General features: G+C 35.8%; 2 protein-coding genes across 2 annotated transcripts; one reads left to right on the top strand and one right to left on the bottom strand.

The window, feature by feature from the left end:
- Positions 1 to 54,408: 54,408 nt before the first annotated feature.
- Positions 54,409 to 59,946, top strand: LOC147483901 (caffeic acid 3-O-methyltransferase-like). The gene is made up of 4 exons (XM_086578005.1): positions 54,409 to 54,863; positions 55,618 to 55,928; positions 56,650 to 56,714; positions 59,384 to 59,946. Exons 1-4 carry the CDS (start codon positions 54,448 to 54,450, stop codon positions 59,687 to 59,689), a joined length of 1,098 nt encoding a protein of 365 aa, XP_086434131.1. The 5' UTR covers positions 54,409 to 54,447; the 3' UTR covers positions 59,690 to 59,946.
- A 111-nt stretch (positions 59,947 to 60,057) lies between these two features.
- LOC147483900 (ras-related protein RABE1a-like) lies at positions 60,058 to 68,657 on the bottom strand. Its single transcript, XM_086579672.1, has 5 exons — positions 68,567 to 68,657; positions 60,723 to 60,820; positions 60,583 to 60,645; positions 60,410 to 60,502; positions 60,058 to 60,322 (listed from the first exon to the last, which is right to left on the bottom strand). The coding sequence occupies exons 1-5, from the start codon at positions 68,655 to 68,657 to the stop codon at positions 60,239 to 60,241; spliced, it is 429 nt and encodes a 142-aa protein (XP_086435798.1). The 3' UTR covers positions 60,058 to 60,238.
- Between the last annotated feature and the right edge of the window lie 3,432 nt (positions 68,658 to 72,089).

The raw sequence follows: 72,089 nt of genomic DNA, 5'->3' as shown, positions 1-72,089 counted from the left end.
TATGGTATGCGGTAGTAGCTCAACTACCGAGAAAAGCTAGGCAAAAATATTGTGAAACCGTCTCAGTATGGTAGTGAATCTTGTGATCCTATAAACTAAATAATGTTTGTCCAATCTTCACATTATTTTGGTTGTCTTTCTTTTGATCGATCTTCTTTGGATTTTGTCATTCAGCAAAATATTTGTATATGTAAAAGGTAACACAGACTTTATGCAGAGAGTCAACAATTGTAGCTTACTTAATTTGGGAGAATGATATGATAAACTATTTAGATACACCGTGTATAATGACAACTCGGATTGAGCAATGGAAGGTTGCTCACAAGGTAACATCAGGAACTTTCCGACTCTCTGCATGAACTGAGAGTCGGAAAGTTCAGGATCTTTTAGTCAGGAAAATATGTGAGCAACCTGACCTGAAAGCATCCTAAATTATTATTAACTCCTGAACGTATGTTTACAATCAGTTCTCTTCTTTGCTCATTGTTCGGGATCTTTTAGGAAATCAAATCGACCCATTGTACCCCTCGGGTGGCGTTTTCAACCCTCTAGGATTGGTGATGATCCCGGGCTTTTACTTGAATTGAAGGTAAAGGAGCTTAAGAATGGGAGATTAGCTATGTTCTCGTGTGTTTGAATTTTTGTTCAAGCAATTGTAACTGGGAAGGGTTGAGAAGATAACTAATACTATATAATTGATTCTTGGGCCTCATGGTCATAGGGTGTGTTGTCGGGCTCTTGCTTCCGAATCTTAAGGTAACCATTATTTCTCCGCCATATTTTTTTATGTTAACTTTGATGTGAGAGTTGAGATTTTTTGCGTGATTGTTATGTGGGATACTCCATTTTTTGTCGTTCTATATGTCAGTTGGGTGTTTTAGGGATTAATTAGATTATGTGTTTGAAGTATATTTGTTAATTTGAGTGGTTTGATTTTTACAAATTTTGGATTCAATATACACGCAAAGTAATTGTTACATGATTCACAATTACACACTACATTATATTTTTATTATTTACTGCTTTTATGAATTTATGGCTGCCATTCATAAAGTCCGAGCCATCCATATCTTCACAAAAAATATGGAGCAGTACTTCCATTAACTTTACAAGTTACAGACTATAAAATTCAGCATAGTATTAGCTGATGAGACTTGGTGGGTTCACATATTCAAAGATGAAATCAAGCATTATGATAACGGGTGTGTGGGAATTCGAATAGCCATTTACCCTGTATTTGAGCCCCAATGCGGCCAAGTGTTAGACAATGACTCTTAACACTTAGTCTTCATTGCATTGAGAATGTACCTAGACTCCTAGAGAGTAGATACGATCGTCCATCTTAGGCCCAAATTATTATTTTCTTTTCTTCCCATTGAATGCCGTGGTCTCCCTTGCTATAATAAGAACTTACCATGGGACAAGGAAACTCCATTGATTTATAGATAAATAACCAAGTTCTGATTGCAGTTGTGATAGCCTTTCCATCTTATGGTCTTAAACATATCAATTTAATTTGCATTTAATAAGTTCCACTTGCCATTACTCACCGCTCTATGTTACTACTCTTCCGCACAAATCTATTTTTTGTTTCTACTTTAGTTTTCTAGTCATCTCAACCTCGAGTAAAACCATGCTCGCTTAGTCCTCTAAACCGACATTTCAGATTCTACTCGGCTTTCAAATTTCCCGGTGATTTTTTTTTTTTTTTTTTTTTTTTTTTTTTTTTGGCTTTTTGATGCTACCTTTTTTTGTATGAGGCCGAGCTAATCTTAGAATTGTAAGTTCTACATACCGCTTTGGGGAATTAGCTCCTACAGTTTTCAAGCTCCCATCCGAACACGATCCATCTTGCTTGGGAGGTCTTCATTACGGCCATTGTCTTTGTCTTCTAAATTTATTTTTATTCAAGAAATGCAGGAAGCTTCGATTGAAGAAGCCAAGCCAAATCTTTAAACGTTAAATTCTGCGCCATTGACGCAAAGACCTTATTAATTGTCTCAAATCATTCCACCAGGGAAAACAGAGTTAGGATGCTTAGCTACTTAAAATTGTTACGCTCTTCATGTATTCATATTGGTTTTCTGAATTATAATTTTGTTACTTTGCAATCTATCTTTGCTTTCAAAGAAATAAATAACCTTTGATTTCCTATACTTTTACGTTTTTGGTAGTCGGAGCTGGTGTATACAAATATAGAAATGATGCAATAGACACATTTATGAGTATGTTCTTCATAATAAGATAACCAGTGGAGTGTGTATTAAATTCATTTGAATGTGTTCTTACGGCAATATCATGCTTCTTCTTGCCTCTCATAAGTTTTACCATCTGTAGGTGCATCCAAGAAAATGTGGCCCTATGAAGATGGGTTTTTTTTTTATCCAATGAGAAATTTGTTTCTTGATCTATGAGGCTTTGCAAAATTTTGAAATTGAAGATGATAATACAAGATTACTCATTTTTGTTTGATATCTTTTTGACAATTTACGTTATCCCGCCTTCATTTTCGTGGATGCCTACAAAGTTTTTCCATCGATGTGGCAGGGTAATGTTCAATGAGTGCATGCTCCTTCCGACAAGATATTGTTAGTAACTGGGACATGAATTTTCCCTTTTCCAAGTATACCCGTAAACCATGACGTTGAATTCGAGGTTGCCACTCTAATTTATCAATGCAAATGCTTGCTCCACTCTTTGATTCTCCAAGCATTCATTTAGAGGAGTTCTTTTCGTGTTAAAAAGATATTGCAAAAGTCATTATATAAAATGTTGTCATAGCACTTTTAGATCTTCGTTTGGTTCGCATGAATCAAGAAAGTGTACCTACAAGCGTTGCAATTATGTGTTCTAGAGATATGAATATTCAAGTTGCTCAATTTCGGGTCGGCTTAGTTTTGCACTTTGCGGTCATTATTGTGGTCGCAGTGCTGAATTATGCTAACCTTTTGGCACACGAGCCAAAACAAAGGAGTGCTAAATAGCAGGCCTTTAAACCAAATATTAGATGGCAGCTAATCGGGGATTCCCTTTGGATTAGTTTGGGTCAAGCTGCGCACCGCACCACTCTAAAATCGTTAAACAATTTTTCCGCCCTGTCGATAAAAGTAAAGAGATGGATATGCTCAAGAAAACGGAGTTAAGAAGCAAGAAAGATAGTTTGCTCATTGTCTTTCTATGGGTATCCACTTTCCCGTGCTTAGTAACCTGTTCCAAATGCACAAAATTCAACTTTATTAAGGCAATCTAATCTGCTTGTGAGCTAATAGACGTGGCAAGTAATTTAATTTTGGCTTTTATAAAATAATAAAACATGGGTTTATACTTTATATAGCCTTTTATATGGTGCTCCTAATTTGTAATGGAAGTGGATGGACTCGGTGTTCGGTTGGGAAACCGCCTCTATAAATACAGCTTAATACACTAGCTTCTACACCTTCGGACTTTCATCACGCATGCATATATAGTTCCATATACTACACTTTTCATTTTAATGATTAGGAAAGCTCTAATTAAAACTACTTCCTATTAAGGAAAATAACTTGCTTTGTTGCCCGACCACCGCATACAACATTATTCTTTATCTTCAAAGGGCCTTCATACATGGGTCATGGGGACCTTATACATTTGATAACAATACCATAAGTTATTGCAAGACACTTTCTTTGGTGTGTCAATGTTAGACGGTAATGACATCAAGGAAATGCACAGAGTAGAAATGTCATTTCCAAAATTTTCTCCATGCTCCCTTGCTAAGTGAATTTTTTGTAAGAAACACTCACAAGCATGGATAATAAATTGGAGAAAATGCTTTCTGATTACACAATAAAATGACTGTAACCATGAATATACACTACATAGTCTTAGGAGCCAAATGAAACAAAAATGTAAGTTTAACTTTTGCAAATAAAATAAATAAGGTTAATCTACACTGTTGCAGATTTACATGGGAAAACCTAATGAAAAGTTTAATATTTGGAAGCCTAAAGCAGTACATAAACAAAACCTTAGAAAAAATATTTGAAGTTGTAGATACTACAGAGTCAATAAAGCTACCAAATATCCTACGCTGGTTGTGGAATTAGTCTGATCTAAAGAAATGGGTAGGAATATTGCGACACTGCAAGAGCCATAGCATCTTTTTCCTATAAACAACTCAAATGCTTTGGTCAAGCGTGTAGGAATCGAGTAATTATGAAATGCTTTCGAATAAATAAGAGAATATCAAGTTGCGCTTCACTTAATAGAAAATAAATTTTATGAAAGATAACTGTGTTGAAATTTCTTCATGCCCCTTCGCGCTATGAACTCTTTGGCGGATGAAACTTACAAGCATGGAGTATAAACGATTTCAATTGCAAGAAGAATATAACTGGCAAGTAAGGATAGTGGCAATAAATTAAACGTCATTTTTTCTCATTTTGAACTCCATCTAGGAGTCTATCTGATCTGCCGTAGGAGAATTCAATTGGTTTTTAGATTGTTCAAGAAGTAGATTCCTAGACTATTGTTCAAGTTGAGTCCCCGCATGGATTGGCTAGCTGCATATTTGGCTCGACATGGTCAAACACAATTCGGGTCTTAGTTCCACAACCATTCAATTCGTGCTCTCCCGTTACTACATACTATGCTTCTCACCATTGATAAAGGGAAAATGATAGAGTCCTACAACTTATTTTTGTTAGTAACAAGCTCAACATATTATGTGGCGTCGAGGTTGCAACTTCATTAATATAGCTGTCAGATTACCTCCGATTCTCTAAATGTCAGAACTAAATGATGCAAAAGAACAGTAAAAGAAGAGTATTAGCGATTGTAGATGCACCTTACATAACTTGAGCAACAGATTCAGCAACCCCTGTAGCATCACCAAACCAATTTCTTTTTTCCTGATTTGTTTTAGCGCTTTTGATTTTAATTTTTTCCCTGTGCTGTTTAATCAAATTATTCATAGGGTCATTGATTCGTTGTTTGGCCTGTTTTTTCCCTTGATAGTTTGGAGGCTATGAATGACGCTCATCTACTTATTTTCGGTTAGGTGATGGATTCGCGGTCGATTTTTCATGGGTTTCTAGGACCAGGTGACATTGATGCCGAAAGCAATGTCGTAAGTTACATTTCTTTTTGATTTAGTTTGTTTCATCCCTGTTGTATCTAACTTTAACTTTTTATGCATTAATTTAAATGAACAACAATAAGAACCAATAAGAACATCCGCTATGGAACAAATGCATCTACCGCCCGAACTTTCAAACATACACATTTCTCGAACGGATATGGTCGCTTCTACCAATTTAATAGCATTACAATTTGGATAACATAAACAAAGCAATTGACTTTACGTTAGAAATATAACCTCAAGGCAGCCAAGAATTCTTAAAGGGATTCAAAAGTAGCTGTGGCCCCTCTTAATTTCATAGGACATTATGTTTCTAAAACCTCGTAAAAAGAATATCTTGCAATAACTGAAAAAGTAGCTTAGAGCCAACATTGTTAGCCTCCAACGCACCTTTTAAACATACTATATCATGAAAACACATGGAAGCATACCGTAATATAGATTCAATTATTTGTTGATTAATGAATTTCTACTGTTGTTTTTTGGGGGGTGATTTTGCGACTTTGCTTGACTTTTGTTCCAAACTATTCGTGATGTGGTCAAGAAGTGGGATTCCGTAAGTGAGCCTTCAATCTTGGCTACTCATGGCTACTAAATGGAATTAATGCTCCTGGTAGACGTTCACCACCAAACGTCAACTGTACATCAAAGTAACCAAATAGTGGTTCATGTATGGAAGCCACCTTGAATTGATGCTACTGCAGCATGTTTTAAGAAGGACCGATGGTGCCCAAACATTTTGATATACAAAAACACCAGTTCTTCTTATATTTAATAACAATCAACGGACCTATACCTCATGTGAGATCTTATATTTCTATTCTTGGCTACCGTGGATCGTGTCATTACATCTCTTCACTTTTCTTGCTGTTTTTTCCAAGATATTATTATTGCTTATTTTGTTTTATTTTTAAACGTCATATTGATTCAGTTGACAATACGTGAGCAAGTTATCATTTCTTGCCAATATCTATATACGTATTTTCAGTTCAATTAGTATATTCGTCCAATTGTTAGATTCACATTGTAGTATACCAACTACGCCTAATGTGTACATTTGAACCACAATAGAAGAAAAGTTACTAATCTGCACCTCAAAACACAATTGCAGACATAGTAAATAATTGCACGCCAATTTCTTTTTAACATCGCGTGCATTGCACGTGCATCTTGCTAGTGAAATTAAGTACTGCATATATTTAATTTGTTATTCAAATGGTGGTTATGTATTTAGATCTCATAACCATTTTATTCTTTCACGTGCCAAATAAAATTATTGCACTAAACCACGATCTCTTTGGGAATATCCACAAATACTATAATGCTTCATAGTAGCATCTCACAGATATAATAATAAAGTGTTTATATTTATTTCTAAAAAATATTGCATTTAATATATATCCTAACCTATCATATCAGTTAACAGAACAACAATTTCAACATACCACATAATGTCATAATTGCTCCAAAATCACATAATATTTTTATAGCGTTTTAAGAATATCATGTCTCTTAAAATCTCAATCTCGTCACGTGTCAATAATTGCATAATATCAACGTCAAATCTTTCTTCGATAATAACTAACCAGCTTATACAGGCTTCCACAATATTCTACCATTTGATTAGTCCATAAAATTTAATATCTATTATAATAAAACACAATGGCAAGACAAATAGTGGTCGGGATTGTTTGGGGATCTGAGTTAGATTGGGACAGATGTACGATCCAGAGCATTTTGAAACTCCTTTTCAATGCCATTTAAAAGTATTATCTAATTAACTAAAATTTTTGTAAATGAATTAATTTAGTTAATTTCTATTCTAAAAGTAGCGTACACAATGAAAACAGTGAAATAACCCAGAGAAAGAAACAGTTGCCGCTACCAATTGAACGCAAACTCCTCACTCCCCATTTCGCCATTAAAGTCTAACCTTCCTCTATCTTCTTGATTAATTTTGTAACTCCTAAAACTCCTCCTCACCATTATTTATTTCACACAGGAACACATGATACTGAGCATGGCCGGCTAAGCACACAGAACACAAGATCATTGAAGCAATTGTAAAAGCAAGGTAGATTTTCGGTCCGTCTTGGTTATTATTATTATTATTATTTTTTTTTGCTTAACTCACATCCTTGATGCTTCTTTTTGCAGTTAATACCCATTGTCGATTATTTTAGTGGGAGTTGGGGATGGACCTTGGGATATGATGAAGGAATTTGATGACAATATTCCTGCTCGAGCTTTTGATAATTTCCAGGTAAACGCTAGCGGGTGACAATCACACCCTTTACTCTGTTTGATTGTAATGCACGTCACATATTTTATTATCACAGCCTTATATATCTCTCTTTCTTTCAGTTTGTGAGTTTTACCGAAATTATGTCAAAGAATATGCCTATATCCAGAAAAGAGACAGAGTTTGCTCTTGCAGCTTTGATGGAAATTCCTGCCCAGTATAAAGCGATAGTGGACTTTAATATATTGGGGTAACAAGAGATGTCTTTCCTTTAAAGGTTTTGCTTTTAACAGTCTGACTTTTTAAAGCATATTCCACATAAACATAACAAAAATGCACTTACTCTAGAGGCATTTTTTAAAGCAGTTCTAGGAATGGGAAATTTGTAGAAAGGGTGCCTCTTCCACCACCGCTTTTCTGATCTTCGCTTCATTTAGCACAAATAAACCCTCCTGGTTCAGCAGTTTCCAGACAGTGTGCCACCATATAATCCCCAAGCAACCTCTAGCGGCACAGCTCCACCTGAAAGTTCAACATTCGATAACAAGGTCTGACTTTCATGTTGCCATCTTATCTCTTATAACTTCTAGAGTGATTTAAGGGCCTGTCATTGTAGGTTGACTTATTAATTACGTTTGATACATTTTAGATGCAACATATTTTCCCAAACTTCATGCACCAAACTATTGTCTATATATATAAGGGCCTACATCTTACTGCTTAGCTATAATTTACGGAGTTTTAAATGATTAAGTCTTAAGAAAAAGCAATGTAGGTCTTCTATTTAGCCTTTTGTTATTTTTGTGTAGGTTTTAATTATAAACATCAATGCATTTAGTACGGTAAGCTAGGAAGCACTAATAGGCTATTTTGCCCCATTGAGAAATCAATTAGGGGGAAGCAGGAGCAATAAAATCTTGGATGAAGTAATTAAGGTCTCCTGAATCTTTCTCATGGATGTCCACAGGTATGCCCCATTTGCCATACCAGCTCAAAGGATATGGCTTTTGGCTGTGGCCATCAGGTAAAATCTCGAAGCCCTTGGTGCTGTTTTTGTCCTTTTTTCATTATATTGGTTCCTATGCAGTTATGCTCCTTGCTTTTTATGGTAAATTGAGCACATGGAAGGTTTATATTGACATATAATCAGCCTCTTTCTTATTTGTTGCAGACGTGTTGTGAATGTGGAGAAGACCTTCAGTTATGCCCCATCTGTAGGACCCCAATGGAGACTAGAATAAAGCTTTATTAAAATATTAGCACCATCTGTATATCTGGCAATTGGTGAGTTTCAGCCTTGATTATCTCAATGCTCTCAACAATTCTTTGAGACTCAGTCCACTCCTTCGATGTTCATTTTAAGCCAACTTATGCATTGTCGGCTTCATTCTGGAGCATCGAAAGGTTTATTATTGCATGCGAGTGTTCCTCTTGTAAATTCATCTCTTCTTGATATAGTTGCTTTTATTCAGTCTTTGAGGTTTTGCGTATATAAATATGTCTCTTCTAGAAGCTTGATCAAGGTGCAATCACATTCTCAAAGAATGAGACAAAGTATAGCAGTACAGATAAGTATATCTTTTGTTTAGGCATGAATACAATTACTGGTAGTGTTTCTTGGCTCCTGAACGTTCCCAAGACAGTTGTTCATTCGTCAGTCATGCTCAGACGAAGAATTCCTGTAGGAGCACTCCATCTTCTCCCAGGTATGTATTCTTCATCGACTGATTTTGGATTTCATTTAGGGTTCTAAGAATATACCATAAGTTGCTAATCCCTCAAATATACTCATATTACTTTCTCCAACAGGTTGCTTCATTGCCGGATTTGCCTATGATAGATTGGTTAGAACGACTCAAGCTACTTATATTGCTACAAGCTTACTTAATAATTCGTCCCTCAAACTGACTCTTATGATTTAAATACGAAACGGTCCCCTTGCAATCTCGAATCGACTCCTCATCTCTTTCTCTTTCTCACAATGGAGGATATACAAGATTGTAAGTTGGGACACACTTTCACAGTTGTCATTTTTTGTTCAATTCTCTGCAAATTTATTTATTTATTTTTTCTTAATAAGCTATGTTTAGTTTTGTTCCTTTGACTGTTAAATTCAACGTGTTTGTAATTTTTTCCCCATTTTTAAAGTCTCCGTGCTTTTTCAGTTACTTTGTTATTTGATTTTGTTTTAGTGGTCATTTTATATGGCAATTTAGTCAAATTGTTTCTACAAATCCATTGCAGAAATGAGTATTATAATGAATGATATGATTACAACTGAGTATAGATACAATTACTTCTCATTGGATTTTGTGGACAATAATATAGATGCATATATACAGACCAACTATCAATGGATTTGTTCGACAATTTATATTTTCTAAATTTTATGTTTGATACAAAATGCTTTTATATTTAACTTTATTCCTAAGCGTTAATACATATTGTTCTTAAACAGGTCATTGGCGCACTTTGTGTTGTTCAGTAGATGTTTTAATTTGAGCAACTCTGCCCTATACCGAGGTTATACCCCTTGACCTGCATTTTATAACACCTTTCTTATTTAGCACTCCATGACATATCATATTTCTTTTGTCTATGTTAGTTTTTAAATTGGTAAGTTCCTGAATAGATTTCTTAGTGTGAAGTAGTACACTAACAACACTTTCAGTAAATTTTGAATCTTTGATTTCTGCAATTGATTTAGTAACTTTAGAATAGGGTGTTCGACAAATATTGCATTTAGAAAAACTTTGGGGTAGGGCCATAAATGAATACATTTAATTTTGAAACCTTATGACCTCCCTAATAGCCCACATTTAATCAAACATTAAATCACTTTAGCTTCAGTCACCATTTAGGCATCCACCAAATTTACAATATTGAAATTTGAAATGGTAGAGTAACTGAAAATTTATGTAATAAATCCTCCATATAAATGTTTCCAATTACTAACTAAAGAAATAACTCAAATGGCAAATTAAAAAGTGATTTGAAGAGTCTTTTGCCATTGAAAATGTGCTCACTCCCAACATATGGATAGTCGAGATTGGTTTATACACATTTTAAGGGCAACCATTTAATTTTGAAAACTCGTGAACTTCCAAATAGGCAAATAGCCCACATTTTACATTTAATCCATTAAATGATGGTTGAAGGCTTATTTTCTATAACCGAAGGCCAAAGGTCTTAATAACCTAACCATCAAAAACTTGCTTGGGATTGGGATTCTAACACTGAAGACTCTCAAGTCTGAATCGCACAAAACCGCAACTCAACTCCACAAAAGAGAACCGACCTATGGTTTTAGTTTGCTTCTATTTATTCATCAAATGCAGTGGAATAAACCCATTCATTTCTTTTGTCAATAATGGTTATTCTCACTTAAAGTCGCCTTCACTGGGTTGATCTCGCATACGATTTAGACTTTTGGGTGCTAAGATCCAAAGTCGAGTTCCCAATTTCTCATATCTTTTACTATTTTATTAGATAGCTCAAAATGTTGAATGTCTGTATGATTTGGATGCAAACATCAGGTTACGACGCCCAAGCTTCTTTTACTGGGAACATTGTTTTTTTTTTGGAAACCCTATACTTGAAAAACCGAATCGGATAGGGTTGGTGGATTTTTGGTAATGACTCCCCTCTTCATCATTTATGAATGTATAGTTATCTTCTGGATGAGAACTTAAGTTTATGATTTGAATGTGCTTTTGTTCCTTTATGGATATTCTAATAGGGATTGTAATATTTTTATTTCATCGTTTTAGGTTGTACTTTTTAAATCGCATATCATGGCTAGCTGCAAATTTGATAAGAGTTGGGCATGTATTTATACTTTGTAGTTATTCATGATTATTTTGAGTTTAGAATGCCATCTGAGGCCTTGGTTCGACAATGCCATAAGTTAGGTGTTTCCTTATGAATGCCATATGAGGGTGTACCTGATGTTGCATCTTTCTTATATCTCTTTCTTATATCTAAAAGATTTTGGATTATAATATGCAGACACAATTACGTAGTTTGTGTAAACAACCTTCCAAATATTAACTACCAAATTGACGACATCAACTGAGCAATGAAAGCGTTGCTAGACTATGGTATATCTCTCTCACTCCTCATGTTTTGTTATTTATTCAGTGGAGAGTTTGCAAAGGACATTTGTTATGTGGTGGTTGTCTAATGTTGAATTTGTTATTGATGTAAAAACTATGTCTGATGGTCATATATTTTTATGTTACTATTAGACACTAATTTAGATGAAATACAACATGAAGATATCTTTCTAGGAAATAGTCTATGATCATATAGGATTTTAGGCTTTCAACCTCACAGAGCATGTCTAAAGGATGTCGTAACCTTTAATTTGTACCAGTGATAGATATGGAAACTCTGTAAGAACCTTTAACCTTTATTTTCCATTTGCAGTTTCATGTTTTCAATTGATGCCTACTTTTTTTTTAAAGTAGTCTTACCTATCAAGTTATTTCTTTTTTAATCTCTTCAGATTGAGACGTGAAAGAGTATATACTGGGGTACTGGCATTCAACCGATTCAAAGCTGATATTAAATTACATTCAAACACGTGAAAGGCATTGGATCTTTGCATGAAAAAGTGGTTGTAGTGGATAATTCACCAAATTGAAGTCTCTGGTTAGGAAGTTGTGCGAACAGTGTGCAACAACTGATCTTGGCATGGAAAGGAGAGATTCAGAATAGTGTGCAGATGCTACTAACACAATGTGAGGGGCGTAGCCTAAACATTAAAAATCTTTGGGTAGCTGCAACAATTTCTGGATGGTATCACTTTCAAAATGCAGAAATGGGACAATGTTAGTTGGCATGGATCTAGAGGCAAATTTTTGCATAAAGGAAATTGGAAGGCAAGTGCATAATTTTTTCTGGCTCTCGGGCTGTATGTTCAACAACACAGCCAACCCTATGATATTAAGAAGTGGCGATTGCAAGACAAACATGGTGCTGCAATCAGAGTCAGAGATTAAACGGGAATCATCGGACCATGAGATAATCAAATAAATCAGTGTAGATAGGTCATCAAATGCCAATGTAGGCTTAGTAGGTTTTGGAGTGATATATAGAGATCATATCCGTGCAAGAAATGTGAATCAGATTGTTGCAAGTTTTTCTGCCATTGTTTAAAGGCTTTCTATAGCGGGTGGTCGTAATGAAATGTTATACAAAAAGGGTGTCTACGAATGATGATCAACTTTGTTTCATTTCATCGCTATTAATCTGTCTAATGGTGAATGCACGTGTTTCTGTACATATTCTAGAATGTGCATATGGTTTTATGTTTGGGAGTTTCTTTATTTTTAAGTTTGACAAGTTTTATGTTTTGGAGTTTCTTTATTTTTAAGTTTGACAGGTTTTATGTTTGGGAGTTTCTTTATTTTTAAGTTTGACAGATCCTCATCATTCACCTGTTTCAAAGGTATGAAAATACTATGGTGTACCAAGATTAATGCCACAAACAACGTAATAAGTAACTCATAACCAATTGTGCTTTAGGCACGGGTAATACCTAGTCTATAATACAAAATAGCTCAGTTTTTAAGCAAAATTATAAGGGCTTAAGTGGTGGTCCCAATTTTCTCGGGATCTGTGCTAATACTTGAAGAGTCTTATTTACATAATACTCTAATGCTTGAAGAATAAATAATAGTGTATAGCGCGCTCCTCCTTCGACCACGTTAGTTACTCCATCTTAGGAGTAGGGATTACAAGACAGACTAAAGAGTAGCACCTCTAGACAGAGCTAGACTTAAGCAAGAGCTAACAACCTCTAGACAGATCGAGCTAGACTTAAGCAGGCTGAGAGCTAACAAAGCCAAGAAGAGAACCTAATGCCACATAGAGCAGGTTTTCTAGGTGGAGTCCAAAATAGTTATAAGCTAATGTTAAAAAAAATGGAAAAAAATAGTTTCAAAATTTTGAAAATGAGATATCTGACATGGTATAAATATAATGGACATGGTTAAATAATAGTGTATAGCTGATCCTCCTTCGACCACATTAGTTACTCCATCTTAAGAGTAGGGATCACAAGACAGACTAAAGAGTAGCACCTCTATTCAAGCAGGTTGGATTAAATTATGGATTATCTCATATCAATATATAGCTACAGTGGAAGCACTTTGCTCAATCAGTGCATTAGAACTTCTAGCTCTTTATCACATTAACTTGGACACGAAGTCAACTTTGGCATTGAAAAATAATGTGCAACAGCAGGAGCAACACTTACCTCATGGCACTGGGAAGTGGTGGGATAGCATACCAGACTTCTTAACTTCAGTGGAACAACCATAATTGATTCTCCTCTTAATGTATTGTAATTGGTATGCTATTAAATAATCAACTATTATACTCATTTCTCAATTCTTTGTAATGTAACTCTTCTCCTTTTGTTAATTCAATACAGTTATTACATTCTAGCAATTTTAAATGTGCATCATCATTGTAGAGGCAAGAATCATTAGCTCATGAATAGTCACTCACCTTATTTGCTAAGGTCTGCAATTATTTCCAAAAAGAGAGCATTATGTATTTGTATAAAGTTTTCATTGTAACCAAGGATCTTTTGCTAGGTTAATTTGGGCCATGATTATGATTCATAGAATGGTTTAGTATCAAAAACTTTGAATGCTGCTCACCATTTGAGAAACGTGTATAAATTGAATGTGGATTACACAAGGAATGAACAGTGAAAGCTGTCTAGGTACACTCCGTTTTTTTTTTTCGATGCAAGTACACTCCGCTTCTGGATGAAGCTTTTAGATGAACAAATTGTTCTCAATACATATACTCGGCCAAAATGATTTTCTAAGGCATATTCAGTTAAGGGTATCACAATGACACTAACAAGTTCAATTTAAATGTCAAAGAAAAAAAAAAGGTAATTCTATTGTAAAAGTTAAATTTACACATATTCATTTAATTATGACTCGAGTGGCATAGCCACGAGTTAAATTCTAGTCTATATATATAATAAAGTAGCTTAGTCTTTTTATGATGTTATATCGAGCGGTCTAGGAGAAAGCAGTTTTGAGATGATCCTACGGTGATAAATCAATTTCTTTCAAGAGTCCTACTTACTCTAAACTAAAGAGTCCTACTTTCTTACTCTTAACTAAAGAGTCATACTTATCTTTTCCCCTCGTACGGTGATCAAATCACTTTCTTTCTACTTTCTTTTAAGAGTCCTACTTATCTTTTCCCCTCCTACCATGATCAAATCACTTTCTTCTAAGAGACCTACTTAAAAAAAAAAAAAAAAAAAAAAAAAAAAACTTCCGAAAACAAATTAGACTAAAGTAGACTTTCACGGCTAGAAAAAATCCCATCCTCTTCACACCCCCAAAATAAAAAGAGGCTCTCCCAAGCTCTAGGTTCAGGTTCAATTAAAAGGTATATATCATCTCCTTACTTAATTTCTCCACAAACAGTTATACCTATTTGAAAATGATATACTATTGAGTTCTATGATTTTTGTTGGTATGAGTTATCTGAAAGAAATTTTGTAATGATAGTTTGATGTAGTATTGAAGAGATATTAACGCGACTTGTGGACCTCCCAGAACAAGAGCAAGGGCGGTGAGTCATTTTTCAAGTTGTTTATACAGGTATTTTTTTGTCCTTAATTTATGGATATATTGCCTATTAGATGCTGACGGTTTCGATCTATTTGTTTATTGTGGCAAAATGTGTTTTATTTTTTGTGTACCATGCAATTACAAAGATTGCTTAATCAACAGGTAAACTTAGTTCATTATTTGTGATACGTTGTCGGCATTGGCTATAAATTATCGTTTAAATTAGACTTCGTATCTATTTAATTAATACGTACAATTCACTTAATTATTGACAGTCTATCCTAAAGATTCTCAACAAGCTGAGTGTTAGTGAGCACAATTTAGCCTATCAATATGTCAGGTTTTTGTTTCTATTTTATTTTTCTTTTAACCTGCATACAATTTCATTGTTCAATGACACTTGGTACTTATATAAGCTTCAACCATGCATGCTGATGGTGTTACCAGTAATATCCCTGGGTCAGTGTTGAATCTCAAGTTGAGGTGTGAACTTTTGTCAATTTGAAGCAATGTGTCTCTTTGATGTATTATTACATAATAAATTAATATCAGGCAATTGCCTGATCATTTGAATTATTTGGTTGATTGAGTTTGGGAATTTTTTTTTCCTTTCTAGGTTTATATTAGAAGACAATTTTCATACTATTTTAAGTCGTGAAGTGTAATAAATTAATATCAGGCGATTGCCTGATCATTTGAATTCATTTGAATTATTTGGTTGATTGAGTTTGGGATTTTTTCTTTTCTAGGCTTATATTAGAAGACAATTTTCATACTATTTTAAGTCGTGAAGTATAATAAATTAATATCAGGCAATTGCCTAGATCAATAGAAAGTGTTCCTCGAATGGAGGGAGTGCAGCTCTCTGGACTCCCTTGAGGACGTGGGAGGAGGCTGATATGAGAAGGTTGTTTTAATATAGCTGGGTTATGTTCGTTTTAAAGATCTGACATAAGGTTTAAGCATGGTGCATACTTTTTCGTATTAACTTCAAAGTCTACCTTCATTTAGTTAGGGTGATCTTGGACATACCCAACAAAACACTCCCATACCCCCATAACTAACATAAATTTTTACCATACCCCAATAATTGTCTAAATCCAATAATATCTCCAATATATTTTTGGGGTATTTCCCATAAGGGCAAAAGGATTAAAAAAAAAAAAGAAAAACAAAAAATAACGACCACCTCTTTTTTTGGTACCCGCCTGTTTTGAGTGAAAATTTCTTTTCACACTCTTCTTCTTCATAAACCCAGAGTTCCTCTGAAACTAGACTATAAAAGAACTCATGGATGATCTTATAGAAGAAATACATTTGCTGTTTCAAGTCATATATAATATTCCTTTCTAATTTCTATATAAACATCTTTCCAGTTTTTCCCAGCAAGTAATTTTGCGGTGTTTTAATATAACTACATGATAACTATAAAACTAGGCTATTCATGATAACTACAAAACTAGGCTGGTTCTTCATACCAGAGATTCCAAATAAACTGGTATTATCTTTGCTGCATTTGCAGGTACTTTTGTTCTGCCCTTGTCAATTATGATAACTATTTTTATGCAATTTGGAAAATAAAAGCCAATATTCTACTACGGTCTAAAGAGCACCTTCGGTTGAAAAATCCTCTTATTTCAAATGTTTATGGTACCAAAGCAGTAGGTATTCTCATATTTCTAGATCTTTTTGGCAAAAATACTTCCTGGTTAAATTTTCATTATGTCACTTCCTTCGCGGTGTTAATGTTACAGCAACGGATCTCTTAGAAAGTTCGAAAGTGCAAGCGATCATAGGGCCTCAAAAGTCTGAACATACTGAGTTTATCGCCGATCTGGGTTACAAGGTTCATATACCAATAATATCATTCTCTGCAACTATTCCTTCAATTTATTCATGAAGTCCTTATTTTGTTCGAACTGCTCCTGATGAACAAAGTCAAGTAAAAGCTATTGCATCCATCACCCAGGCCTTTAAATGGAAAGACAGTGACTACGGAAATAGATTGGTACCAGATTTGATCAATGCCTTCCAAGATATAAACACTCGTATCATTTATAGAAGCTTCATTTCTCCTTTTGCAACAGAAGATCAAATCGTTGAAAAGTTGCAGAAGTTGATGATAATGCAAACTAGTGTTTTCATAGTACATATGTCAGCACCTTTTGGTGTCAAATTCTTTTTGAAGGCAAAATATTTGGGAATGATGAATGAAGGGTATGTATGGATACTCACAAGTAGGGCTGTCAATGAATCGGTTTGGGTCGGGTTCTGGAAAATCCAAACCCAAACCGATAAGAAAGTTAGGAACCCAAACCCGAACCGAACCAATAAGAAAATTGAGAATCCGAAACCGAACCGAACCGATAAGAAATATTGCAAACCGAACCCGAACCGATCCAAACCGAACACTACAAAATCAATTAAGTCTTAAATTAAATCAATTAATTTCAATCACATAATTGATAAACATATACAAAATTAATCATAAATATTACTAAAATGCCATCTTATCGGTTCGGATTCATATCGGTTCGGTGGAGGGCAAACCCAAAACCAAACCAATATCTTATCGGTTCGGTTCGGTTTGGTTTCGATAGAAAATAAATCAAATTATTCCAACCCAAACAGTTTTTTATCGGTTTGGTTCGGATCGGTTATCGGGTTATCGAAACCCATTGACAGCCCTACTCACAAGCGGGCTAATGAACGTCTTAGATGTATTGGAACCTACTGTACTTGATTCTATGCAAGGTGCATTGGGAGTAGTCCCATACATTGCAACATCAGAAAAGCTTGACAACTTCAATACAAGATGGAAAAGAGAGTCGTTCATCGGAAAAGAAATGATCAATTTTGGGCTATGGGCATATGACACTATATGGGCACTCGCAATGGCAGCTGAGAGAGTGGGAGATATGAAACCCAACTCACTCAGGCTGGAATCAGATGGAAATTTTATTGATGTCCTGGGAGTCTCCCAGAAAGGACCAAAGCTGCTTGAAGAGATCTTAAAGATAAAATTTGAAGGACTGAGTGGAGAATTCCATGTTGTCAATGGACAGTTACAACCCTCAGCCTTTCGAATACTCAATGTTGTTGGTAAAGGTGGGAGAGATGTCGGCTTCTGGACATCAAAACATGGAATTTAGAGGGACCTAATGAACTTAAATAGTGAAGGACCATACTCAACTTCAGCCGAGCATTTCCGAGTTATTATTTGGCCAGGAGAATCAACAACTGTACCAAAGGATTGGGCGATCCCAATGAATGGGAAGAAACTCAGAATTGGTGTTCCTGTGCCAGAAGGCTTCAGTGAGTTGGTGAACATGGAAAAGGACCCTTATACCAACTCCACGAGAGTCAGTGGGTATTGTATAGACGTGTTCAAATCTGCCATAGAGTCACTGCCATATACTCTTCCTTATGAGTTTGTGCCTTTTCAAAGAGAAGATGGGAAAAGTGCTGGCAGTTACAATGATCTTATATACCAAGTACACCTTAAGGTAAATTTTCTTAATATTTACTATATCGACATAGCATACAGCTCCATAGATTGTTCTCATTTGCTTCATTTTTCGAGGTGGGAATGATCAGAACTATGACGTTGTGGTGGGAGATATAGCAATAACAGCCAACCGGTTGTTATATGTTTGTATCTGTTCATTGTAGTAATCCAAAGTATAATAGTCTTCTGTGTTCTCCCATTTGTCAAAATTTGATTTTGAATTTTTTTCTTCATCCTCCTCATTCAGTTGGTATTCATCCTCATTACTTTGGTATGATTGATTCAAATCAAAAGTGAGTGTTTGTATGTTTATTGATGAGATAAAAGAATAAGAGGTTATTGGAAAAGAAAAGAAAAGGAAAAAAAAAATGCGGTCTTTTTTTTTTTTTTTTTCGAATCATTGAGAGTAAATGACTTGTTTTAGTCAATAAATATCTTGGGTATGTCTAATAAAAAAGAAGGGTAATTTAGAAAGCTAAATATGTCTAGAATCATTTTTTTTTTAAATTTTAAAATTGGGGTACGGGAGTGTTTTGTTGGGTATGTCCAAAATTACCCTTTAGTTAATATGTCGGTGTTTCTTTTATAAACAACAAGACGATGTTTGTTTACGTATCTGCTTCTGTAGACAACTAAAAATAGTTCAAGGATTTATCAAAGTCAATTTTTATCCTATTGAGGGTCTCTTTAGTCAATTGGGAATTCATGTTGTAAATTTATAATAACAATTAATAATAACAATTTATTTATCAATCATACCCAGTCAATTGAGTACTACCTAGTCTATAGATCCTAGGAAATTAAATGACGCATTCAACCAACATATGAAGAGATCTCCTGAACGTTATGAACACAATGTATTGATACGTATCAAGTAAGCTTACTTTATTTGGCATTTTTACATATTAATGTACATTAAAAGACTACTCAGAGATGTTTCAAAATGATTTAGACCATACACCTATTCCATCTAACTCAGATCCCTACGCGATCCCGACCACCCTTTGTCTACCCATTTTGTTTTATTATAATAGAAAATGAGGCATTCAACCAACATTTGAAGAGATCCCCTGAACGTCATGAACACATTGTATTGATACGTATCCAGTAAGCTTACTTTATTTGGCATTTTTACATATTAATGTACTTTAAAAGACTACTCAGAGATGTTTCAAAATGATTTAGACCATACACCTATTCTCATCTAATTCAGATCCATACACGATCCCGACCATCCTTTGTCTACCCATTTTGTTTTATTATAATAGATGGGCAAGTTTGTGAAATAATGTGAAGCAAATTACCTTGCTACTTCCACTAATAATGCTGAGTTCGTGGTTTGCTTTGAGGCGACAATTTACGATGTATAGTGTGCATATTATCATAGAATTTGGAGTTTTTAATAACTTTATTTCCAAATTGTTGAGAACTTAAGTTGCACCTATTTCTCTAAGAATGACACACCATTATTGAGGTGCTAAACTGGTGAACTTGGAGAGAACTTATGGAATGCAAAAACAATAAGTGTCTATGGATTATATAATAAAGCCAACTTATGAACTAGCGTGTCTTTAACCATTTGGTTACAATCAAAGACAATTATGGATTATGTCGACAATACAAGTAATTGATACAACCAATGGTGTTATGGTTATACGGATACATTGATAATTTATGCTTCTTCTATTAGACACCTTAAAAGCTCAATTTTGTGTTTTTGCTAACTCTGTTTCATTAGTGAGAGTTTGTACATATTATGAATGAAACAAGTTATCACTGTTGGACATTTTAGGCAATTATACATTGACCTATACTTCTTACTTATGTGTTATGCTAAACAAGTTACTATTGATGTAGTACATGGAAGGAATGGTGTCGCACACATGCATAAATGACACACGACCGCTGTGACTCACATTAATAGATTGTTTGATAATGACATTATGATGGCCAAATTAATGAGAAATTTGGATTTGATACATTTTCTAAAAACTGCGTACGCATGTCAGTTATTTTAAGGTAAACCCGTGATGAGTCATTTTACAAAACTATTATAAAGTATATAATTTCGATAACACTTGTCATGTGGGCCAAGTGGGAGACTATTGGATTTTATTGAATCCCTAAAGATGTCCTACATGATGGACACATGTCATGTATAATTGATGGTTTACAAAACATGGGCTTATATGATGAAGTATCCAAATCCATATGAATATTTTGGCAATTAGAAGTCGAATTGTTTCCAATTATAGTCTAATTTTTATAGGAAATTAGAATCATTGTCCAATTAAGGAATTATCCTCTCCTTCTTTTCTCTATATATATATACATGCCTCATAGTTGTGTATTATGTCATGTCAAGAAAACACATTAGAGTTATAGAAAAGTCTTAGGATGAGAAACAAGTTATCCTTCACCGTTATACACGTTTCATTTATTAAAGATATGGATTAAGGTATGTTTGTTTACGTTTAATTATTGATTTATGATTTTTATGATGTTGGTGAGTTCATACGATTCAAAATCTTTGATTTAAGTTTAAGAATTGGTTTACATTGCATATTAAGGTCATCTCTTTATTTTTCTAAAGATCCATGATATTATTTATAGTTGACTGAGATTAGTTAATATATTTTTCCAATCACAGCACAAATCGCTTATTAGTGAAGAACTTTCTGTATACGTACTAACGCTTTATGCAATTATATTGCAATAGCATTAGTTGACCAGTACAAGTTGAGGTATATATAATAATACTAATAATACTGCCTTGTTTTAATTTTTATTATAGTTTCTTGTTCCCTCTGTGGAATCCTTTTTATTTTAGTGACATTCAATAGAGTCAAGTATCGCTATTACTTGTTCTTTCATGTGTTTATCACTTAAAATTTTATTTGGTATTCTTTCGCCAAGTTTGAAGATTGTAGTGGTGTTACCATTTTTTGTTTTTTATTACTATACTTTGAAGAATTCAACGGTTTTAGTTTCCCTTAAAGACTCAAGCCAAGATTTGTGTATGCAGTCGGTCTTTACCGGTGGATGTTTGTGTCCCAGGCTTGTATGCCATAATATAAATGCAGGATATACAGGTAGGACGTTGTGAATACGAGAGGGTGGTTTCTGAGCTGTGTATTTAGTCAAATTCTTGTACGTTTTGGTATATAATTTATCACGATACGTGAAGCTGTGAAGTGTTGCTTTAATGCTTTTGTTATTGTAAATTTGGGAGTATTTGTGAAATAGTTTTTCTTCTTCTATTTGTGATATGATTCAGAATCCAGATCCACAATATACAGCTTCGTCCCCATCTATATTTTGTAACTGTCACAATTTATTTGCACCTTCGAATTTTTTTAAAGTGACCAATTTAATGGTTATCGGAAAAAAAAAATGACCAATTTAATTGAAGATATGGGAGCAACTATTCAAAATATGTTGAATTGATCTCAATCACAAACTTTAAAACAAAAAAATTGGCAAAAATAAAAAGTTTTTTTTTTTTTGTGACATACCCCACCGGTAGTTGCAATTAGGATTACTTTCCTCAAAATAACCGAAATTAGGATTTCCTCCAAATTGGCGGTCAACTAACTTTCCGCCTTTTGAGGTAGGAGAAGTTGCTAAGAGGCAAACAATAGGAAAAAATGGAGAAGCATGAGGAAGCTTTGTAGAATTAATCAAGATTATTTTATTCCGATTCGGTTTCGATACACTTTTGAATTCTTTGGAACAATAGTCTATATTGAGCCACTCAAGAGACTTCGTGAAGCTATGGATCGTAACGTTATGACAGCTTGGTTATTCTAACGAGTTTGTTTTTAGAAGGATAGATTCTTTATTGAAAAGACTTTTAGTAGCAGACTTGTTCGCAGATTTTGTCATAATTAATTGTAAAATTCATTATCATTCATGATCAATAAAATTTCCACTTAATAAAAAAAAAAAAAAAAACATGAAATTACATTAATACTTTTTTACTCACCCATATTTTTTTTTTTCTTTTTATTATTCTGTAGACCCCACAAAACAGAAAAAACCTCATCCTTAAATAATACTTACAACTCATAAATTTTAAAAAAAATCTAAAAAAATGTGGTCCCATAAACACTAATTCTCCACTTTATGAGGAGAGTGTTACTCTCTTTTTTTTTTTTTTTTTCTTTTTTGCCATGAGGGGATTTGAACGGGTGACCACCGGGGAGCAAACCCACAGCCGGACAGGCTATGCTTAGTATTCCAATTAATTTTGTAATAAATCAGATCTTACTGTATCCACAATTTGAGTTAATTTGTGCTGACCATTTTATTTTGATTTCCCTCATTATTTCATCGTCCAACTTATTGCCGTAAACATTTCATCATACACACGCTATTATATCATCTGACATCTGACCTTACACCTGTCCTTAAAATTTCACAAACAAGTGTTGTATACGTCATGGCATCCAAGTAGAAAACACGGTGGAAAATTTATACCTCAATGGAAATTTAGATTAGGGTAATTTGATGATGCGGTCATCAAGATATAGACGGCTATGCCTAGATTTAGCGGGTTGGGTTTTGGCGATATTGCCACTTTTTTATATGGTTAGAAAGATGAGAGCTTAAACTGGTCCCATCAACCCTGTTTCTTTTAAATGTTGATAAAAATGTTGCTTCTTGTCTTCGTCATGTAGCTCATCAACCCTGTTTCTTTTAAATGTTGATAAAAATGTTGCTTCTTGTCTTCGTCATGTAGCTTGGGCTAATGTACGCATCGGCGCGCGCGGATTAGACTGTCTTTAAGGAAAGATTTCGCCCCTTCAACTACCCCACTAGTCAGCAAGCCCAAGCCCAAGCCCAAGCCCGACGTGACTCGGTGCGGGACGGGCACACGTGGCTTTGGATGAGTCCTCCCTCCTAACACAAAAGCCTTTGTAGCCCTAAGGGCACACCCTCATGCTAGAGGATCACCTCATATACCTCACTTGCTAGTGGTGGTTTACCAATGTGGGACTAAACAACACACAAGTGTTTTGAAATACACTTGGAGATTCCAACACAAAGAGCAGGCTTTTTGGTAGTATCTTACTGGCTAAACCCAAGATCAGGGACATGGACCTGGAATCTAAGGTGAGATGCGCTCAAGAGAGGCGTTCATCTTGCTGATATCGAGAAAATTCATATATTTGAAAAGATCTGAAAATGGTTTATTTCCAGTATTTACCATATAGTGTAGCGGTATGTGACCATGAACTACTAGAGCAAACCATACACTTGAAGTTTTCCGTCTTGATGACTAAGCGGAGTTCCCTTGTTCTGATGTTTGTCTTCTAAGATAGTTAGACCTGACCTATGCATACACTTCTTTCTCAGTGAAGTACTGAAGTAGTAAACTGAAGGCTGAAGCTAGAACACTGGCAATCAGTTGCAAAAATATTTTCACATAAGTTATCTTATTTAATAAGGATATCTAGCAAACAATAGAGTGGGCATTAATTGGTCTTCTTGGAAACTTGAAAAAGGACCATCTCTGTCATACACGAGGAACCTTGTGTTTTTGTAGGTAACTTCTATTTTTTCTGTTTTTATTGTTGGTAGTTTCATCGGGCACTCATCAAATTCTTGGGCAACCCCGAAAAAAATAGATTTATTACAAATTTGCCATTTTCTAAAAAAAAATATAGGGTTAGTTAGACTTACCCTCCATTAATAATTGCAATTAGTGTTACCTCTCTATTTTCAAAAATATTAGTGATACCCCAATTGCAAAGATCCAACGGCTACTGAGATGATTTTTTTTAGGATGAAGAAAATCACGGTTGGATCTTACAAATAGAGGGTAGGACCGCTTGGATCTTACAAATAGGGGGTATCACTAATATTTTTGAAAATGGGAGGCAACACTAATTGGTAACTAGTATGGGGGAGTCTATCTAACCCGAAAATATATTTTATATTGGGTCCAAGCCCAACAACAAATTCAACCGGTCAAACGGTCGTTGAATTGAGTGTACACTCGAACGGTCTAGCCATGTCGTATGAGTGTACACTCAAACGGTCTTGCTATATCGTTTCAGTGTACACTCAAGCAGTCTGCACGTGTCGTTTGAGATAAAGCTCTCAGGTTTTTAGCTAAACAATATGGCTGGGTTGTTTGGGCAGTCTTGGGGACGACATAAATGCATGTCATAGCCCGAATTTCTAAACAATAACAAAGTGAATATTTGAAATATAAATATCTCAAACATCACTAGGTTCACTTGTTTAAAAACCCAGACTATGACGGGGATACTACACATACAAAACCCTAAAAGCCATGTCATAAAAGAAACAACTTAAATTAAAATAATCCCAATAATTATCTGCCAGTACTTTATTAAAATATCATCCGTCCAAATAAAACATCAAACAAACTCTCAAAATAAAATTCTTCACTACCATGTTCTCATGCCATGCAAAAGGTAAACTACGTTATTACATCCTTCCAATAAGAATCAGACCTAAAAGAAACTAACGGACTGCTCCAGGCACGAATATAATCCCAATCACACGTCGCGGTTCCACTGCCTTCCATCTATGTTCCCAAGAACACACCCACGTTGCCAAAACAAAGCAAACATGAGTCAGCAAAATGGAATTTGCTGGTATGAGTAGACTAACCACATATAAACATTTAAAATCTTTTCTTATCCAACTAACACATTAACTCTATCCTAACCTAATCATTCTCGGTGGGAAGAAAGGTAGTTCGTCATCTCAACCGGCATAGTTTCTTCCCAAGCAAAACTTCTATTATATTAACTCATTTTAATAACTCGTTTTAATATCTAAATACTTGAATTAATACTTACCAATATCCATTGTTGTATAAGGGTAGGACCGGCGCCCCCCACAAAATATTATTAAGTCCCTACCCTAAGAAAAAGAAAGTTAGAACGTGTATATAACATATGTAGATATCCTATATGTATTCAAAAGTAAACCCAGCCACACTCGCATAATCAAATCAATTTCTCTTATCAATTAATCAATTATTTTCTTATACACCCACCCTTTAGTACCTACTCCACACATTTGCCAAATCACACATTCGTGTGTGCCTCTCTCTCCCACCGAATACCACAATATCATAGCCACCTCTAGGCTTTCATACACATATTTCCATGACCTCTTTGGGCACAAAACTCAGGTCATTCATGGCACATTCAATGAATACCTTAGGTCATTCCCGCCACATACAAGGAATACCTATCATATCACTAACGGGCCATTCATGGCACATTCAATGAATGCCTTGGGTCATTCCTGCCACATTTAAGGAATACCCAATCCTATATTCTCGTACACTCAAGGAATACAACTAACCCGCAAGGTGAATACCTTAGTTCCTCTTTAGGGCAGTCCAAACAATCTGGTCATTCATAGCACATTCAATGAATACTCGGGTCATTCATGGCACATTCAATGAATACCCTTATATAACGCTAACGAGCCATTTATGGCACATTCAATAAATGCCCACCTAACATATGACATCATCAGTCATAAAACTCAATTCCAAAACTTGAGGCGTGGAGAGTTCTAAAAGGGTGCGGTAAGTTTTGTTTATGCATTATTGAAATTTATTGTATATATTATTTCAGAGAACGAAGGAATATCTTGATTCAAGTATTTTTGGTTTACGCGTTATTAATTTCATGGATATATAAGTGTCATAACGTTGTGTATCGTAAAAGACTGAAAAAAAAACACAAAGCATTAAATACACGTACACAAGTATATTTAGAAAGGTCTTAGCCTAAGTCAAACATGCTAATAGTCCTAGACTTATCTTAATAGACCGAATCATAATTTTAGGAAAAAGTCAAATTTTGGGTCAACTAGTCAAAGTCAACCCTGGTCAAAGTCAAAGTCAACTCTGGTCAATAGTCAAAGTCAACCATCCCCAAACTCTTCTAACCAAAAGGCCCAAAGTCTAAGGCCCATAGTCTAAACTTAAGCCCAAAAATAAAATCCAAAAGTTAAAACATATGAGCCCACCACGATTTGGCCCAAGCCCAAATCCGAATTTCACTGTTCATCTCCTTCCTCTCACAAAAACTCCACAGCCTCCGCCACCCGATGCAGCCACCACCGCCATCTCTAGCTAAAAATAACCCCGTTTTCATCCTTTTTCAAACCCCTACACACCTATCCTAACAATTCATGATTCCATCATACTGCAAAAATTCAAAACCGATGCCATTAACAACCTTTGGAGCTTCAACAGCTCCTCTACAACTCCCAAACACCACCGAAACCACCAACCTATCGGTCACCATCTCCAATTCAAACAACAACCCAAATCAACTTGATATACATCAACACCTCAATAAATTCGGCTTACCCAAACTCCAACAGTAACAAGCTTATACCAAAACGTATATAACTAATCAAATTTGATTCAAAAACATCTTTTTATTTCATAGGTTTGTTTTTACACAGCACTGCATCGAAGTCGATCACAAGATCGCGGACTAAGGAACAATATGTAGAATAAAAAGATATAGAACAACACCGAAGAATAATTGAACATAAATAATTTGCAGATTAGCGATATCGACATTAACGTTTTTTAATGGACTAAAAAATATTGGTTCGATTGAAAGATAAAAATCTCTACTCACCGTTTATAAACCTAACAAATGAAAAAACCCGAAGGATTTGAAGTCAACAATGTCTTGCAAAAACAACGATCTTCCTCGCTCAAAACCCTTTTTCTTTCAAGAACTCTTTTTCCTAAAACTCTCGCTGTGTTTTCCCCCAGAAACCCTCGTGAGAAAACTCTATTTTCGGTACAAAATATATAATAACTTAACAGCAAGAAAGAACAATCTGACTCTGCAACAACATTACATAGAACAATCATGTAACTACACATATTCATCCAACACCCATCAACCAATCACAAGACACACTATCCAAATCTGTCAACTACTAAAAAAGTCAATAGATAGCATTTGTTTAATTGCATTTATAAAAAAACGCTATCCCAAAAATAGCCATTGTGTTTGCCAAATATAACGCAATCCTTTACTTGTATGTTTTTTATTTCAATTGCGTTTAAGCACGCTGTCCCCCCAGGATCCTAATAAACGCCATCTCGACTTCATACATATGACAAAATCAGCTGAGTATATAAGTTATTTAGAACCCATCAGCTCATTAACTTTGGGGGAAACAGAAAATTGAAAGCCCTAAAAACAAAATCTGAGAAAGGAGCTTCAATAGTTGATGGGATTAGAAGTCGGAACCACCATCAAATCGAGCTGGTATTCAGGTACATCTTCTTTTCTTCTAAATTATTGACTGTAAGTGAGTAATTTAAGGAGAAAAATGCTTTTTTGATGGAATTAGGAGTTGGGGATTGTGTTATTAGTGAGTTTACTTTGGTATTTGTTATAAAGGTTGGTTTTTTATGGGTAAACTTGGTTGGGGAGAATAATCTAGGTGTTGATATTGTTGCCAATTTGTTGTGTTAAACTTGAAATATTGGTGTTTGGTGCTCTTCGTCTCAACTTTGAATTCTCCAGTTACGTTCTTCTCTACTATTTTTTTTTTCTTTTATTGTTCTTCAATCTTCACTTCTTCTGTTCTTTAGTTCTCTTCTTTTCTTCTTCAGTTCTTTGTTCTTCACTTCTTCTCCAGCCTCCCTACACTCTCTACACTCTCTTCTTCAGTTCTTCTCCTCTTTTTCTTTTAATAGTCCACTCAAAGTTGATTTGTTGATAGCGGTCTTGGGTGGAAGTAGTACTTGGTTTGCTTTTGAGTGATGTATTTTGGGAAGTGCAAAAGGAAGATGTGTAAACTATAAAGAGAATCTAGTTGAGGTCCCCCCGTCTTTTTTACAACTATATTGCACCATTTCTATAAACTCACAATTTAAAAAAATAAATAAATTAATAATAGAATAAACTGTTGTGATCTAGTGTCTCTGGCTTTTGCTAATACTGTTGTAGTGTTGTCATACCTTTGGATGTTGAATGAGAAATTGTCAATTTTAGTACATGTGCTATTGAGGAGTGTTCAATCACTTCAATGCCCATATTTAAAGTCAAGAAATGAGAACGCATTTGATACTTGATACGGTAAGATTGTATTTCAAACGTAGAACTATTTGGTGATTTATATTTCATATTAAATAATACAATGACTTGATTACCTTCAAATTTTGGGTTATATGATGTGTTGTTTAATGGTTGATTATGGGTGCAGTCGAATGCGTATAGGTTGTCGAAAGAGGGATTAGTGCTTCTTCAATTTCCTCTTGCTTCTGGGGTCAGGCAGTATGATTGGAGTAGAAAGCATGTGAGCTTTGTTTATGTTGAATGTCACACACTCACACATATTTTATGTAGATCTACTTTGGTGCATGTTGGAGGTTTGGAAATTATTTTGTTGAAGGGTTACTTGGTTTCTATGATGTAAAATTATGTTAAGGTTCAACGGAAATGGTAACACCAATAAGAGAAAAACTAGCTATCTAGTGATAGTTGGAGACTTGGAAGGAATAAGCATAGAAGATTGAAAGCAATGTGGATTTAAGCTAACGAGTAATTGTTTGACGGCATGTGCTTGTTATAAGTACACATTGGTTGTCTTCTTACTGCTGAACTCAGTATATAAGACAAGGCACCGCAATGATAACTGGATATTAGCAACACACAATATTTTCACTTACCAACACTTGTTTACCGTTGCATACTTAGTAACACTTTTTAAGCGTTGGATAGTGATTTGCTTAGACTGTTTGAGATATTAGAAAGGAGGGGTCTATTTCTGGTGGTTATCAGATGTGTTGTGAGTTAGATTGTGCAACTTCCTGTTTTGATTTTGAGTTTTGGGACTTGTGTACTGTATGAAGATCAGGGAACTTCATTTCAATATAAGCAACTGCTTGCTTCCTCTTTGATTTATATGTCAATTGTAGTTTCAATAAAGCAGATCAACACGCTGAGTGGCTAAGAGCATGTACGTACCATCACCCGAGGATCCAACTATCATCTTCTTGAGGCAGTAAGAATCACCACTTCTTGACCACTTTTGTTTTTTAGAGTTCCCTCAAAGTTTTATTAACTTAACTTAATCTTATTGCATGGATTATGTTAGTATTGATACCTCCCTGGTTCCCTCACCTACTTTATATACCTTTCTGTCTACATTAATTCATTTATTCTTCTATGAATTTTTCATGTCGGGACATATATATTTAGTATTGGAGTAGTTTTGGTGTATGTTAAATATATTGTGGAGACATCACTTGAGTATCATGCAAAGTGTTTAAGAGTCGGTGAACATAGAAGACTATAAAACACATCATTAATTTCTTAGACTATGTTGCTATACTTTGCTCAATTCTCTATTACAGCATGGTATAGTACTTAGGTCAAATATCAGTATACCTCAAATGAATATATCACTGAATTTATATGTAAATCTTGGATGACGTCACATGTTAACTTATCATGAATCTAGTTCGTTGATTTGGTTGCTATGTTTATTATTTTTGTAGAAAGATTGTGAATCAAACGTTCGGAAATTGGAGTTCGTACTATACTCATGTGAACTCATCAAAGTGAAGAGGGAAATCTTGGTTCATGTTTTATTTGTTAACTGACCAAGTGTTGAAATTCCATGTGTTCATATACATGCAGATCATGGCTCACCTCAATCGATGACATTAAGACTACAAAACCACCAATTAATGATGACAAAGAAGAATTTGATATGTTCGTCATCATCTCATTGCTTTTGTTCAAGCTTAAATTTAATTTCTTGCTTAATCGAATACAAGTTTCTTTTTTATTTCTTCTTACAATATGCATTATTATCATGTTGCAGCTTGAGATCGCTGCCATCAGAAGTTCTTATCGATGAAGATCGACGTAAAGATCAGGGGCGAGTGCAATCGATCTTTTTAATTACTGTTTGCTTATTTAATTATGTATGGTGGTTTTTATATATATTTGATTTACGTAAATCAATTATTTATATACAGGTTCGATCAATTCTTGTGGTATTACATGAAGAAGAAAGGCTTAAATATGGCAGCAAATATCTTGGAAGTAGACACTGATCTTCCTGCGTAGGAAGTTCGGAACCCATATCCATTAATTTGATAAGTTAATGATCTTAGAGAAGAAGGCAGATCATTGATTGGATCAACAAGGAATATATATGATGTTGTATGATTCTATCACCTTTTTCCCATAAAAGGGGTTCCTTCATTTGTATAGTTACTTGTTAGACTACTTTGTTTTTTTTCCAATACTGTAATTTTTTGGTGCTAGATGTACTTCAGGACATGTTATTTTTCCTTCCCATGCGCGTAGTCAATTGTGCTACATTGCTACATTATTTCCCGCTCAATTCTAAAGTCTTTTAATTGGGACCTTAGGAGGGTTTTACCAGGTTTTCAGGTCTTTTTTTCTTAAGTAAAATGATTTATCTACATTGGTTTATGGCAAAGAAAGAGGAAGTCTATGCACTCACCTATGGATGCCTTCACATTTTGTGAGCTTAAACAACGGTCCTCAAGGGCAAATTGAAACTGCAGTGTGATCTTGTGTTGGAACTCCGAAAAGTACTGCTTGGGTGAGATTAAGCCTTGGTAGGGGCCCATCCAATACTACTTAGCTTTGCACTGTGCAATTTACTGTATGTACAGTTTTCAACCAGACTCTAGCAAGAGACTCGTGGTGCCACATGTTTACAGAAAGGGCTGCCCCTCTAGGTCGCACGGTTAGTAAACTAACATTTTGTCTCAAGGCAAAAAGATGTGTGCTAATGCTATGGATTCACATGCATGCATATGGGATATTGTCAATCTAACCAAATAAACTACTCTAATTTTTTACTTCTTTAGGTGCTGAAGCTTCTATTTGAGAAAGTTCTTTCTAGAACCAATGTTGGTGATAGTGTGTCCAAAAGTCTAGGGCTTGCCTATGTTTGCCAGCGGAATATGCAAAATCAGATTTCCCAATTTTTCCCAGGGTGCAAACTCAGTGACCATCAAATGTTTAGACGAAAACCGAAAGTTGTGGACGTTCGGCTATACAACCTCCCGAAGTTCCTATTATTGTTCTTATAGTTGAAAAGTTTGACAGGTGCCACACACTCCCCCTTTAATTTCTTACACCTATAGGATTTGGAATGGATTGTTACTAAATTTCATAAACTTATCATCAATTTATCATTTTTTTCTCCTTGTTGGCCAGCCCTTTCGACTTTTGTTATAGTTGTTAAACAGGAATTCATGTATTCATTTTCTTAAAAATTCTTTTATTTAATTGTTCTCAAATGGGTTAAAGACGAGTAACGTGGCTAGTATTGACTTGCGACCATAAAGTTTGCATATGATTTTCACTTCTTTACATTAATTTTATGCATTTATGTGTTTCCTCAAGTATAATGAGATTGTGTGATACAATGGATCCATAAGCTCAAAATGGAGGAGCGCTCAAATAATTGAGAGGTTGATGGTTCGAATCCATCTGGATCCAATTCCTTTTACATTTACTAATTTAATAATTTTAATATACTTTTGAATTTTTTTATTTTATATTAACAAAAACAATAGAACTTTCCTTTTACATAGATAGCGTTTTTAAAAATGTTATCAAGTACATTTGATAGCGTTTTTTGAGTGCTATCTATAGCCTTTTGTGCAGTAGTGCTCTAAGTATAGATCCTACGTCCTATGCTTCTAGATGCTCTACCAGCGAGAAGACATTTCACGCAGCCAATGCAACCAACCTACATACCCACGAGTATACATACGCGCAACCAAACTACCTATATATCGTCTCCCCATGCGAGGAATGTAAGCGGTCGAAGCCTAGGATGTTCCCATCTCCTATAGGCATAACAAGATGGCTCCATCACCTACCATCTTTTTGTGCTTGGCGCCACTACCTCACCAACTGCAATCATCACACTTTTCTACAATTAATCACCGTACCACTCTTCCACGTCACCAACTACAACAATCATGCTTCTCCACCAACTGTACAATTCAGCCATACCTTCAACCATGACTCATCTCCTATTGTCATCATGACTCACACCATACTCCACTTCTATAAAAGCCAACCCCAAAATATTAGAACTACGTTGGTTTGATTCCGAATACATAGACATCTTCCTCCAAGAAGAATAGTAAATACCAAACACCCAAAAGCTTCTCCGATAATCAGTACTTAGTTTATTCTTAATATCATTTAGTGTAGTATTGAGGTGGGTCCTAAATAGATTTATTTTGGTATTTACAGCTGCTGGCTAAGTTTGCCAAGTTAAAATGTAAAAGTCAACTTACATTGTGTGGCGGTGCAGTAACGCGTGCACCTCGCCCAAGTTCAAGCTAGCCTGCGATATGCATGCTTTGGTTAATAGACCCATGGTCAGGTACGGTCTATCATTGAACTGCATATCCTCTTACAGGCTGGGCTCCAATAATATTTTATACTTTCTTGGCTACATTATGCACAACTATCTAGAATATTGGCCTCCATCCGATCCATATGGATTGGAAAAAAAAATGAAAAAAAAGAAAAAAGATACACGACTTGACTCTTTTAATTAGGGACCATGCACCCATTGCAAGCGCTTGTCGCTTCAAATACAAGCATGACCACGTGCAAGCTATTTTACATGATATGGTTGGGCAATCAGGTGTACAGGTGAAGAAAGAGGATCATGTTAACATTTTTACACTTTTTTTTTTTTTTTTTTTGATAAAACCTTCATACATTATATTAAAATAGGTAAAATATCCCTAGGACAGTACAAATAAAACTGTTTAGGACAAAATCAATATATTTTATCCACCTAATTGCTGACTTGTTTGTGTGAATGAAGTTTTAGTTGCTTTACTCGCAAGGAAAAAATTATTTGTTTATGGAATTCTTATTCCCTCTATTTTTGTTTTTGGTTGCCTTTTTGCATTTTATGAGTTTGGATGTCATTGACGAATATGGAAGGAAAGTTCTTCATGTTTTTCAAACATATATTCTTTGACTTTTGTTTTTCTGTTCGTTGTTTTTTGTTGGTAAATTTTGATAATAGGTGGTGGTTTTTTTAATGGATATGTGGTAGCAAAGGGACAGTTTTGGGTTTGCATTTCTGAACTGTTTCTTGGTGGAAAAATGGTTATGTACCAAATTAGAATTGCAATACTATGTGTGGTATTATTACTATTGCAATACATAGTAATAATACCATTGTTTGTGTACCAAATTAGAATGAGAATGTCTAGGAGATAGAGAAGTAGAGGTAGACTAGTGTTGCATATGTAGAAAAACTAGCTAGAATGGAAATGAAGAAGAAAAGAGGAATTGGGAAAAAAAGATGCTAACAGATAAACAATTCTTATTTGTTATCCGTAGCTTCAGAATTTCTTTGAGATTGTTTGATAAACTGTATACATAGTAAGGATTATTATATCTTGTCCTGATCAAGCGACTGGCTCGAACTTTTGAAGTGAAGATGTCAAAATCAAATTTGTTCATTTGTATGGTTGGTCTCTTTTTCCCATTCCTCTCCTTTTCTTCTATCAATTTCAGTTTGTGCTTGGTGATGAGTACACCTACTTCTGTTAGGGAATAACGATACCAATAGATCCCCACTACACAGATAACTTGTAATATGAACACACTACAACTCCAGACAAATTCTAAATTTCTACTACAACCAACCTAGCATGCCCAACTCTCTAAACAACTATTAACAACAAATAATAATGCAAAGAAAATATAAAGCATACCACAACACAAAGATGTACCGTGGTTCGGCCAATGATGCCTAATTCCACAAGAGCTAATCCTTTTATAACGTGGGAAGGAAGATTACAATCACTCCTCTCAAGTCTCTCCACCTTACTAGATCACTCCTATCTCTTTACAGGCTTTTCTCTCTGCAAAGGTTATATCTCAATTTTGATCTCTCTCAAAATTGGGTTTCAATTCAAGACTTCTTGTATTAGGTTTTCTAAAATCTTGTTTTATGTTTTTATACTAAAAACAAATTTCGCAGTTACTGTAGCAAAATAGAAACTGCAAATATAGGCATGGGCACGGGCGTGCTCTCGGCAAGGCCAATTCGAGCGTACGCGCCCTCAAACCTCATCCCACGAACAGTAACAAGGGCGCGGGAGCACCTCTGGGCTAGGCCAATCTGAGTGCGTGCACGCTCAGACCTCATCACTTTTTTCTCATCCTCATGTGAGGGATAACTCCAATAATCTCCCCTTCCGAAAAGTGGGGGATACCTCCATGCAATTTCCAAATCAACAGGAGGAGAGTGCTACCATTCCGGCGGTAGCACAACAAACATCAAACTTATCTTTTGGTAAGACTTTGGTCATCATATCCTACCCGTTCTTGTCTGTATGGATCTTCTTAGTACACAAATGCTTGTCTTTGAGTACTTCTCTAATCGATGATAACGCACATGTATGTGCTTGGATCTAGAATGAAAACTTAGATTCTTGCTCAAATGGATGGTGCTCTAACTATCACATAGAACTACAAACTGTTTCTACTTTAGCCCTAGTTCATTGAAGAACCTCTTCATCCATAGCATCTCTTTACAACACTTTCGATGGCTGCAATATACTAAAGCCTATAAGTGGAGAGGGCAACACACTTTTGCAACTTAGATTGCCAAGAAACTGCTCCCCCTGCAAAAGTAAATAGATAACCGGAGGTGGACTTCATCGAGTCAACATCACCTGCCATGTCTACATCAAAGTAGGGGCCATTTGTTTTTGCTTCTTATAAGACCTTGAGGTCTTATAACCTCTTATAAGATGTGGCCCAGTGATTTTGGACATTTTTTGTTTGTTTTTTGCCTCTTATAAGAGGCATTCTACTAGAAATGTCTTATAAGAGGCTCCAATTCTATAAGTACCAAAATTAGATCTACTTCAATTCTATAAGTCTTATAACTTGAAAAATGACTCAAACACCCCCGTCTATATACCCCTAGCCTCATTTCTCTCTTCTTCCCTTTTCATTATCTTATTTTCCAAATAACTCTATTACCCTAGCCACCACTGCCGCCACTACCACCACCACCACCACCACCACTGCCGCCACTACCACCACCACCACTACCACCACCATCACCACCACCATCATTACCTCCATCACCACTACCATCGTACTATTAAGACTATCACCACCACCACTGTGCTATTAAAATCACCACCACCACCACTACCACCGTACTATTAAGACCAATATCATCACTTCTACTACCACCACCACCGTACTATTAAGACTATCACCACCACTACCACCGTGCTATTAAGACATCCACCACTTCTACTACCACCACCATCACCGTGCTATTAAAACCAATATCATCACCACTTCTACCACCACCACCGTGCTATTAAGACCACTACCACCGCCAATTAAGGTAGTTTCCTAAAATCGATATTCTAATTATCAAAATTGATTTGAAACCGAAAATCAAACTATACATTTATTTCAAATTAATATATTCAAGTTAAATGTGATGTAAAGTAGGGTTATATTTGTCAAATAACCATCTATAAGATGTCATGTATTTGTTTTTTCTATTTTTAAAAGTGCTTATAAGAGGAACTTAAAATTAAAAACAAACCACTTTATAAGACCATCTTATAAGACCCTCTTATAACACATGGTCTTATAAGACCCTCTTATAGCTTAACCCAAAAAAACAAATAGCCCCGTAGTCTTCAAGTAAGGGCTTACTTCCACCAAAACACAAACACGCTTTGGAAGTGCCCTTGAGATATCTCAATATCCACTTAACACCTTTCCAATGCTCCTTACCTGGATTTGACAAAAATTGACTTACAACACCAATAGCAAAAGCAATATCCGGTCTTGTATACACCATTGCATACATCAAGCTGCCCACTGCGGATGCATAAGGAATCTTTTCCATTTCATTCTGCTCATGTTCACCCTTTAGACACATACCTTTTGTCATGCAGAACTGGCCACCAATTGAACAACTGACTAGCTTCGCTTGATCCATGTTGAATCTCTTCAACACCTTCTCAATGTAGCTTTCTTGAGAAAGCCACAACTTCCCACTCTTTCTGTCACGAGCGATCCGCATCCCAAGTATGTGCTTTGCTTTACCTAAATCCTTTATCTCAAAGGACTTACTCAAGTCTTTCTTTAGCTTGGATATCTTGTTGATGTTCGGGCCAACTATCAACATATCATCCACATATAACAAAGCACTATGAAATTCTAATTTGGAAATTTCTGAACAAACACACAATGATCGGAAGCAGACTTCTTATATCTTTGCTTTACCATAAAGGAATTAAACTTTATGTACCCTTTGTCTCGGTGCTTGCTTCAACCCATACAAACTCTTTATCGGCTTGCATACTAGGTGCTCCTTGCCTTTAACCTCAAACCCCTCTGGATGGTCCATGTAGACATCTTCTTCAAGGTCTCCATGAAGAAAAGTTGTTTTGACATCTAGTTGCTCAACCTCTAGGTTCATACTTGCGGACATACCCAATAACACCCCGATAGAAATCATCTTAACTTAGGAGAGAAAAAATTTTATCAAAGTCGATACCTTTCCTTTGACCGAATCCTTTTCACAACAAGGTGAGCTTTGTGCCTTGGGTGTGGATTATTCTCCTCATGCTTGACTTTGTAGATCCACCTATTCTTGAAAATTTTCCTTCCTTTCGGTTTCTCAACTAACTCATAAGTGTGATTCTTATGCAAATAATCTATCTCATCATGTATGGCCTTCAACCACTTCTCTTTGTCTGTACCTTCAAGAGCCTCTTGATAGTACATAGGTTTTCCACCATCGGATAGTAAAATATCATTATGTGGTGGATACCAGTTGAAGTTTGTCTCTCTTTGTCGACCTCCTTACCCCATCGCTTTGCTTGGGCTCGGAAGGATGCGCTACGCTTGCTTGCTCAGGTGGTGGTTCATGCACTTTATCTGCATATTCTATATCAATAAGTTATATCACATCATGAGCAATAGGATCATCATCATGAGCTTCAAACCCATGGTTTTCTGCATTTTCAATGCATACGCACGCGTTCCACAATAGGAACTTCTGGTTCTGAATCAACAAGATCATTAGTGAAAGCTTGTAGCTTCTCACCCTCCTCAAAGTCTGTTATTGTTTGGTCTTCCAAGAACATAACATCTCGACTTCGGATTACCTTCTTATTAATCGGATCATAGAGTTTGTAGCCAAACTTCTCATCCCCATAACCCAAAAAAAATGCACTGCTTGGCTTTGTCATCAAGCTTGGATCTCTCATCTTTGGGAATATGAACAAATGCCTTGCACCCAAATACCCCCAAGTATCCATAATCAACATCTCTGCCTGACCATACTCTCTCTGGATAATCACTATTCAGAGGCTTCGAAGGCGATAGGTTGATCACATGCACGGTTGTGCGCATTAACAAGTTTATGATGTGTAACAATTTGACTATTATGAAAAAATTTATATAATCCAATTCTCTTTGCTGCATGATGCAAGTACATGAAAAGCTGCATAAAAAATTAAATGAGAACGTTGTTAAATTAACAAAAGAGTTTTTCTTTGTTACAAAATTTAAAAGTTTGAAATCATGTAAGAATCAAACATAACCAAACTGTGAAAAAGGAACTTCAAATACCTAAACAGATGCAGTAGGTTCATTGGTAGATTTAGGTGGTGCGTTGACAACAGAAACATCAAATGCACTTGTAGGTGGTGCCTTATCCATGGCTGATAATCAAACATTGATAAAGGAACTTATTATTTTACATCAACGAACGTTCTATCCTCACATCCTTATGGGAAAATTGAATGAGAACCAAACTCCAATTCTTTCAATTATTATATTCCATGTGATTAAAATTAAAATCACTTGGAGTGGAAGCATGTTATCAATTCTTATGGATCTATGGATATATAAAGAGGGTACAATTACTGCTATCAAATCGATTAACCAATTATGAAGTTTTGTTTTAACCATATTATACTATCTTGCGTAGATATGTTTTCTCCAGACTCTTACAATTACCACTAAGCTAGGTGACCTATTGGCCATGTTGATAACCTTTTTCTTCTTTTGCTTACTTACAGTGACCTCCATATATTAGTATGCGCGCACCTTAGGGATTGAAAGGGAATTGAAGTGTTTATGCATACTAATTTTCCTATCCTTCTCCAAATATTTAATTACAAACTCATTTATACTCTTAAACATCCCAAATATGCCATATTCACCAAGATGATTTTGCAATCCCGCATACAGGGGACTTCCCAAAAACTAGTCCAATCAATTCAGAACTCAACAAATTTTTAAGAAAAGTAAAATACACGTAAAATCGTCCATTGTTATTATTCTTTATATTTTGCACCAAAATCTTTATATTTTACCTGTATTATTTATTATCTATTTAATGACAAAATCTATATCCTATAGATTTTACCTGTATTATTTATAATAACAATACAGGTAAAATCGTACTGTTCCCTGAATCGTTAAATATATTAGTGTTGGATAAGTATAGTTTTAGGGATATGGAATTACCAAAATTCACGGAGTACTCAATTATATCTAATTAAATTTGAATGGAAACTATGCATTACCATGATTTTTCACTCCAGGATGATATAAGCTGTGCCACCCAATGAAGTCTACTATCTATATACTAAAGTAAAGATTTCTAAAAGAGATTTTTCTCTCTCTTAGGTGGCACTCTAATATGAGAGATAGTATTTTTTTTCTCTCCTAGGTGGCACTCTAATACGAGAGATAATCTTTTCTAATAGCCTACAATGCCACATGGAACCTCTTTGGAGAGTTTGAGTGTATTCATAATTTTTATATTTGGAGAGTTTGAGTGTATTTCCAATTCTTATTTATTAAATAAAAAAAAATTGCTAAAAAATAGGTGATTTGTATAAGCTAATTTCCTATTATGAATCAAACACTTTTAGTGTTAAAATTCTTATATATTTGATCAAATAAAAAAAAATTGCTAAAAAATAGGTGATTTGTATAAGCTAAATTTGTATTACGAATCAAGCACTTTTAGTGTCTATTATAAAGCATCGGCTTATTTGGAATATATCCTTAACGTGGCCTCAAAAATTAACTTATTATAGGGTATAAAATTAGCTTTCAACGATTCCCTACATTATCTAAGGATTATGTGAGATATACCAAATTAGAACACTTAAAATGTTATTCACATAACCCCTTTATGTACCTGAAATTTGCATTTGTTGTTGGTTCTTAACTTATTAAGAAGTAGATGACCAATATACTTTCCGAGTAAGTGCCCGAATACGAATCACGCACTTTTACATTTTTTAACATATGCACTTTTCCTCTTTTTCATTTTTCTTTCTTAGATCTCATTTTGATTTTCAAACACATGCAATCTACAATATGATAATACATATTGAAGGTCTAGACCTGTAAAAAGAACACTGTCTTATTATGATGGAGTGCTTTTATTTGCACATTTGATTTATGCTTCTTTGTATGACATTTTTCTTTAAACAATCTATAGATATAGCTAATAACTATCCAAACACAACCTCTCAGTTCACATACACTCGATTCAGAAAATGTCAAAGTTAACACGAGATCAAATGTCAAGGTGCAAACTCTCCCAAGTTCTTTCTCATTAATGTAGAAAACTGTGTTTCTATCGGTTTAAGAACACTATAAAAGGATCAAACGATCACCGATAATCATATTTGGAAGACGGATAGATGCAATACATACATGGTTATGCATGTGATGTTATTTTTCTATTCAATGTATAAAGAGCAATAGAATGCACAATAGAATACGTGTACATGTGAATCCATATAGCCTTTCCATCACAATAAGTGCTGACTATGACAATCTAGATTTTGTATTCAGGTATCATTAGAAAACACAAATAAACTCAAAAGCAAAATTGTATTTGGCACTTGGGATGGTTTAATTTAGGGCCTAAATGGTAAGCAAAACCTTATGTATATGTACTTAACTAATTTCATTTATAAACAATGCATTGGTTTCTTTGAACTGAATATATACAACCTTTTTACATTTCATTTTAGCTCCTAGAACAAAAATTAGAACTGACTCTTATAAAAAATACAAGGTACAGTGAGTAAAATCACTTCATTCAAGAGCATTCAAGAGCGAGGATTAAATTAACTGAGGCGCCTGCCTTTGGTTTCCCAAGTTCAGTTTTTTTTCCCTGAGTACATGAAGATGTGATAGTGCTAAAATAAAATTTCAAAATCTGTGCTCATTTTGAGTGTCGGAAGATGTGATAGTGCTAAAAGATATGGGTCCAGATGCTTATAGAATGTCCATATCATGGAGTAGGATCCTGCCAAGTATGTTTCACCTCTCTAACTTCATAGATGGGTGTGGATGTTTATAGAATGTCCATATAATTATAGAATAGGATCTTGCCAAGTTGTATAATAATATGATATCCTATATGAGCTACCCTTGGTATTGCACAAGAAAGCTATTATTGAATTTGCATTGTGATGAGCATTTCAGAGCGATGGAACTACAGTTGAACTTGCAGTAGCTCAATGATCTTTATTCGATATGTAACAAACTTTGGTTGTAGAGAGAGCCACCTAAACATTTTTTGGTTGTAGGAATTTTAATAATTTTAGAGTTAAATATATCGAAGTTTAAAAATTCTTATGAGTGTTCTACTGATAATTGATGAATGATAATTCTTTGGTCCAAAAGAGTGAAGAGTGTTTGTGTGAATTATTGTTATACTTATTTTTGTGGCACTTTATTGATATTATCAAACTTAACCCTTTCAACATTAGTGTAATATTGGAAGAACTTTGTGGTACTATTTTTTGATTTGAACTTTGTTTTGCAATATGCTTGCTGAAACATTGAGAATAGATAAATTTACTATAAGAAAGGAAAAATGTGTAATAAGATGGAATATTTGAGCATTTTATTGTAACTTCAAGATATGTGTTAGAAGCTCTAAGTTTGGAAGGGAAATGTTATTTGAAAGGCACACGTTTTTTCCATCTACTTGATTATTAGATTGTTCAAATATGAAAATTAAGGGTCATTACTCATTTTACCCACCCAATCTTATGTTAACACTTTGACATGTTCACATTGACGAAAGACATAGAACGACATGATCTTTTCTGTTATTCATGTTGGAATTGAATAAATACATTTTGTATGTATACAAACAATCATCTAAAAAAAAATACTTGAGGGAGTATTCAAAGTAGGTGAAGGCATTTTCTTGAAAGATATATATATTTTTTTTTGTATTCATCAATTCATTGTAGAACACGTTCATGTGATAAATATTTTCAAGTGGGAGTAATGTATTCTCTGAAGATATAGAAACAATAAATCTGTTTTAGTTATTTGATAGATATTTTAGTGATTTGTACACATTAGTAATTAGAATGACATTAGTAAGCCGAGCGGTGGTGATTTACCGCTAAATCACCATAAATCTAATAAAACTATTATACAGGCTAGATCGAGTTTAAGATAATTCCATTTAAAAATTAAAAAATTACAGATTAATATCCTAAATTAAACCACAAAGTGATTAGGCTATCTCAATTTGATCCCTTAGTTGTCAAGTACTTATGCACCATAATCGTTGCTCATTAACATATTTCGATTTATTTTAAATAAAAATATGTTCTGATTCGAAAATTTGTGTTAGACATTTTGTAAAGCTTTTTCAGCATGCAAAATATTTAATAGATCCCGGGCGTATGCTCGGGTCCAAAATCTAGTAGATTACTGAAGCAAAGGTTGTTGGGTGTGCCATTTATTGCATATATACTGATAAAATGTGATTGTTCAAATTCTTATTCGGTGCGTCTTTTGTGTATTTTATTTATTGTTTTACAATATGGACTTCTAGAAAACTAAACCAACCAATTCAGTAGTCAACAGATTCATTAGAAAAATAAAATATTGATAAAATTATGTCAACTGTACCTCCAATTCGTTTTTTTTACCTTTGTAAAATTAAATATATAGAGACATAGAGTTCTACTGGAACTAAACTAGCCATAAAGCTACATGATAAAATGGGTAGTAGAAATTTCAATGCATGTCTCCAGTCAATTCTTCTTCAGCTTTAGTAACCTTCTTCAAACAGTGGAGATAATAGGTACTCTCTTTGTTCCTTTTTAATAACAATTGCACCCTAATGGTTATTAATATATGTTGTGTTATTCCTTTATTTTAAAGAAATCAAAGTTGGAAATTTTAGGTGTTCGTTATGCAGTTTGAATTCTCTTAAGGATTCACAAGTGAATATATGAGGAGTCCACTCAATAGTTATGTCATCATTACTTATATGAAGAACTTGAACATTATGTCTTAACGCATAGATGATCCACGAATTGACCCTATGCCTATCACCAGACCTGGGTTTGTATCCCAGGGAAAGAGAAATTTTTTGTATATCCAAGCCATGTCGTCGAAATAGTACTAACTCGAAAAATTTAAAGAAATTGCGTTCTTCCTTGGATAGATATAAGTCGTGATCGAAATGAAAGGAGGGACAAAGACCAAACGCGTTTCTCCACCCTTTGGATAGAACACATGTTTGAACCATTTCTTTATTTGGAAGAAACGATACAATATGATAGATTAGAGGTAGTGGCAAACCAATGAATCACATCCCCTCTGCACTAACGTTCAGATTACAATATAAAGAATAATAACAATGGACGATTTTACCTGTATTTTACTTTGCTTAAAAATTTGTTGAGTTCTGAATTGATTGGATTAGTTTTTGGGAAGTCCCCTGTATGCGGGATTGCAAAATCATCTTGGTGAATATGGCATATTTGGGATGTTTAAGAGTATAAATGAGTTTGTAATTAAATATTTGGAGAAGGATAGGAAAATTAGTATGCATAAACACTTCAATTCCCTTTCAATCCCTAAGGTGCGCGCATACTAATATATGGAGGTCACTGTAAGTAAGCAAAAGAAGAAAAAGGTTATCAACATGGCCAATAGGTCACCTAGCTATAGCTTAGTGGTAATTGTAAGAGTCTGGAGAAAACATATCTACGCAAGATAGTATAATATGGTTAAAACAAAACTTCATAATTGGTTAATCGATTTGATAGCAGTAATTGTACCCTCTTTATATATACATAGATCCATAGGAATTAATAACATGCTTCCACTCCAAGTGATTTTAATTTTAATCACATGGGATATAATAATTGAAAGAATTGGAGTTTGGTTCTCATTCAATTTTCCCATAAGGATGTGAGGATAGAACGTTCGTTGATGTAAAATAATAAGTTCCCTTATCAATGTTTGATTATCAGCCATGGATAAGGCACCACCTACAAGTGCATTTGATGTTTCTGTTGTTAACGCACCACCTAAATCTACCAATGAACCTACTGCATCTGTTTAGGTATTTGAAGTTCCTTTTTCACAGTTTGGTTATGTTTGATTCTTACATGATTTCAAACTTTTAAATTTTGTAACAAAGAAAAACTCTTTTGTTAATTTAACAATGTTCTCATTTAATTTTTTATGCAGCTTTTCATGTACTTGCATCATGCAGCAAAGAGAATTGGATTATATAAATTTTTTCATAATAGTCAAATTGTTACACATCATAAACTTGTTAATGCGCACAACCGTGCATGTGATCAACCTATCGCCTTCGAAGCCTCTGAATAGTGATTATCCAGAGAGAGTATGGTCAGGCAGAGATGTTGATTATGGATACTTGGGGGTATTTGGGTGCAAGGCATTTGTTCATATTCCCAAAGATGAGAGATCCAAGCTTGATGACAAAGCCAAGCAGTGCATTTTTTTGGGTTATGGGGATGAGAAGTTTGGCTACAAACTCTATGATCCGATTAACAAGAAGGTAATCCGAAGTCGAGATGTTATGTTCTTGGAAGACCAAACCATAACAGACTTTGAGGAGGGTGAGAAGCTACAAGCTTTCACTAATGATCTTGTTGATTCAGAACCAGAAGTTCCTATTGTGGAACGTGCAGAAGGCATTGAAAATGCAGAAAACCATGGGTTTGAAGCTCATGATGATGATCCTATTGCTCATGACGTGATATAACTTATTGATATAGAAGATGCATATAAAGTGCATGAACCACCACCTGAGCAAGCAGAAGTGCATCCTTCTGAGCCACAAGCAGATGGGGTAAGGAGGTCAGACAAAGAGAGACAAACTTCAACCAGGTATCCACCACATACGTATATTTTACTATCTGATGGTGGAAAACCTATGTACTATCAAGAGGCTCTTGAAGGTACAGACAAAGAGAAGTGGTTGAAGGCCATACATGATGAGATAGATTATTTGCATAAGAATCACACTTATGAGTTAGTTGAGAAACCGAAAGGAAGGAAAATTTTCAAAAATAGGTGGATCTACAAAGTCAAGCATGAGGAGAATAATCCACACCCAAGGCACAAAGCTCACCTTGTTGTGAAAGGATTCGGTCAAAGGAAAGGTATCGACTTTGATGAAATTTTCTCTCCTGTAGTTAAGATGATTTCTATCAGGGTGTTATTGGGTATGTCCGCAAGTATGAACCTAGAGGTTGAGCAACTAGATGTCAAAACAACTTTTCTTCATGGAGACCTTGAAGAAGATGTCTACATGGACCATCCAAAGGGGTTTGAGGTTAAAGGCAAGGAGCACCTAGTATGCAAGCTGATAAAGAGTTTGTATGGGTTGAAGCAAGCACCGAGACAGTGGTATATAAAGTTTAATTCCTTTATGGTGAAGCAAAGATACAAGAAGTCTGCTTCCGATCATTGTGTGTTTGTTCAGAAATTTCCAGTTGGGAATTTCATAGTGCTCTTGTTGTATGTGGATGATATGTTGATAGTTGGCCCGAACATCAACAAGATATCCAAGCTAAAGAAAGACTTGAGTAAGTCCTTTGAGATAAAGGATTTAGGTAAAGCAAAGCACATACTTGGGATGCGGATTGCTCGTGACAGAAAGAGTGGAAAGTTGTGGCTTTCTCAAGAAAGCTACATTGAGAAGGTGTTGAAGAGATTCAACATGGATCAAGCGAAGCTAGTTAGTTGTTCGATTGGTGGCCAGTTCTGCATGACAAAAGGTATGTGTCTAAAGGGTGAACATGAGAAGAATGAAATGGAAAAGATTCCTTATACATCCGCAGTGGGCAGCTTGATGTATGCAATGGTGTGTACAAGACCGGATATTGCTTTTGCTATTGGTGTTGTAAGTCGATTTCTGTCAAATCCAGGTAAGGAGCATTGGAAAGGTGTTAAGTGGATATTGAGATATCTCAAGGGCACTTCCAAAGCGTGTTTGTGTTTTGGTGGAAGTAAGCCCTTACTTGAAGACTACTTTGATGTAGACATGGCAGGTGATGTTGACTCGATGAAGTCCACCTCCGGTTATCTATTTACTTTTGCAGGGGGAGCAGTTTCTTGGCAATCTAAGTTGCAAAAGTGTGTTGCCCTCTCCACTATAGAAGCCGAGTATATTGCAGCCACTGAGTGTTGTAAAGAGATGCTATGGATGAAGAGGTTCTTCAATGAACTAGGGCTAAAGTAGAAACAGTTTGTAGTTCTATGTGATAGTTAGAGCACCATCCATTTGAGCAAGAATCTAAGTTTTCATTCTAGATCCAAGCACATACATGTGCGTTATCATTGGATTAGAGAAGTACTCAAAGACAAGCATTTGTGTACTAAGAAGATCCATACAGACAAGAACGGGTAGGATATGATGACCAAAGTCTTACCAAAAGATAAGTTTGATGTTTGTTGTGCTACCGCCGGAATGGTAGCACTCTCCTCCTGTTGATTTGGAAATTGCATGGAGGTATCCCCCCTCACTTTTCGGGAAGGGGAGATTATTGGAGTTATCCCTCACATGAGGATGAGAAAGAAGTGATGAGGTCTGAGCGCGCGCCCGCTCAGATTGGGCTAGCCCAAAAGTGTGCCCGCACCCTTGTTACTGTTCGTGGGATGAGGTTTGAGGGCGTGTGCGCTCGAATTGGCCTTGCCGAGAGCACGCCCGTGCCCATGCCTATATTTGCAGTTTCTATTTTGCTACAGTAACTGCGAAATTTGTTTTTAGTATAAAAACAGAAAACAAGATTTTAGAAAACCTAATACAAGAAGTCTTGAATTGAAACCCAATTTTGAGAGAGATCAAAATTGAGAGATAACCTTTGCAGAGAGAAAAGCCTGTAAAGAGATAGGAGTGATCTAGTAAGGTGGAGAGACTTGAGAGGAGTGATTGTAATCTTCCTTCCCACGTTATGAAAGGATTAGCTCTTGTGGAATTAGGCATCATTGGCCGAACCACGGTACATCTTTGTATTGTGGTATGCTTTATATTTTCTTTGCATTATTATTTGTTGTTAATAGTTGTTTAGAGAGTTGGGCATGCTAGGTTGGTTGTAGTAGAAATTTAGAATTTGTCTGGAGTTGTAGTGTGTTCATATTACAAGTTATCTGTGTAGTGGGGATCTATTGGTATCGTTATTCCCTAACAGAAGTAGGTGTACTCATCACCAAGCACAAACTGAAATTGATAGAAGAAAAGGAGAGGAATGGGAAAAAGAGACCAACCATACAAATGAACAAATTTGATTTTGACATCTTCACTTCAAAAGTTCGAGCCAGTCGCTTGATCAGGACAAGATGTAATAATCCTTACTATGTATCTGAGTTAATCAAACAATCTCAAAGAAATTCTGAAGCTACGGATAACAAATAAGAATTGTTTATCTGTTAGCATCTTTTTTTCCCAATTCCTCTTTTCTTCTTCATTTCCATTCTAGCTAGTTTTTCTACATATGCAACACTAGTCTACCTCTACTTCTCTATCTCCTAGACATTCTCATTCTAATTTGGTACACAAACAATGGTATTATTACTATGTATTGCAATAGTAATAATACCACACATAGTACTGCAATTCTAATTTGGTACATAACCATTTTTCCACCAAGAAACAGTTCAGAAATGCAAACCCAAAATTGTCCCTGTGCTACCACATATCCATTAAAAAAACCACCACCTATTATCAAAATTTACCAACAAAAAACAACGAACAGAAAAACAAAAGTCAAAGAATATATGTTTGAAATCTCTGTAAAGAGAGTGCACTAGATGCAAAACATGAAGAACTTTCCTTCCATATTCGTCAATGACATCCAAACTCATAAAATGCAAAAAGGCAACCAAAAACAAAAATAGAGGGAACAAGAATTCCATAAACAAATAAATTTTTTCCTTGCGAGTAAAGCAACTAAAACTTCAGTCACACAAACAGGTCAGCAATTAGGTGGATAAAATATATTGATTTTGTCCTAAACAGTTTTATTTGTACTGTCCTAGGGATATTTTACCTATTTTAATATAATGTATGAAGGTTTTCAAAAAAAAAAAAAAAAAAAAAAAGGTGTAAAAATGTTAACATGATCCTCTTTCTTCACCTGTACACCTGATTGCCCAACCATATCATGTAAAATAGCTTGCACGTGGTCATGCTTGTATTTGAAGCGACAAGCGCTTGCAATGGGTGCATGGTCCCTAATTAAAAGAGTCAAGTCGTGTATCTTTTTTCTTTTTTTTTCATTTTTTTTTCCAATCCATATGGATAAAATGGAGGCCAATATTCTAGATAGTTGTGCATAATGTAGCCAAGAAAGTATAAAATATTATTGGAGCCCAGCCTGTAAGAGGATATGCAGTTCAATGATAGACCACGACCATGGGTCTATTAACCAAAGCATGCATATCGCAGGGCTAGCTTGAACAGGAGGTGCACGTTCTATTGCACCGCCACACAATGTAAGTTGACTTTTACATTTTAACTTGGCAAACTTAGCTAGCAGCTGTAAATACCAAAATAAATCTATTTAGGACCCACCTCAATATTACACTAAATGATATTAAGAATAAACTAAGTACTGATTATCGGAGAAGCTTTTGGGTGTTTGGTATTTACTATTCTTCTTGGAGGAAGATGTCTATGTATTCGGAATCAAACCAACGTAGTTCTAATATTTTAGGGTTGGTTTTTATAGAAGTGGAGTATGGTGTGAGTCATGATGACAATAGGAGATGAGTCATGGTTGAAGGTATGGCTGAAATTATGCAGTTGGTGGAGAAGCATGATTGTTGTAGTTGGTGGCGTGGAAGAGTGAATGCGGTGATTAATTGTAGAAGAGTGTGATGATTGCAGTTGGTGAGGTAGTGGTGCTGTTGCACAAAGATGGTAGGTGATGGAGCCATACTGTTATGCCTATAGGAGATGGGAACATCCTAGGCTTCGACTGGCGACATTCTGCATGGGGAGACGTATATAGGGCGTAGTTTGGTTGCGTATGTATACTCAGGGTATGTAGGTTGGTTGCATTGGCTGCGTGAAATGTCTTCTGCTGGTAGAGCATCTAGAAGCATAGGACGTAGGATCTATACTTAGAGCACTACTGCACAAAAGGCTATAGATAGCACTCAAAAAACGCTATCAAATGTACTTGATAACATTTTTAAAAACGCTATCTATGACCATGCTATGCTTTTTAAGATAGCATTTGTGTCCATAACTCTATCAAAATTATAGCGTTTGAGTCCATAAACGCTATTAAAATGATAACGTTTTTTTTATAGCGTTTGTTAAAAATGCAATAGATTCCATAGCGTTTTTGTCTCAAACAATAACGTTTCTTTCACGCTATTAAACTTCTATAACGTTAGGAAAGTTCTATTGTTTTTGTTAATATAAAATAAAAAAATTCAAAAGTATATTAAAATTATTAAATTAGTAAATGTAAAAGGAATTGGATCCAGATGGATTCGAACCATCAACCTCTCAATTATTTGAGCGCTCCTCCATTTTGAGCTTATGGATCCATTGTATCACACAATCTCATTATACTTGAGGAAACACATAAATGCATAAAATTAATGTAAAGAAGTGAAAATCATATGCAAACTTTATGGTCGCAAGTCAATACTAGCCACGTTACTCGTCTTTAACCCATTTGAGAACAATTAAATAAAAGAATTTTTAAGAAAATGAATACATGAATTCCTGTTTAACAACTATAACAAAAGTCGAAAGGGCTGGACAACAAGGAGAAAAAAAGGATAAATTGATGATAAGTTTCTGAAATTTAGTAACAATCCATTCCAAATCCTACAAGTGTAAGAAATTAAAGGGGGAGTGTGTGGCACCTGTCAAACTTTTCAACTATAAGAACAATAATAGGAACTTCGGGAGGTTGTATAGCCGAACGTCCACAACTTTCGGTTTTCATCTAAACATTTGATGGTCACTGAGTTTGCACCCTGGGAAAAATCGGGAAATCTGATTTTGCATATTCCGCTGGCAAACATAGGCAAGCCCTAGACTTTTGGACACACTATCACCAACATTGGTTCTAGTAAGAACTTTCTCAAATAGAAGCTTCAGCACCTAAAGAAGTGAAAAATTAGAGTAGTTTATTTAGTTAGATTGACAATATCCCATATGCATGCATGTGAATCCATAGCATTAGCACACATCTTTTTGCCTTGAGACAAAATGTTAGTTTACTAACCGTGCGACCTAGAGGGGCAGCCCTTTGGTGTAAACATGTGGCAGTGAAGTCTCTTGCTAGAGTCGGTTGAAAACTGTACATCTGATAAATTGCCTAAAGGCAAAGCTAAGTAGTATTGGATGGGCCCCTACCGAGGCTTAATCTCACCCAAGCAATACTTTTCGGAGTTCCAACACAGGATCACACTGCAGTTTCAATTTGCCCTTGAGAACCGTTGTTTAAGCTCACAAAATGTGAAGGCATCCACAGGTGAGTGCATAGACTTCCTCTTTCTTTGCCATAAACCAATGTAGATAAATCATTTTACTTAAGAAAAAAAGACCTGAAAACCTGGTAAAACCCTCCTAAGGTCCCAATTAAAAGACTTTAGAATTGAGCGGGAAATAATGTAGCAATGTAGCACAATTGACTACGCACATGGGAAGGAAAAAAAGGAAAAATAACATGTTCCGAAGTACATCTAGCACCAAAAAATTACAGTATTGGAAAAAAACAAAGTAGTCTAACAAGTAACTATACAGTGAAGGAACCCCTTTTATGGGAAAAAGGTGATAGAATCATACAACATCATATATATTCCTTGTTGATCCAATCAATGATCTGCCTTCTTCTCTAAGATCATTAACTTATCAAATTAATGGATATGGGTTCCGAACTTCCTACGCAGGAAGATCAGTGTCTACTTCAAGATATTTCTTTGCCATATTTAAGCCTTTCTTCTTCATGTAATACCACAAGAATTGATCGAACCTGTATAAAAATAATTGATTTACGTAAATCAAATATATATAAAAACCACCATACATAATTAAATAAGCAAACAGTAATTAAAAAGATCGATTACACTCGCCCCTGATCTTTACGTCGATCTTCATCGATAAGAACCGATGGCAGCGATCTCAAGCTGCAACATGAAAATAATGCATATTGTAAGAAGAAATAAAAAAGAAACTTGTATTCAATTAAGCAAGAAATTAAATTTAAGCTTGAACAAAAACAATGAGATGATGACGAACATATCAAATTCTTCTTTGTCATCATTAATTGGTGGTTTTGTAGTCTTAATGTCATCGATTGAGGTGAGCCATGATCTGCATGTATATGAACACATGGAATTTCAACACTTGGTCAGTTAACAAATAAAACATGAACCAAGATTTCCCTCTTCACTTTGATGAGTTCACATGAGTATAGTACGAACTCCAATTTCCGAACGTTTGATTCACAATCTTTCTACAAAAATAATAAACATAGCAACCAAATCAACGAACTAGATTCATGATAAGTTAACATGTGACGTCATCCAAGATTTACATATAAATCCAGTGATATATTCATTTGAGGTATACTGATATTTGACCCAAGTACTATACCATCTTTGTAATAGAGAATTGAGCAAAGTATAGCAACATAGTCTAAGAAATTAATGATGTGTTTTATAGTCTTCTATGTTCGCCGACTCTTAAACACTTTGCATGATACTCAAGTGATGTCTCCACAATATATTTAACATACACCAAAACTCTACTCCAATACTAAATATATATGTCCCGACATGAAAAATTCATAGAAGAATAAATGAATTAATGTAGATAGAAAGGTATATAAAGCAGGTAAGGGAACCAGGGACGTATCAATACTAACATAATCCATGCAATAAGATTAAGTTAAGTTAATAAAACTTTGAGGGAACTCTAAAAAACAAAAGTGGTCAAGAAGTGGTGATTCTTACTACCTCAAGAAGATATTAGTTGGATCCTCGGGTGATGGTACGTACATGCTCTTAGCCACTCAGCGTGTTGATCTGCTTTATTGAAACTGCAATTGACATATAAATCAAAGAGGAAGCAAGCAGTTGCTTATATTGAAATGAAGTTCCCTGATCTTCATACAGTACATAAGTCCCAAAACTCAAAATCAAAACAGGAAGTTGCACAATCTAACTCACAACACATCCGTATAACCACCAGAAATAGACCCCCTCCCTTTCTAATATCTCAAACAGTCTCGCTTAAATCACTATCCAACGCTTAAAAAGTGTTACTAAGTATGCAACGGTAAACAAGTGTTGGTAAGTGAAAATATTGTGTGTTGCTAATATCCAGTTATCATTGCGGTGCCTTGTCCTATATATCGAAGTTTGAAGAAGAAGACAACCAATGTGTACTTATAACAAGCACATGCCGTCAAACAATTACTCGTTAGCTTAAATCCACATTGCTTTCAATCTTTTATGCTTATTCCTTCCAAGTCTCCAACTATCACTAGATAGCTAGTTTTTCTCTTATTGGTGTTACCATTTCCGTTGAACCTTAACATAATTTTACATCATAGAAACCAAGTAACCCTTCAACAAAATAATTTCCAAACCTCCAACATGCACCAAAGTAGATCTACATAAAATATGTGTGAGTGTGTGACATTCAACATAAACAAAGCTCACATGCTTTCTGCTCCAATCATATTGCCTGACCCCAGAAGCAAGAGGAAATTGAAGAAACACTAATCCCTCTTTCGACAACCTATACGCACCCGACTGCACCCATAATCAACCATTAAACAACACATCATATAACCCAAAATTTGAAGGTAATCAAGTCATTATATTATTTAATACGAAATATAAATCACCAAATAGTTCTACGTTCGAAATACAATCTTACCGTATCAAATATCAAATGCGTTCTCATTTCTTGACTTTAAATATGGGCATTGAAGTGATTGAACACTCCTCAATAGCACATGTACTAAAATTGGCAATTTCTCATTCAACATCCAAAGGTATGACAACACTACAACAGTATTAGCAAAAGCCAGAGACACTAGATCACAATAGCTTATTCTATTATTAATTTATTTATTTTTTTAAATTGTGAGTTTATAGAAATGGTGCAATATAGTTGTAAAAAAGACGGGGGACCTCAACTAGATTCTCTTTATAGTTTACACATCTTCCTTTTTGCCGCCTCCCAAAATACATCACTCAAAAGCAAACCAAGTACTACTTCCACCAACAATAGCTATCAATCAACTTTGAGTGGATTTGTTAAAAGAAAAAAAGAGGAGAAGAACTGCAAGAAGAGAGTGTAGGGATTGGAGAAGAAGTGAAGAACAAAGAACCGAAAGAAGAAAAGAAGATAACTAAAGAACGAAGAAGTGAAGATTGAAGAACAATAAAAAAAAAAAAAAAATAGAGAAGAACGAATCGAGAATTCAAAGTTGAGACGAAGGGCACCAAACACCAATATTTCAAGTTTAACACAACAAATGGGCAACAATATCAACACCTAGATTATTCTCCCCAACCAAGTTTACCCATAAAAAACCAACCTTTATAACAAATACCAAAGTAAACTCAGTAATAACACAATCCCCAACTCCTAATTCCATCAAAAAAGCATTTTTCTCCTTAAATTACTCACTTACAGTCAATAATTTAGAAGAAAAGAAGATGTACTTGAATACCAGCTCGATTTGATGGTGGTTCCGACTTCTAATCCCATCAACCATTGGAGTTCCTTTCTCATATTTTGTTTTTAGGGCTTTCAATTTTCTGTTTCCCCCAAAGTTAATAAGTTGATGGGTTCTAAATAACTTATATACTCTGCTGATTTTGTCATATGTATGAAGTCGAGATGGCGTTTATTAGGATCTGGGGACAGCGTGCAAGCGCTAAACGCAATTGAAATAAAAAACATACAAGTAAAGGATTGCGTTATATTTGGCAAACACAATGGCTATTTTTGGGATAGCGTTTTTTTATAAATGCAATTAAACAAATGCTATCTATTGACTTTGTTTAGTAGTTGACAGATTTGGATAGTGTGTCTTGTGATTGGTTGATGGGTGTTGGATGAATATGTGTCGTTACATGATTGTTCTATGTAATGTTGTTGCAGAGTAAGATTGTTCTTTCTTGCTTTTAAGTTATTATATATTTTGTACCGTTAAATCTCGTCAATCATTAGCTAATGATAAGTTTCATTTTAGGGATTTTTAATGAATAGGGTTAAATTCGGTGGTTGGAAACCCAGCCATCACTTAAATATATACCCACTTCTAGTTATATCTGAAAACATATAACATCCCAATAAAGCAAAACTTGTAGACATCAATTGTGTTTAGGTGGCTCTAACTAACTGCATATTCTCGAAAAATAAGAAAGTGACTGTAACTGTTTTTTTTATGTTCGATGATGTGGCTCTAACTGTAACAACCAATTTTTTTAATATGGATTTTCTATTTAAACCCAATGTGCCATGTCCATTTTCCATTACAGCATTCAACCAGTTCTTCACAAATAATAACTTCACACCAAAACCAAGAAAAATGAGTTCAATTCAAAACTTTAGCTACCTTACACCAGAAGAAGAAGAAGAAGCATGCTTATATGCCATGCAATTATGTAATGCAGCAAACTTGCCCATGGTACTGAAAGCAGCTATAGAGCTTGATGTATTTGAGATCATTGCCAAATTTGGTCATGGTGATTATATCACCCCTTCTGATATAGCTTCTCGAATTTATACCAATAACACAAATGCACCTATTATGCTCGACCGTATGCTACGTTTACTTGCTAGTCACAAAGTGCTAAAATGCAGCCTTCGCAATTTAGATGACGGAAGGGTTGAGAGATTATATGGGCTTGCACCTGTTTGTAAATTTTTCATTAGGAATGAAGATGGTGTCTCTTTGGCTCCTTTGGCTCTCACGACTATGAGTCAAGTTTTTATTCAAAGCTGGTAAATATGCTCCACTTTCAAATCAATATGCTCCACTAGCTACATCAATGTCCTCTAGATCTACACCTTACAAACGACTAGATTGCTCCTGGTATTGCCCATACACTCCACAAAGTTTCTAGCTATTACATGGTATTGCCCATACATGGTAATGGTAATTGAATCACGTTGACTTAAAAAGACTTCGAAATTTTTTTTTTTTTTTTTTTTTTTTTTTTTTTTTTTTTTGCACATAGCTTTCATAACAACAACAGAATTGGAATAGGGTTTCTAAGAATTATATCCCTATTTTATCGTGTTTATAAGAAATACAAGTATGCAAACCGTGTTACGTATCGAGGTTTCTTTTTTTCCTGAAGTCTTGAAACCCGTCATTCGAGATTGATAATTAGCATGGTTTTTTTGGATTCTAATTGTAATTACATAGGGGAGGCACATCTAATTTAATATAAGGGATAATTATGTTATTTAAGTGACATTAGGGTTTTTTTTCTAAATTATTAATAAAAGAGGGCTTGTTCTAAATTCCGGGAGAAAATGGAGAATAATTATATAATTTAAGTTACATTAGGAGGGTTCTTCTAAATTATTAATAAAGGTGGGGGGGGGGGTTTCTAATTTATGTGAGGGAGGTGTTTATAAATTGAGCAAATATAAGAGATTTCAATTTGCCTACTCGATAGTGGAGAGTGGGTTCCTCAAAACCCTTGTATAGTGTAGAGATAGGCTGACCCAGCTATCTACAACTTTATAGGTACTACTTGAAGGATGCAGTCGTTGATGGTGGGAGCCCTTTCAACATATGTCATGGAATGACATTATTTGATTACATCGGAAGAGATCCTATAACGAGCAAGTTGTTCAACACAGGAATGTCGGTTCACTCAAAATTAGTAATGAAGATGATTCTTCAGATTTACAAAGGATTTGAGGGCTTGAAAACTGTGGTTGATGTTGGTGGCGGAACTGGTGCCACAATCAACATGATTGTTGAAAAGCATCCGTTAGTTAAAGGCATTAACTTTGACTTGCCTCATGTGATAAAAGATGCACCAACATATCTAGGTGAAGTAATCCCATTTTTTATTTTTTTCATTTTTTTTTGTCATTATAAATTTTTTTCACTGTTAAATAATGACGGGTCTTATTTTTAGGCTGTGTTTGATAAGAGCTATGGCAAACACAAATTTTGTCACCATTTGCCAATGACAAATTTGTTATGGTAATCAAAGTGGCAATTGCAAATAGTTTGTGGCAAATCTAGATTTGTTGTTGTTTGATTACATGATAACAAATAGTTTGTGGCAAATTTGTGTATAATTTGCTATGGAAAAATTTACATAGCTCCCCCCCCCTCCCGAGTAAATTTTGCCATCAAAATCATAACAAATCACTAATTGTGGTAAAACTCAAAAACATTTGCCACAGGTTAGAAATCATATCAAAAGTGGTAAATAGTGGCAAATGTGTGAATAGTATTATTTGCCATGATTTGCATTTGCCACAGCTCTATCAAACACAACTTATTGTTAAGTGCAGAAGGGTGAGTAACAATTGTTTGTCAATAAAAGTTTTGAATTGAAGAAAAAAAATAATAGGGATTCAGTGAGGATACTATAGAATTCATGTCGCCCAATTTAGTTTTTATTTTCTTTTTAAGTTGCCGATTTTCCAAATGCATACATACATGAAATAGCCTTTAGTTTTGTTCCTATTCCTTTATTTATGTTGTCGTTCAATTCCTTCGTTTATTATACATCTAAACTTTTCAATTCTAGTTGTGCAGGTGTAGAGCACATTGAGGGAGACATGTTCGTTGGTGTTCCAAAAGGAGATTCCATTTTCCTGAAAGTAAGAATATCACCTCGCTCCATCAACTTGTTTCTCATACGAGTGTTGAACACTGATGCACCAATAAGCACTTGAAACACCCACCCCCGCACTGTACCATAAGTCCATACTCCATAACAACGATGAATTTCTCTTTATGTCACAAAAAATCCTTAAAGATCATTTTGTGGTAAGGTTTAAAGATCCTTAAAGATCTTTAAGTCACAAAAATCCCCGCATTGTACCATAAGTCCATACTCCATAACAACGATGAATTCCTCTTTAAGTCATTAAAAATCCTTAAAGATCATTCTGTGGTAAGGTTTACACTTACAAAGCCAAACTCCAATTGTTTAAGAAGTTAGCACCTGATTTTTGGTCTTCTAAACATAGCAAAATGCTTATGATCATGGGGGGGGGGGATGGAGTTCATTACAAGAAACTTAGATCACCTAAGAAAATTAGTACAATTGTAAGAAATCAACTTAGCCTCTTTGAACCTTAACCATGAACACAGCAAGAGAAAAACAACATAAGCCTAATATTTTCAATTGGACCTATAACACGGCTAGGCGCACGTAATGGAGCTCTCCATTGACCACCCTAAACCTCTATCTTCATCTTGTTCCTTAAAGACACAAGCTAGTTGAGTCTCAAACATAAAATCATAACCACGAGCCAAGGCAAAGTCCATGAATCCAATCCATTATGTAATGTGGGAACTGGGAAGAAGTAGGAACTATGGGTTAAAAAACAACCCAAATTCATCATTCCTTTGACCCGATTCAGATAAAAGAGAAATCTCTCATCCTGGAACACAACCCCTCAACCTATATTTCAATTTTTAGTTGTTTCTACTGCGTTCAAGGTAAGTAATCTTCTATGCATTGTAGCTGATTTGAAGGTTTTGCGGGGTGGTTTGTGGTGGTGAAAACTGTTTTTGCTATGGAAGTTACATTGCAATACTAATTAATTGATTTCAATATGCATGTATCTCTACTACTTTAATAATCCGCGACCCCTCGTCTACCTCCAATTTTGAAAAACTATTTTTTGGGTTATAGTTGCAATTAGGATTACCCCCACCATTATAACTTGAATTAGTGATTCCCTTTTACTCTCTCATATATATATTTTTTTATTATTCTGTAGGTCCCACAAAACTAAAAAAACAAAAACAAATGAGGATTAGTATTTGTGGGACCCATATTTTTTAAGAGATTTTTTTTATTATGATGGGGCCCATAGGAAAAAAAATCAATTTTAAAGAAAAAAACCAAAAAAAATTTATTTTCTTTTGGCCCCACAAAACTTTTTTTTTTTTTTTTCTACTGTGAACCCCACTTTTTTTTAGTTTTCTTGTTTTTTAAAGTGAATAAAAAAATAATAAAAAATGAAGTGAGGACTTAGTGTTTGTGGGACCAATATTTTTTTTGAGAAATTATTATTTTTTCATTATGATGGGGCCCACAGGAAAAAAAATCAAATTTTCTTTTTATTTTCATGTGGCCCCACAAAACTAAAAAAACATTAATTTTCTATTGTGAGCCCCACTTATTTTTAATTTTCTTGTTTTCTAATTATTTTCTTTTTTCGTTTTTATTAACTTATTAAAACCATTGAGAACATTTGTTTTTTGTGGGGCCCACAGAATAAAAAAAATGGGAGAGTAAAATGATATAAATGTACGTAATTTTATGTGCCTTGACTGGTCAAAGGACGGAAAAATTAGTCGACTGTGTTTCACCGTCAATTTGGAGGAGGAATCAATAATTCAAGTTATATTGGGCGGGGGGTAATCCTAATTTCAGCTACTTGGGGGGTATAACTCTTTCTTTTTATGTATCCCTAAATCTCTTGGTCACTTTTTTCTCAAAATTGTTTTGCCCCTATTAAAAAAAAGGTAAACTCCAACCAGCATTAATTCATAGATAGATGAGTAAATATCTAATTTTTTTAAGATAAAAATGTAATAGCAATTCTAGAGTACACCCTCTTATGAGTGCGCTGGTACAATCCACCCTTGATTAAAGACTCTGCCATGCAATACACCTTCACCCCTTGCATGATGGAGGGCCAAGATGTGATAGCGTAGGTACAACCTGCATACTCTAGAATTTGGTAAAATGTAATTATGAAATTTAGTCAACAATAACGGCTTCACTACCCCCACCATTTCTTTTCTTTCTCATATATGAGCACGTGCCACATACTAGTGAGTATAAAACCACCAAAATACATTAGCGTCAACCTCCTTTTCCATCATATATATATATAAGACCCACACTGGTTACAATAAAAAACCCTAGTCCGAAGGCTACTTACATTGCCCGAAGGCTCTCATTGATGTGTCATTTTGAGTAGACCAAACCACCTCCACTTTGTCTATGAAAACTTGTTTTCACTCCTTGGTCTATTTATCGTAGCAGCACTCTATCTCTAGCCTAGAGGCTTACCTAGCCAAAGGCCCGTCACACAATTACACAAGAAAAAATCACAACTAACACTTAGTAGGATTCGAACTTGCAACTTCTCCCATGAAAAGAGAGATATACAACTAATTGAACTAAAAGCCCTAAAAGCTCTTGTGTTTCATCACAAATTCTATCTTATAGGCTTGACAAATTATCTTTTATGTGTATAATTATATAGGCTTGACTAATTATCTGTATTGTGTATATGAATCACAGAGCGTTCTTCATGATTGGAATGATGAACATTGTTTGAAAGTTTTGAAAAACTGTTACAATGCATTGCCCGCCAATGGAAAGATGATTATTCTGGATTCAATTATCCCTGTATACCCTGAGACTAATGTCTCTGCAAAGCACGTATTCGGTCTTGATACCACTATGATGGTTCACACTTCTGGAGGAGGACAAGAGAGGACTGAGAAGGAGTTTAAGGATTTGTCACTTGGAGCTGGATTTGCTGATTATAAAGTTATATGTTCGACTTTTGGCATTTCGGTAATAGAGTTCTATAAGAAGGCATGAGCTCGAATTTATCAGAATGCAACTTCCTTGGGAATTGTTTACTCCTAATGATAGTACGTTGCCATGTCAGTCAATTTGCTTCGTTAATAAAAGTATAATAATGTGATTTTTGTAACAAGTTAGAGGGGAGTATGTATAAGCTCCTTCCTTGCTTTATATATAGATAGAAATTACTCGTGATTTCGTCATGATGATAAATTTGGGTTGTGTAACTCATTTTAAACTAGTTTTCGAACCCGTCCTACGAACGGGGTGGTGCCGCTATATGAAATTATTCTAAAAAATGGCTTTATTGTTTTAATGGCAATAGAGTAAGCCAATTACAAGTACAAAGCATAAAAAGAAACTTGTATCCCCACACCTAAAAGTATACCAAGGATTCACTCTACAAGATAAATTACAACATCAAAGGTTTAACAAACACAAATAGAGCAATAGAGCAAAAGTAGCCACCTGAAACATATTGGCATCCACAAATGACTTTCTCAAGAGTTAGATTATAGTATGCACTCTTGAATTTCCCGAACAATCATTATTGACTGAACAACTTTAGGAACCGCAGCAAGCTGATCTCTCAGTAACTATACTCAAACCTTTGCCGGGATCAGGTTTACTAATCTTAATGTTCTGGGGCTGAAAAAACAGGAATAAATGAGTCATAACACACTATTTAAGGTATTAATCCTCATTCCACGAATTGGTTCAAAGAGTAGAGTGTACCTTAGCTTTAGAATCACTTTCTGCAAGTCTTTGTTTTATGTCCCTTGCAATAGAAAAGAAAACCTGCTCGGCATTCAGGTTGGTTTTTGCATTCTGCATAAAACAAGTTTCGTGTGGATCAATATGTTGACAATGGGTTAGTGGGATGAAATGTGATACTGGTATGAACTTACCATCTCGAAGAACTTGATGCCATATTCATCAGCAAGCGCTTGACCCCTAGAAGTTGGCACAACCTATTAAAAAAAATCAATCAAGCCCAATTCAGAAAACTCTTGGGGAATTTGACATTTTGATCCAAGTTTGGTGTTACCCTCTTGCTCTCATCCATGTCAGCCTTGTTTCCTATTAATATTTTGTTCACATTATCGGATGCGTGTTGTTCAATGTTGCGGATCCAATTCCTAATGTCTACAAATTAACAAATATATAGAATTGACAAAGAGTGTTTGGAGAAGATAAAAAGAACGAAACTTCTTCTGTTTTCTCTGATGTTGTTTTTGTTGAGGTTATGGGTGACGTAGAAATATTTGCAAAAAATTTGGATTAAGATTCGGATGATTCAGATATTGGAATATCCGACTGGTATCCGACCGTTCCCTGCCCTACCTCTATTCCTTGTAACACTTACACATTGTTTATGTAGGAACCGTTATGGTTGCACCGAATGATTTACTAATCGCTGAACACCCACGCGCAGCGAAATAAGGGGTGTCCACGATTTGGTTTAGAAATTGATACCTTTAGATCGGCTAAGATAACTCTGAGAATCCAAGATCTATGAATCAGTAACCTCTTGATCTTCTGTTGTATTCCTATCTTTAGAATGGACATTGTGTGGGCAACGATCTTCCATCCTCTTCTTTCTCTTTTGGCCTCTCTCACTCACAAAATTTGGAACCGATTTTGGATCTACTTTTCTTGAGTAAAACCTTTAGTTTTTCTTGTGTAAAAAACGGCCAGAGAAAGAGGTTTCTATTTATAGGCTACAACAGGGACCATGAGGAGAAATTAGGGTTGGGCCTCCTGACGGGCTTGGGCTTCCCACTTTCGCCCAGAACACACGGCCCAAGTCCGTCAACAAATGGCTTATTCCACTAAAGACCATTGTTGCACTACCGCCCTAATCCCAAATTACATGTTACGTTTATGGGCTCCATATTATATGCTTGTTGATCTCCCCGTGTTTAAGATATTGAAAGCCTGTTGATTAAGTCAAGTTACTGACAACTACATTAATCAACTTCTTATGTCCTTGAGTAGTACCACTCAACATCATTGTCATCTCGGATCAAATCCACCTGCAGAGCTTACATGACAATCTTTATGAGCTCCTCAAGGGGACATCATCAACCCAACTTCATGTGGGTCACGGATCCCTTCTATAATCAACAGCACACCTTACATACAATGTCATTACCCAATCCATCGAGTTTGTTGATTCACAAATGAATCTCACTCATTGATGATTTAAAGCAATGTACAATGCACGTAAGTGCCCGTTATTATATCCGGATTAAGAGGACAAGCATCTATAATAACAGAGGTGTTTGTTCTCTTATATAGTTAGTATAAAGAGAAACAACCTCACTTGGTCTTGTTTAATACACACAAAGTGTACTAGTGTAATCCTATAGTCAAGATAGACTAATACCAGATTATACTACAACCGTACCAATGGTTTGTCCAAATCCATCTAGGTTGTGAACGTTTACTTATACTTTATAAGGTACTGATGATATGATCTTCTGTGTGTCACCACACACCATATCATCTACAACATAAAGTATTAGACGCATGCATATAACTAATAACATATATAATATGCATAACATTTGCCCATATGATTCTCATTTAAAATATAAAGAATTTAGAGTTAATACAAAAGTAATGCTTTTAGTATATAACCCTATCAGTTTATTGGTTTAGGCATTTTAGCAATTCTTCCATATGTATAGAGCTCAAGCATTTGTAGTTCTTGAGGCTCCGAGGAACAATATAAAAGGTTGTACATTTTTCATTATGCCTTGACATTTTCTTCTAACATTCACCCTAAATTTGTTTAACTACACACGAAAAAGAAGAATACATAACCAACTGACTAAAAATATTGTTACGTTATGCATCCTAGATTCCCATGTGTGGAAGTTTGTACGTCTTCCATATACTACCAAGGTTCATTGGTCGACGTTGGATGCCTCATTGTGCCCACTCTACACACAAAAAATGTGACGCTAGATTGAGGCTTATATATACTGTGTTAGACATGCGCGCTACGATATTATTGGTTTCCCCCATGGATTATCTATTGATTTCAGATGAGTTGGGATTGAATTTATTGTGCATTTCAAAGAGCAAAGTAGTAGCCCCATCACTGAAGAAAAAAAAATCTTCTAAATGTACAAATCACATTGTAGGCAAAGTCTATACTGAGCATAAATCATATTTCATTGATTTATACATAGATAAGATATTGGCGGTGATTAGACTTCCCTAGAATATATTAAAAGTACCCAAAAATAATATCAAGATGAAACTTTCTTTAAAATAATTAATCTAGACAAATTACATTAACAAACAAACAAAATATAAAGTAATCATAACCGGGTTGAGTAGTTGAGTTACATAAATAAAACTTGATCTACAATTTATCTTGCAATTGAGTTCTCTAAACGTCTCCCCATGTGCATATAATATTACTAGGATTATTTTTCATTATATTCTACCATGGAAAATATGAGGAACGGCAATTCTAGTATATGTGAATGATCATGGTGGGTTCCGCAGGGAATGATCATGAGATTTGGTAAGCGCATCTAGTGATGTGCTCCAAAACAAACATTTGCAACTGATAATGGGAAACAAATGTGAGGCACACTGATCAGTTGATCTCTAATAAGAGGTGGTGTGTCAAGTATTTCGTAAAATCAAAGAAGTCTCGTAGTTCTAGTTTCAAGTTTCAACACAGGTCTAGGAACTTTTGTTTTCCTGAAAGACAGGTCCTCCACATTTATTGATTACATGCAATAGCTCTCCTGAATATGAGTTGTTAACCAATATGAGATGGCGAAAGGTTTCGTAGTTGATTGTTCGTTAAGTAGCTTCCTATTAGAAGTTGTTTTCATACATTCAAAACAATTGGGATCTGTAGCAGTTTCCTTAGTTGTATACAACACTCTCAAAAACCCATGTGGCAGAACCAATTCAAGTATTTTAAGCGATCCATGTGGCAGAACCAAATATCGGGAAATTGCCACGTAGGAATCTCCAAATCCACCTCAGATGTACTCTGCTTTAATATAGAGAGAGGTGATACCAGTCCTAATAAGGACTTTAAACTTTAAATTCCAAAGTGATTTCTAATCTCTATTCACAATGCATTGGGTTAGTCCCGATCTGGTATCTAAATTATGAGGAAGGATATAGCATAGAATGTTTAGTTCACGGATTCCTAACCACACAACGCAATCCAAAAATAACTTGAATCAGGATTCAACACACAAAATAATTTACCTAAGAAATACAAAAATCACATATAATAAAAAGATATTACACAGTGAAAGGAAGTAGACAAATCATAAACAATAACAGACCAGAGCTCCACTGCTGCCTTCCTTCAAATGGACTCGTTAAGATCGTCTGCAATTATTTGGTTGCAGTTAAGTTAACTCTAGTTCCCAAAAGGTCAAAGGAAATTACCATATTTGTATAATTGAGGGCCAAGAGCCCATCTAGAAAGTGAGCCACATTGAGGTGTGCTCTTTACTTGCCCACACGATTTGGTTCCTAGAATGTACATCACACAATAGAGGTAATTGGTTTTTGTTCTAACATACACCCAATTACAATGAATAAAATCAATGAAGCAGAAGAAACCAATTACAATAAAATAAAGGCATATACCGCTCCATCGGGATTCAGGAGAACCACCACATAAAGCCTAACATGACAACTTGAGATCTACAATGCGACTTAATCAACTAATCGTAGATACAATTTCAATGATGATGGACAAACCCTAATTGTGTTTTACTTCCAAAGTCAGTTCTAATCTCTATTCACATATGTAAGTTATGGGGAAGCATATAACATAGCATTTTCAATTCATGAATTCCTAACCAAATAGCATCAATTCAAAATAAGCTTGAATCAGGCTTCAACACACAATTAATTAATTAAATTACCAAGTACAGAAATGACATATTAAGCAAATAATGCACAACAAAAGGAAATAGAAAATACTTACTTTCACACTTGATCGTCTTGATAAGGACACGGAATTCTCAAGTCATTTCTAATCCCAATTCACATTTCAGTGGGTAGGTATGGTATGTATGTTATAAGATAGCATATAATCACATCTTCAATTCACGAACTCCTAATAGCAAAGCCTCAATTCAAAGATAATTATTCGAAAACAGATCTAATTTGGAGATGAAAAAGGTTTTGGGGTTTTTGAGGATTGGGAATTTTTTTAGGGTATGCGGAAGAGAAAAGAAGAAAGGTTTGGTTTTTTAAATCACGGGGTTTTTTTGGGTTTAGCTTTCTATTTTGAGTGGGAGACTTGGAGGGCCACTTTTCTCGGGCAGTTTTTTTTCTCCCGAAGCCAGTAATCCCCTAGATATCCTTAGAGAGCTTGAAAAGGGACTGCTATTATATATATATATATATATATATATATATATATATATATATATAAAAAAAAAAAAAAATATATATATATATATATCTAAAAAAGGATATACCCATATATACTCTATAGAGGCATACCGTATTCACATGTTTCCTACAAAAAGGTGCCCCTGCATCCAAAAAGTTACAAATACTATTAATCTCCACTTTGAAATTTATTCATTACTACAGTAAGTCCACGGAAATAAGAGTAATGATTGGATTAATTAAAAAAAAAAAAAAAACTTACGAATTTGAAGACACTTACAAATCAACTTAAACATGAAGACAGTGTGGTGCAAGAAATCACAAAATCACAAAATCTAGTTCTTTTAGCCTTAAATTGCAGCAGGAAATACTTAATTAATAGGCCCAAAGTATAGTTTACTCACTAATTCCTGTAATATACACAATCATAATATGAGAAGTTAAACTTAAATATCATTGCAATATCTAGGATTCATAATTCTATATGAATATGCCTTCCTCAGAATTTAGTAATAAGTATAATTTGGAACTCATAATTGCATTGATGCCAAATTGCTTCCATATAAAGGAATCTCCATAGATCACAGATAAGTGTATGAACCTAAAGCCTACAAATATGAACCGAAGAGTTTCCCCCTCATTCTAGATCTATTCTCTTCTCCTTTCTCTCTTTTCTCCCTCTTTTTCCTCTCTTTTCCTCACTTTATTCTCTCCCTCTCTTCACTGTGCGGCCTCCTCTATTTCTCTCCCCATCCTTTTCTTTTTATACCCCTTCTTCTTCCTATCTGGGTCATCCATCTGTCCTCCCATTTGATGGCTACCCTTTTTGCCGTACCTATGCCACGTCCGCGGTCTAGGGTTCCGCGGCTAGGTTTCCCTACTCCCTGGGTTATCTTATTAAGTTGCATTCCCCTCTTTGTCCCACTGACTCAATCTCCTTCCCTTTATTGAGTTGCCTCACTCTGGATCGTCCATCTCTCCTTCCATCCCTCGATTCATCTTATAGCCGTACGAGTACCACGTCCTCGATCTTGGGGTTCCACGGACACGATCCTATACTCCCCAGTTGTCACACTCCAAATTTCGACAGAAAAACAATATTTGTTCTCGACTTTTCGATCTTCGAGGTGTGACGCAATATCAACTCCCAAAAACCCATAAACAGTTTAAAGATGCGGATAATTAAAAACCAATAAAATTTTTAACTTAAACAAAAGTCCTCTTCATTACAAAAATTTACAAATGAAAATGCAAATAACCTTATCTCAACTGAAAATCTATATCACCTCAAAGGAAAACAAAGCCTATCTTAAAATGCGACGCTAACGCAAACCACAAGCAGCAACCAATCTTCTTCAACACTAAACTTGTCAAGACTTATCAACTATGTTCATTTAATGAACACACCCGATAAGCAAACATGCAAATCAGGTCAGCATTATAAAAATGCTGGTGTGAGTAGCTCTAAAATACAACATATATTTATACATATACATACACAATCCATAAGGTAGTTAGTTCTTCCACCGAGGCGCCTTAACTTCCAACAACTAATACAACATACTATACGCATAATAAATAAGGCATGTAGTTCCTCCACGAGGCGCCTTAGGTTCTAACTAAACTAATAACCAGCCAAGCATATTCTATACTTACCTCATTCCATGCTCAATTACAGAGTGGGTCGTCTCTGCACAAGTAATTAGTTTGACCCACCCTTCTACAAAACCATATACAATCATCTATCTAAAGATATATCATTAACCAACATATTACCATAATTATATTAATTAAGGCTTTCTTTGTGTGTCCCTAAAATCACGTCGTATCTATGTTTTACCTAGTTTCCCTGGCTACCACAATCGCTTCCCAACGCCGAACATGTACATCCACATGCCTCCCCTCACATAATGAACCACTCCGTGCATAACTACCCTGAGCGGGATGCCGCACACCAGGTAACCCTCACACGAAAGCCATTATGTAAGTACTGCCATTATTCGACATAAAATATCGTGCGTCTCGTTCTAATTTTGCGAACGGAATAATCAAGCCACCATTCGGCTACGATTGCCCAACACATGGGTCAATCAACATCTTATATATGCACCCTATACAGGGGCCAATCATATCACATACGCCCACACAGGGCAAATCACATAAATTGTGGTAGCTAGGTTCTAGGATTTTCGTTACGTAATTTATTCAAGTGTCATACATAAATACCTCATAATCATTTCACTATATCACGTGCATGTCAAATACATTATTGCACTAAGCCAAATATATTTAGAAATATCTCAATTATATCTCGTAACCACTTTCATTCTTTTACGTGCCAATGTATTATTGCACTACGCCACACTCCCGTAGGAAATATCTACAAATACTCTACTAGCATCTCACAGATAAAATAATAGAGGGTTTATACATTTATTTCTCCAAAACTATTGCATTTAATATATATATCCCAACATATTATATAATGTCACAATTGCTTCAAACGTATCGCATACATTTTTATAGCGTTTTAGGAATATTATATCTCCTAAAGTTTCTATCTCGTCACGTGTCAAAATATACACAATATCATCGTCAAATCATTCTTAGATAATGACAACCAAATTATACAAGCTTCCACAACATTTTAGCATTTGATTTGTCCATACAATTTACAACATAAAACATAGCACAATTAAACAGTCCACAGTCCACAATCAAATCCCAAAAATCTAAAGTCCATGAATTTAAGTCTGTATGTATTTTAATACTCATAAAAACATATATATCTAAGTCTTACAAAAATTCCCCGCTTGTTACGTGCCAATATATTATATGCTTTACACACTACTCACGTCAAATCTTAATTAGATAATGACCAACCAAGTTATACAATATCCGACAATATTTTATTACTACATTTGTCCATATTTTTAAACATGTGAAAAACTGGAAAAAAAAGTCAATATTCCATAGTCAACGGTCAACTGTCAATGGTCAATGGTCAAAGTCAAAGTCAACACGTCATTGTCAAAGTCAAACTGTCGTTTCCATGTTCAACAAATTCAGGGTCATAGCCATGGTTCAGGAATAAAGTCAATGTGCATGGCTCATGGGCTCATGACTAAGGTAATGGTTTGGACCTAACTGGCCAAGCCCAAACCTTAGAACCCGGCCCCAAAAGCCTAAATGTTGAAACACCCATTTGGATCTCTATTAAGTCCTATGTACTGGCCCCAAGCAATATTAGAAACTGGCCCAAAACAGTTAAGTGGTTCGGCCCAAAAACTTTAAATTAAACTGGCCCAAACTAAACAAATAGAACTGGCCCAAAACAAAACAAATAGAAAAATGGCCCAACCCACTAACAAATATCAAAACCGGCCCAAAACTAAAATAGATTATTGGACCCCCAAACAATATTAGAACTGGCTCAAAAACTTAAAATGAAAATGGCCCAACCAAACAACCCAAGAGGCTTTGGCCTAAAGCCCAAACCCACGAACCAAACAGTCGTCATCTTCTCCATCAGCTCCTCTCCACCGCCAGCCACTGCCAGCCACCACTCGTGCTCCCCTTTCAACCCCATGGTTTTGATCCCCTAGAAAAACCCCATCTTCCCATACCCACAAAACCCGATTCCCTCATACTGCGAAAACTCAACCCGACCGCCATTGATGCTCCTCTCCGAGCTTTGACAGCCCTCATTCGACAGCCCCACACACTACAATCAACTATAAACTAGTCTAGATAAAAAAAAACCCACACTCCAATTAAACCCAAAAACAGCCCAACCGAGTTTTTCTCAAAACTCTCCACCGGCGCCATTAACGCCTCCAAGCTTTGGCAGCACCTTACCACTCTCCAGCACTCAATCCCTCGCGACAATCAACCATACCACAACAAAACAATAAGAGTTCAAACAATAATCCTGGATTTCTTGTGATGCCATTAATGCCCTCTCAAGCTACAACAGCACACCCACATTTCAATCCCGACGTTCATTCTCTAAACTCCCGACATCGACCAAAACAAAAACAACCCACACACAACAGTAAAACGAGTTCAACAGTTCGGACAGTTTCAAAGATAACCAAAATAATATACTAATATTTAGCCAGTTTAATAATATGATACATGACGAAGAAGAATGGACAGTAAAATTGAATGAAAACATGGGACCGTAAATCTGTTTCTGTATACCGGTGAGATAGAAAAATAACTACTCACCTTAGTTAGCAGCTCGACGAATTCCTCCTAGTCCGAGTCGTCGCGCTCCAACGCTCGAGCAAACAAGCCGCCTCCATTTTTATTATTTTATTCTCCAAGAACCCTATTCTCTAGAACAATGTGATTATATACTTGGGTTTAAAACCCAAGCCCAACACAGACTCGGGCCCAAAAACCAGGCCCACATATCCCAAATCCAATCCAATCAAATTTTGAATAAATAAATTAATTAATTAATAATTTAATAACTAAATATGTATTTTAAATACGGGCGTTACACCAGTCCTCCTTGTTATACTACAGTCCCCCCTTTATTGTTAACCCAGTCCACTATTCTCTAATGAGCTACTACAAATGCCCCTTCTCGACTTCAGCGACCATTTAATTGGCCCGGGGTCAAGAACTTCCACCGCTTCGTCTCCTTTCCATCTAATATTCGTCCTCATTGGTATCTATGTGATGTGAAAGGTACTCATCACGCATGTTTTTCGGCAGCCACTCGTTTCATGTGCTTCCATGCGTCACCCTTCGGCTGGAGCTACTGCTGATGCTTCGATTTTCCCCCCGCCTTGAAATTACCCTTTTGCCCTCAGCCTATTTAAACTCCGCTCCTTCTTCTTCCTCCCTCACTTTATTTTTTCTTTCCCTTCCCCTTCCTCCAGCCCTCCATTTTTCCTTCCTCTGGTCCTTCTCCCATTTGCATGCACTTCGGTGGTTTCTCCGGTGACTCTCTTTGCTTCCAGACACTTTCTCCAGGCTCCCCACCTCTTTCTCCCCCTTGATTGGTATGTCTTCTAAGCACTCTCTTCTTCAGTTTGAACTGTTTTCTTTTTCTTTTGTTTCAAGTTAGTTTAACCTATAGAATCTCTTCATCTCCTTTTCTGATGTCAGACCGCGAATCCGGCGACTCTTCCTCTTCCCGATCCGCGGGGGTAGCATCTCCCCCTCATATTGCCTCAACTGCGGTACCCTCCACTTTCGGTCGTACCGCCCCTTTATTGCCACCCCCCCCCCCCCTTCGGTCTCGTAGACCTAATTTAGATGCAATTAGGGCCGCCTACGGTGTCCCAGCCGATGTAATGTTTGAGCATGTGTCCTCTGTCACCCACTACCCCCACTTAGTTCCCCGTCGTCCAGGATCCCTTGTTATTACTGTAGGCCAAATTGTTGTCGGTCTACGGCTTCCCCTCACTCTCTTGGATGTCGAAGTTTGCAATCATTTTAACATTCCCCTTGTCAGGGCATAGGGAATTTCTGGCGCATAATGTATGTCGCGAATTCTTATAATAAGACTGGAGAACCCAAAATCACCAGCCACGATATCTACTCTCACTATTACCTCAAGATAAGCACCAAAGATGTCAGTGTAGGGTATCAGTCTTTCTGTGTACGCCCCAAGAAACAATCTTTTGTCCTCCATGTCACCATTTCAGACAAAGTGTGGCACCATTATCCTCTATATGTATCAGGAAACATTTTGTCTGCAGACATTCCTTCCACCCTGACTCTTAATCTCCTCGCCTTCCAAACTCGTGGTGAGTATTGCAGTTCTTTCCTCCTTTTGTGAGGTGTTTCCCATGTTGTCTACTAAACCGAGGTTGTTCTTATTTGCAGGTTGGCGGCCGGACTAAATCCAGGATTTATGCCAACATTTCTTGTCCTATCTTTGCAAAACTCCGCGACCATGGTCTTGCTCAGGCTGATCTTCTAGGTATACATCCCACTACCGCTACTCCCTTATTGCCCATCCCCGCTCTCCACAATTTCAGCAGCTTCTCAGCTCCCTTTTTCCATCCTCCCCCTACCAAGGAGCGAAAACCCAGAGCATCTCCTCCTCCAAAGAAGAGGTCTCGCTCCCATACCTCCCACCGCAATCCTCCCCGAACCTCCTCCCATTCCCTTGCTCCCGAAGACGTTCCTTCACACCGTTCTATCTCACATTGGGATGATCAGTACATATCTCCACACTCCCCTCCTGAAGACATGGACATCCACAAGCAAAAATTGTTCGACAGTGACTCCGATGATGATGTGAGGGAGGTTCCTTCCACAGAAATACGGGCACCTGTTGTCCAGCCGCCATCCTAAAGGTCGTGGACATCGACATCTGAAGAACCTGCCCCTTCCACTCAATGGGCCTCCATGTTTGAAGAACTTACCCCTACCTCTTCACCCCTTCATCCTACTGTCTCTTCCCCCTGTGCACGCCGGCCTGGCAAAGAACCGATTCCCCCTACTACCCCGGCATCCGAGCTTGCACCTGCGGAAGACTTTTGTCCTATTTTTAATGTACGCAATCGCATGGTGAATACTACAGACTCCGCTCTGGATAATGTGGCAATCGCCTCCTCTCTCTTTTATAATGCCCGCTTGCCCAAAGACATCGCCTATGCGGACGGGGGTTCGTTTGACCAACACCGTACTTCTCTGTATACCAACTGGGAGCGGGTATTACTTTCTCTCTCTCCTATTTATTTATTTTTTTTATTATTTTTTTATCCATCTCCCTCTCTGATCCTAGGTGAGCCTGGATATCTCATTCATGATCCGCGGCCTGTTCAGTGCCAAGACTAAGTTGGCATCCCTGGAGAAGGAACTTAACGGTCCTGCCGGCTTACGAGCGCCTATGGCGGTCTCCAGTCGGATCTAGAAGCTTCTACTTTGGCTAAGCTCAAAGCCCAAGACGAGCTCCAGTCCGCGGAGAAGTCTCACCAACAGTATATGGATAAGGTCAACGAACATCTGATCCATCAAAAGGAAGTGCTCCTACAACAACACCAGCTCAACCTGG

The sequence above is a fragment of the Coptis chinensis genome, chromosome 8, assembly GCF_015680905.1.
Source record: "Coptis chinensis isolate HL-2020 chromosome 8, ASM1568090v1, whole genome shotgun sequence".
Lineage (NCBI taxonomy): Eukaryota > Viridiplantae > Streptophyta > Magnoliopsida > Ranunculales > Ranunculaceae > Coptis > Coptis chinensis.
Note: the sequence above shows the minus strand (reverse complement) of the source record. Positions and strands in the feature narration are given on the sequence as shown.

Bases quoted from the DNA above. Each gene is read 5' to 3' on its own strand.
- LOC147483901 (XM_086578005.1), top strand. From the start codon at position 54,448: ATGAGTTCAATTCAAAACTTTAGCTACCTTACACCAGAAGAAGAAGAA. The intron at 54,864-55,617 runs GTAAATATGCTC...ACAACTTTATAG, and splicing joins CAAGTTTTTATTCAAAGCTG to GTACTACTTGAAGGATGCAG. The intron at 55,929-56,649 runs GTGAAGTAATCC...CTAGTTGTGCAG, and splicing joins AGATGCACCAACATATCTAG to GTGTAGAGCACATTGAGGGA.
- LOC147483900 (XM_086579672.1), bottom strand. From the start codon at position 68,657: ATGGGGTTGAAAGGGGAGCACGAGTGGTGGCTGGCAGTGGCTGGCGGT. The intron at 60,646-60,722 runs GTAACACCAAAC...TTTTTTTAATAG, and splicing joins ACATGGATGAGAGCAAGAGG to GTTGTGCCAACTTCTAGGGG. The intron at 60,323-60,409 runs GTACACTCTACT...CTGTTTTTTCAG, and splicing joins AAAGTGATTCTAAAGCTAAG to CCCCAGAACATTAAGATTAG.